This window comes from Stegodyphus dumicola, chromosome 5, assembly GCF_044657685.1.
Source record: "Stegodyphus dumicola isolate Sdum_Otavi_A_Nest chromosome 5, ASM4465768v1".
In the NCBI taxonomy this organism is placed as follows: Eukaryota; Metazoa; Arthropoda; class Arachnida; order Araneae; family Eresidae; genus Stegodyphus; species Stegodyphus dumicola.
The window spans coordinates 147,672,386-147,733,333 of record NC_140772.1 but is presented as its reverse complement, the minus strand read 5'-3'; the positions used below and the strand labels follow the sequence as shown (position 1 = coordinate 147,733,333).

At 33.0% G+C, this 60,948-nt stretch overlaps 1 protein-coding gene across 2 annotated transcripts; it reads right to left on the bottom strand.

Moving 5' to 3' along the window:
• Window positions 1-1,073: 1,073 nt before the first annotated feature.
• On the bottom strand, window positions 1,074-57,701 carry LOC118182597 (caveolin-3-like). 2 transcript variants are annotated; one of them, XM_085816360.1, is made up of 4 exons: window positions 57,467-57,701; window positions 42,617-42,679; window positions 5,561-5,659; window positions 1,074-1,749 (listed from the first exon to the last, which is right to left on the bottom strand). In XM_085816360.1, exons 3-4 carry the CDS (start codon window positions 5,636-5,638, stop codon window positions 1,393-1,395), a joined length of 435 nt encoding a protein of 144 aa, XP_085672486.1. In that variant the 5' UTR covers window positions 5,639-5,659; window positions 42,617-42,679; window positions 57,467-57,701; the 3' UTR covers window positions 1,074-1,392. The 2 variants fall into 2 exon arrangements, with proteins under 2 accessions (XP_085672486.1, XP_035207861.2); XM_035351970.2 differs by lacking the exon at window positions 42,617-42,679.
• Window positions 57,702-60,948: the final 3,247 nt, after the last annotated feature.

The following is a 60,948-nucleotide window of genomic DNA, read 5'->3' as shown; positions in this document are numbered from 1 at the left end:
GTAGTATTCTTTAATAAAATGAGATACAAACAAATGCTGACACATTCCAATCTAAATAAGATATCCAAAATGAAATTATTGTGAACACAATTGAAGCTGAATTATTTTTCGAAACATAGTCAATATTCATCATAGCGACTATTCCATTACAGCGACCGGCATAAAAATGTCACTGGCTAAAGAGAATGCATTAAATACATTTTAAGTATAGCGACTACTCGTCGTAACATCCGTGAGGAATCTTTATAACTAATATCAAATAAAATCACTTTCGAACGAAAGTTAATGCATCCTTCAGATCACATAAAATATTTGTAAGAAATAGGAAATTAATTTCAAAATTTTTCTGAAATATTATTTTTACGATTTCGTAAGTACTAGAGAGAATTTACTAACCGAATTCGAAATTTCCTACCTGGGTAGCTATTCTTCTAGGTAATTATGGAATTGTACATTAGGAAAGCTTTCCTTTCTAAATTAAAAATGTTTTAGTATAAATATTATTTTATATTCATGATTTTCAAGATGAACTAAAACACAACGTTAAGTAAATCTGAAAATCTTTTAAACGGTTTCATCTATCAATGCCAAGTTAATATGACTAAATACAATCTGTTCAATCCATTCAGATGCTCCATGGTAGATAAAATTATGAAAGAGAAAGAATACCGTATTTGACGGCATATAAGACGCACTGGCATATAAGACGCAACCTTATTTAGAAAGCCACACATAGTATGTAGACGTGGAAAAGTTATGTGTGTCTAGATCTTTATCCGGGCTAAAAATAGCATTCAGTATTGAAAGTTAACCTGTATCCTTCACGTATAAGACGCAGGTAACTTTGTTGAGACCAAATTTAGGAAAAAAAGTGCGTCTTATATGCCGTCAAATACGGTAATCGCAACATTTTTAGCTTGTGTTTTAAATACAGCACAATTAAACGGTATTCTTTTGCAATGTTACTTCACTTTGCTAAAAATTAAAAATAAAGATTTATTATTTTTGAAGTTAAGGACAAATAGACAAAACTGGTCTTTTCCGAGTGCACTTCACTTACGATGATATATAAAAAACTTCTTTTATTTCTTCAAAAAGAATATTACACGGTATATTTGAATGAAGAGTAAGTACATGTAACAGGCATGAAGTATTTGAATGGAAAAATATATCTGGTGGGTAAAATTTATATACAAAGATTAATTTTCAGCCATTTGAAAAAAAAAAAAAAAAAAAAAAAAAACTTCAAGCGCCTAAGCAAATGCTTTGGCTTTGGTTGATAAAACACTTTGCAACGCCTCAGTCTATATATTTATCAATGGCACTTGTTAAGAATTTTTTAAATTAAAAACATATATTTCATTATCAGATCTACTTAGAATGCATACGTCATCAAATATGTGTCCTTCCGTTGTCTGTTTGATGTGTCACCCTGATTCTGCTAAGCATCAGCCCAACTGTGGAACAGCATGGGCCCAAGCAAGCGTCTAAGGCAGTCCTCAAAAACTGCCTAACAGCGTGGCAGTTGATTGTGAACTGTCTGAGTGCAGGTCCGATGCACCACACATGCTGGAATGTCAGGCAAGCAAAACTGCAACCTACAATGAGAGCTATGGGTAGTCCGCATACCATGGACAGACATCGGTAACAGCAGTTCTTTGAACACGTGAAAACATATTTAGAGTTCTCCCACACACAGCTTGGAGAATAAGTACCTTCAGGCTCAGCGATGACATCATCAAATTCAACCTTAAAGAACAAAGTGTACGTTAAAGAAAATGAAAACAAAGGAAAATGTGCTTGTTAATATATATACACATAAAAGAAGAAAATGATATTTCAGATCAAAAAAGATTATTAGGAGTTGAAATTAATTTCAAAAACTTAAAAACTTTTCTGTACGAAAATTTGCATTAAACAACACTAGTATCCCTGCCAATGTCCAGTATATATCGTTTTAAAAATAGATACTGCTGAAACATAAACGTGCCTTCATTGAAAATAAGTGCAGATGAACTTAAGTCTCGCTTAATGAATGGGTAAAGTCATTAAGAAAGATTGTTACATTTTTAACAATTTCTCCAGAAAATTATTTATAATTTAGTAAATTATGAATAGTATATGATTTGTGGAACCATTGTGAAGCAGATATACAATAGTATGCGCTAGTGTTTAAATGTATTTAAACAAAATTAATGCCCTATAAAAATATAATGTAATTATATCCGTTACTCATTTCTAGTTGATTTAGGTATTTACCGTAGCAGAGGAAATTTTTAGTACCATTAACTGAGTCTGAATTTTATTTAGATAAAGCGAAAATAACTGAATTGTATGTAGAAAAAATTCAAAAGTTTTCGGCGTATTTTGTGTAGTCAATGAATTTTTAGCAGTATCCTTTATTTAATTATTTCAGATTCTAGAGCTGTTCATCAGCACTATACTTTTTATTTACATGAAATAAATATATTCAGAACAAATATATTAAAAAAACTAAAAAATAATATCTAATACTTGCAATGAACAACAAACTACATCAAAAATATTTTCATTATGGAAACTTATCGGGGGATGTAGCAAAAATTAGCATTTTAAGCGTAGTCCTTAATATGTTTTGTAAATGAAATTTGTGCAATTATTAAATTAGAAATATATGCTTTCAGGCGAAGCTTAAACTAAGGAAAATTACGTTTTACTGTGGGCTTGGAGATGAGCAAAACATTTGAAAAGTTATATACGGGTTGATAACTAGAACAGTATGAATTGCAATCTTTCGCAAACTATCAAGAAAACAATTTCGCGTTCTTTAAGCATTTGATGTTTGAGATAAAAGTGAAAATTTTCAATTTTTAATGTTTGAATAAGCTCATATTTTAAGGAATGTACTTTTTAAATCAGAAAGAAGCATTTTCAAATCAAGATGCTTTCATTTATTTATTTTAAAAGTTATTCTTAAAGCTAAGCTGTAATCTAAAATATTAACTTTTCCTTTAATCAAAAGCTTTATATTTGATTACAGAAGTAGTAGAATAATTTTACATAGATAAATATTGTATTACTCTCATAATACTTTTTAAATTTTTTTTATTTTTAACGTTCTTAAGTTTTAAAATGAATAAGAATGCTTTTTGCTACATTCCCATTTTAGAGTCTTCAGACAGTCATTTTCAAAGTAACAGTTACATAGACAGCTTGGAAGGAAGCACAGCAAAAGCTTGCAACAGTAGTGAGATGGTGGACGTCCTGAAGCAATCCATGACAGTAACATTTTCCACGTAGACATAGAGGACAGAGATAGAGGTACGAAAAAGCAAAGATAAACACTAAATTTACTAAATAAAAAAGCAGAACTAATTTTACAGACACATGCATTAAAAAATCAAATATCAAATACATTTGCAATTAGTATCTTTAATTGACAAAGAATATAAAGGTAGACAGGAAAAATGTGATTTTTTTCCCTCTTCCTTCTATTGCAGCGCAACTGTTACTTTGAAATTTAAGCAAATGGCAAATTTTGAGATAATCTAATAATAACTGTAGGCATTGCTCATTGCGTGAAATTAAAACTTAAAATTTTCCTTCTTTTTAATAAAATTTGCCGCTGCTTGTGAAAGCGTGACTATGGGAAATAAATGTATATTATAAAAATAGTTATTCTGAGGTTTTTTTCTACTTAAACAGGCGAAATTGTAGTTTGCCGTTATAAACAAATCTAAAATACATGCTTTAGAATTGAGCAACAAACTTCAGCTGTGTGTAAGTTTTGCAGGATTAAAACTAGAGCTATTTGAACATACATCGAAAGCACTGAACATGCGACAAAATCAACAAACATGCAACAAGCATTTGTATCCTTTTCAGTTTATTATTATTTTAAAATAAAACTTATGTATTCTATGTGAGTAACATGGCAGAGATCACTTACTGAATTAAAATAGTATGTGAAATTTTAAACTAAATTTAAATTTATTCCTAAAATTAACTAAAAATTAACAAATTATTTTTGGGGTTAAACTAAATTCTTTTTTTTTTTTTTTTAAATTTGAGTTTAGTTTTTAATACTTAAACGAATTTTCTAAATTTGTATTCAGTCCTATATTTTAACTGAATTCATCTGAATTATTGTTTAAGCATTAATTTTTTTAAACAAGTTTCTTCGTGAAACATTTAAAATTCCCTTTTGTTTTCAAATTAGAAGAAAATAATAAAAGAACAAAATGCCTTAACCCGCAATTTTTTTAAGATTGTCAATTATCCTTAGTGAATCAAAATAAATTGATCCTCTTAAGATTTGCCATATTTGCACCTTTCCTTGTAGATATAAAATAATTTTTATATTAGCGTGTATATATATATATATATTAAATCGCTACTATACAAATGCTTCAACTTCTGTTACTGAAATTTTATAGTTTAATGTCGCTGTATATTAATTATGAAAAAGAATACGAAAAGGAGTCTAAACACAAGGGATTGTAAACTGTTTTATTATATGGAATGTATATTAAGTATTGGGATAGCTGTAAGAATAATTCTGGTTTGTTTCCAGGTACTTTATTTTGATGAAAATAGAGCTTTGAGAAGGAAAACAAAAGAATTCAGGATGTCGGGCAGAAATTTTTTTTTTATGAGATGAACTTCTGTATCTATATCGCATTTACTGCTTTTTTGCAAACGAATTTGTAGACGAACTATTGCGAAATTTGAAATTAATGGTAACCAAAATGTGTAATCACGATCTGACCTCAATAAACTGTTAACAAAACCTTTTGAAGAACTGGAAACATCATTTAAAATTTTTATATTGAATGTTTTTAACTCATCACTTGTATTTTCCATTTCCTGAAACATTTTTCCGCACATAACGATTTAAAATTTTTACGATGGAAGCTAAAATACTGTATTCTTTCTTTCCTTCTTCTTTTTTTTTTTTTCAAAAAACATTCACAATAAAGAGTGATATTCTTACTCCCGATTGCGATAGTGAAAATCTTGTTAAGTTATAATTTACGTATGATGATCTTGTAATGCTAATATAAGCATCATTCTCGTTAATAACCTATTAAAAACACAGAATAATTTAAATGTTAATTTATATATAAAATTTTTGTTAGGTGGAGTTCATTAGAATGAGCTCATCTCAGAGATAGGATTTGCAAGCTCAAATTTTGGAAAGGTATTTTACAAACGAAAATACAGCTTTAAGGATGCGTATATTATTGTTTTATAATAAATGCCTAGTAAGAAAGTACAGTGGATATTTATAGCAGCCTAAAAAAACATTTTGGAATAAGAAGACGTTAAAACATGGATATTCATCAACTGTTACTTTGTAACAGGAATATTTAATGCTGTAAACATATAATTCTTAGTGTTTTATAAAACATTAATTCTTGTAATTTACAAAATTTATTATAAGCTGCTATTAAGTAGTGCAAATGCTATGAATATAAAGCAGAACGAGAAAAAAGCTTCTCAGCGTACATTTTTTATTGCATGCATATTTGTAGCGCTTTTGGAGTGCAGAATGGTAAAATCTATAGGGTTAAAAACTAACAGTGGTAAGGTAGGGCCCTGGGGCGGGAGTTGGTGGAGATTCCTTCCTTTTCGGCTGCTTTAGAGGGACATCCACCATCCGCAAGTCGTCTCGTAATTGCTGCAAAAACATACCAAAATCTTAAGTAAAATTCATATAAAATTTTTTAAAAATTTGGTTTTGCTTAACACATGGATTTTGTAGCACCAGGTATTTTTTATTACAGACAAGTATTATTTGTTTACATATGTAATATAGCAAAAATATATTGTTCAAACAATACTTCAAAATAAACGAAGTACCAAAAATGATTTAAACAGAAAAAGCAGAAATTCCATTGAAATTAGGGCAACCAGCCGTCAAAATAGTGGATTGAGTGTAAATTTTCTGTACGTTAACATGATGACAAAATATTAAATTTTATCATCTATTAATAATATCTTATATTAATATTAATTATGTTATCATATATTAATATTAATAATACGCTCAGACTGAATATTCTAGCAGGATAATTACCATCAATATGCGTATGTAATATTAAATTTTATTACATCCAGTATCTCGCATTAGTCCGGATGGTTAGTCTAACACCAAAGAACATTAAATACTTAGCTACTAATATCATAGTAATTGATTTACTGATGAAATAATATTAAACATTTTTTCTTGTACTTCAGTTGAATTCAGTCTAGCAGGATAATTACCATCAATATGCGTATGTAATATTAAATTTTATTACATCCAGTATCTCGCATTAGTCCGGATGGTTAGTCTAACACCAAAGAACATTAAATACTTAGCTACTAATATCATAGTAATTGATTTACTGATGAAATAATATTAAACATTTTTTCTTGTACTTCAGTTGAATTACTATGATGAATAATTAATAAATCTGATTGTTTAGGCCTTCTCAGTGATTGCGGTGATTTTTACCAGAGGGCGTACCGCGCAAAGAGTTAGTTGCGTTACAGAATGTTAAGGGAGCAGACGGAACAAGATGTCGGGCATATTACCGCTAATGATATAATACAATGTATCTGCCAGGTGGCAGAAAACTAGTATACTGTATCAAGTACATGCCAGGTGTCATGAGGCTTGTATACAACTGTAAATAAACGTACAATAAAATATCTCTGTGAAATTAATCAAAGGAACACACAAAGATATAAATTAGTTGGGGACTACACTGATACTACCTAATGAAATAACGTTCATCTTAAATTTTTATAAAAGGACATAAAAGTGATGCATTTAGTATGAAATTAATATCGAAACTGTAAATAAAACAAAAAAACTTAACTCTTAAAAAGTTTGCAGTTTAAGAAATCGTGCAAAACTTTAGTTGCGAAGTACTCAGTGAAGATGTATGTAAACTGAGCAGCTTTCAATAACATTGTAATTTGTTATAAATTATATAAATACAAGAAAAAAGTTCAGTATTACCAATAAGCAAGTTCTTAAATGAGATTAAAATAAAATTCGCTTGGGGTAAAATTTCACATATGATAGCCAAATAAATTAAGGTTTTAAACATCTCAGCATCATTATGGCATTAATTTCAAAGAAAAGCTTAAACCATTCTAATGGGGTCATAGAGATGCTTCTTCTACTATACTGATTTTCTCTCTAAAGGAGGAAAAATGTCGGGCTGCAATTTTGCTAAAAATGCATTTCTAAAGCAGAAGAAATAAAAATAAACAGATCATAAAAAAACTAACAGTTATATCGCCATTCAATAAACAGAGTAGGAAAAAGAAAAGATGTTTACTTAATCTTTTTAATTAAGTGCTTAGCTTAGTACTATTAAAGCAGCTAAATAATGCGATTTATATAAAACCAGCATTAAATAATTTCCAATTAACAAAATTCAAGTATAATATTTTCGAATCCCAAAACATTTATTCGATTAAAAATTAAATCAACCAACAGAGGAATTATCCTAAACATTTGCGTCTCAAAAGTATTTCCTTTTATTATATCAAACTTGAAAAATATCTTAAATTGGAGTATATTTCAATTTTTATAATTAAATTTGTATAAAGTGCACCCAAATGTCTGCGAATTCTCTTTCCTTGACAGTATAAAATGCTACAGAAAAAAAAAAGGGAATTTAAATTTGGGTAGTTACAGTATAAAAATATAATAACTAAATTAAAGAATAAATTCACTAAAACTATATTAAATACGGAGATACGAAAATATTCTCTACAAGATTTGAGTGACACCTAACTCTGTCGCCAAAGTGGTGACATTTACTGATTTTTCATCAACTTGCCGACTTTCTGGAATTTTCAAGAAACGAGTTTTCGAAGTTCTACTGCAATGTTTTCCAGAAGCATTTGCTTACTCTTTATAACTTATGTCTTTAAAGAAGTACACTTTTAAAAAATTCTAAAAAATTGTAGGGTCCAGGTGGGTTAACTTCTGTCTGGATACAGGAGTAGCAAGAAACTACACAGAAGAAGGGTTCAAACTCTTTATTAACGCTTTAAAATTTACACTGCGTCAACTCGACGCTAACAAACTTCGCCTCTACTTGGGCGGTAGCTGAAAACCAGGTAATTGAAAATTAAAAGTTGGAATGTTTAACAAGTGCTAAACTAATCAACGGGGCTCAGCGAGATCCCGATCTTCAACCTCCTTCTAAGCCACTTAAACCAGCAATGAGCAAACGTACTTACGGCAGAGACGACAGCTAGACCCAATTCTCTCTTCTCCCATCGAAACTCGGCTTTTAACTACTTCCTCCAATATATAAAATTTGCATGCGTTCACGCGCGCTACAATATTTAACTATTCTGGTACTGACAATTAGGGGAATGAAGGCTTTTAGAAAAGTCTGAACTTAAAATTTAAAATGTTAGTTAAAATAAATATATATCCTTGCAAAATAAATAATTACATTTTATATCCTTTGTTAAAATAATACTTTTAGATTTTAAAAATATTTCTATTTGGATTTGATCTTGAATGTTTTTAAATACAGAAAAATCTTTAAATATCTAGACTGAAAGAGAAATCTAAAACTAATTGAAGAAAGAAATTTTATTCCTGTAATATTTATTACTACTGGTTAATTATCAAAAATGCAATCAAGCGTTTGTGTGTGAAATCATGCTTTCAAAAATTTCAAGAAAGCTCTCCATTTCTGACTGAATGATATTTTCGAAACATGCATTTATTATAAATTTTCAAAAGTTAAACAATAGAAATATCAAAAAAATCATAGAAAATAACTTCAAAAATTAAACTAAACATGGTATTAATTAATGTAAATAATTTAGGCACTGTATTGTAATCTGGTTCTTGAATTCGCAGTCAAAACAACTGTAAAAATTATAGCTACAGAACAGAAGAAGCAGTTTTCATATTTTATGAATTTTAAAATAAGTTTTCTTTGCATGTGCAATCTTACGCTTACTTATTTTTGAATTAAGAAACATTTTAATCAAAATTTTTGCAATACATTTTAAAATTATTTTCAATGTTTAATATGTAATGTAATCTGAAATAATAACATTTATTTTGAATTCTTGCATTTATTTATTATCTCAAATAATTTGAATTAACCTCCTACTTCATCTTTCTCCTCAACATCGAGCAATTAAAATTTCCATGGGTTCAAAAGGATTTTGCCACTCTAGGCTTCTGTAAAAATAAAAGTAAGCAACTGATATTGAATACAGATGATTTGAAATTTCAGTTAAAAACATCTCAATGTTAAAAAAATAATAAATTTGGGATTGAGTTGAAAAGTAATCTACCAAAAAAAAAATAATAAAGTTTATATATACAATTGAACATAAAGGTTTTGATTTTACGCTTACTAGATTATTTTTTTGAATTTCTTAATGTATAATAAATCTAGGTTTGACAAATTTAGATTTATTGGAAAATATCTTAAATGATAAACATTGCAAAATATGTTTTTAAAAAAGTAAACCTTTATTGTTCAAAAAAACCTGTCATTACATTATGAAAAAGAACAGTGGTCATTAGTTATATATTATCATTCAGTTTTGAATCTCATAAAAAGTTAAGGTTTCTTTAGTAAACAAAAATAAAATGCTGTATAGTTGAGTAATCTGCAACTGATTTTTTGTTTAGAATTATTATTGGCAGCTTCAGTTTACAATATAACAGAGTAATTCACTAAAACTATATTAAATACGGAGATACGAAAATATTCTCTACAAGATTTGAGTGACACCTAACTCTGTCGCCAAAGAATATAAGATAACTGAACCAAGTATATTACATATAATCCGCCTAAAAAGCACTACAAATGTAAATGCATGGTGGAGCAGTTTTAATAATGTATTTTGATTTTTGTAGTATAACAGACGTAATGCATGAAATGTGTGCTAGATATTACAGTAATGTTTCGATAATGACACTCAATTTTTATTTGTTCAACATAAAGATATCATATGCTCGCTGATTAAAATTATTTCCAGAATAGCGCTTCTATAGTTCCATGATCTAAAATTTCAAGAATAATGATTCTATAATTTCTTACAGGGGAACTTCAAACAAAACTTTTCCCTTATCCACCCCACTTCCTATTCTAATTCAATGACCCCGTGGAGTTACAGTAACAGTAGAATTCGACCACTAACAGTAGACGAATAACGAACAATTTCCATTATTGCTCAGAACAAAGTAAACTGCAACGAGATCTTTATTTACACGGCGCATAATCTCATAATCATTCAGAAGTCGAACAACAAAAATCAGCGTTATATTTTCAAATTTTCACAGGACTAGTTTCGATGGCTTTACTGAACCACAATCCTCAGCTGCAAAAGCGCAAATGTACGAGACTGGATATAATGATTAGATAAGATAAGAAAGCCCGGACAGAAAATAAGCTAGTGGCGCCATCTGTTGGTTAAACCAGAACTAAAACATAATTTCTTTAAAGGCCGAAGGCAAAGATGGATTGGAATTAGGATCGTTAACTAAAAGAGAAAGAATTTTTTGAATGTGAAATGCCTTTAGAAAATCCAGTTCTCCAATGGAAGATGTTTTGTGTATAATTTTGGCAGCAGAAAATTGAAAGTGTGATTTTCGGACCAACAATGTTGGGCAACAGAAGACTTCTGTGTTTCCTTTTGTCTAACATATGCCTCATGTTCCTTGACGCGAAATTTTAAGGCACTCTTAGTTTGACCAATGTAAATTAAACCACACTGGCAAGGAATCCTTTAAATACCCCAGGAATTCATATCCGGAATGGGGTCCTTGACTATGGAACTCGGAATTTTATTGATGAGAGAATAAACGACCCGAAAGTGAATTTTCGGCAAAATATGTGCATCTTTATGGCTAATTGATGGAAAGAAGGGAATGACAGCAGAACTTTTATAATCTACTAAAACAAGAGTGTGCCTTTTAGTGTGTTGAGATGAGAATATTTTAACTTGAATGCTTCAACCAACTTAAAACATTCGCTTATCTGTTGCGAATTGTGCCAGATTATATGCTCTTTCCAAAATTCATAAAAGTGGTATTGCTTTCCGCTTTATTGTATCAAATTTAGGTACTGCTTCGTATCCATTAGCAAAATATTTAGTTTCTAGATTTTCAACTCTGTTAGACAATAACATTTACACCATAAAAAATTCAATAGAGTTTGTAAAAAAAGTTAAAAGCATTTCTCCTAGAAATTTATTCATGGTTTCTTTTGATCATTATTCACCAATGTTCCAGTTGAGGGTGCATTAAGATGTTTAGAAACCAGACTTCGCGAATTTCATTTCTCTTGCATCGAAATTGATGAGCTAATTTCTCTCATTCTGTTGGAAACAAATACATTTTGTTTTCCAAAATAAATATTACAAGCAAACTGAGGGATTAGCCATGGGAAGCCGCCTCAGTCCCATCCTGGCTGTTATCTACATGCATTATTATGAATGAAAATTGTTTGAAACTTTAAACTCCCCGGTATGGTTCCGCTACCTAGACGATACTTTTACCCTGTTTGAAGGTAATAAAGATGATTTAAATAAAGTTCTGTCAACAATGAATTCTATTGATCCTGCTATTCAGTTCACTTTTGAACTTGAGATTTGCAATTCTCTTCCGTTTCTCGACATTCTGGTCACACGTAACACAATCAACTTCGGTACTACGGTTTACCGTAAACCTTCATCGGTTTGCCTTTCCCCACACTTTAAATAATGTCATCCGACTAAACAAAAGTTAGCTTTATTTTATTCCTATGTTTTCCGTGCTCTTCATGTTTGCTCCTCCAAACTATCTCTTGATGAAGAACCAAATTATCTAAAAGCAATAGCTATTGACAGGGGCTTTTCACCCAACATTATTAATGGAGCAGTTAAAATATTCTCATAGCACCACACTAAAAGTCACACTCTTGTTTTAGGAGATTAAAAAAATTCTGTTGTAATTCCCTTCTTTCCATCAATTAGTTATAAAGTTGCACATATTTTGCCGAAAATTCACTTTCGGGTCGTTTATTCTCCCATCAATAAAATTCCGAGTTCCATACTCAAGGACCCCATTCCGGATATGAATTCCTGGGGTATTTATAGGATTCCTTGCCAGTGTGGTTTGATTTACATTGGTCAAACTAAGAGAGGCTTTAAATTTCGCGTCAAGGAACATGAGGCATATGTTAGAAAAAATTAAACACAGAAGTCTTCTGTTGCCCAACATTGTTGGTCCGAAAATCACACTTTCAATTTTCTGCTGCCAAAATTATACACAAAACTTCTTCCATTGGAGAAATGGATTTTCTAGAAGCATTTCACATTCAAAAAAATCTTTCTCTTCTAGCTAACGATCCTAATTCCAATCCATCTTTGCCTTCGGCATTTAAAGAAATTATGTTTTAGTTCTAGTTTCATCATCAGATGGCGCTACTAGCTTATTTTCTGTCCAGGCTTTCTTATCATTTTTAGATAATTCATTATATCCCATCTCGTTCATTTGCGCTTTTGCAGCTGAGGATGGTGGTTCAGTAAAACCATCGAAACTAGTCCTGTGAAAATTTGAAAATATAACGCTAATTTTTGTTGTTTGACTTCTGAATTAGTATATGTTCGGCGTGTTATTGTGTCTTAATTACGGCGCTTATTTTTCAACATTTATTGATAAGTGGTATTTTTGTATTATTTAACATAGAAAATAAGAAATAAAAAGCAATTGTTCACTTATGGTATGATTTCATTGATAAATTATCAGTGTAATTCCACAGTATATGAGTTTTATATTTAATTAAAGTATTATAATTTTAATTTACCAGATTTAATTTCGGCATTAATTCATTCGATTCGTGACTCTGAGTATTTAAAGAAAATATTTGAAAAATTAAAATCGACGATCGAAGAAAAAGCATTTCATTTAAAGGAATTTGGGAGCTTTTCCATTATAAAGCAACACGCACCAAACCATTTTTTCTAGTAAGAACATAATCTATTTATTTACACATAGTTGATTTAAGTGTGTTGATATTACCTCTTATAGGAGTGTTCTTCTTTCAGAGAAATATTGCTAGTAAAATGTTTTTTTAAATATATCATTTAGTTTCATTTTTTGAATTATTGATACTAATAAATTTATTACTGATACAAACTAATTTGAGGTAAATATTTCTTATATACAGAAAAATTTTATAAGTTTTTTAAACAGTCGAAATAAGCTTACGGCGGGAGTTCATTTATGGAAATATGTCATTAGGGCATACATCTTTCTAGAGAAAACTGTTTGGGGCTTACTTTCCTATAATAAAAAAAAATGTGAATATCGTAATTCCGAATGTGAAATAAAATATGCAGATGTAGTAAATTGAACCAAATTTTTGTTCTTATTAGATCAAATTTTATTTGTCAATATTTTTGAAATTTCTACTTAAATTTGATCCTATATTAAAAATAAATCTATTTATCAGATATAAGCTTAGAGGTTTCAAATTTTTATTAATGATAAAGATTTTTAAAAATCCCATATTTTATAAACAAAAATAAATTCACCTAAGTATGCAGTTATGCTCCTGAATTTTATCCGTCTTATTATTTTGCATTGCTATCTATAACTTTCCCTAAATCTGTTTTCCTTTTAACAGATAACGGTCAGAAATTACAGGTGTTAAGTTACGTGCTTCCTCACAGATGTCATATCGAAACGATTCATTTGACTGTAATTTTGGCTACTTGCTGCTATAGAACGCAGTTATTCTTTGAATTAAATATGTTCTTCAGCCATAAACCGTGATTCATCCTTCAGAGTAAAAATGTTAAGTTAGGAATTTACGTATAAATTTTCGCTTTATTCGCTAATTCCTATTTTAATAAAACCAAGCTTATTATTTCACAATTTCTAGAAAATGCATATAATGAATAGCAATGTTTGTTATCATGAAGTATAAGATTAAACAAAACCGAAGTTACACGATCAACCAGTAAATTTCTGCAAAAGCAGTTAGCTGATTGCATTTAAATAAATACCTATCTATGTCTACCTGTCTCTCTCTTTCTCTTTCTATATATATAAATAAATACAAAGTAATTCAAGACCTAATCTAGTGGTAATACTAAAGAAAATAAGTTGAAATAAATAGTATGCTTATTTCATCCCGTATTCAATTTGGAATAAATCATATGCAAAAACCAAAAGCCAGAACCGCAGTGGAAAACTGCGTGAAAGACAAAGATGCCAAAATCAAAAAGAGAAAAGAAAATGAAAAAGAAGGGAAAAAAAAAAAAAAAGAAAAAAAAAAAAAAAAAAGAAAATAGAAGAAAAAAAAGTTTTTTTCCCCTTCTGGCATGTTTAGCCCATTTCTTGCAGTTTGCTACTGTGCTTCTGGTTTTTGGTTTTATATATATATATGTGTGTGTGTAATATTTTTGATGCATAGTCGTGATAGCAGAGCGGAAAGACGGGACGAGGATGTTGATACCAAACCAAGTTCAGTTAATGACCATCTTTATTTCCAGGCACATTAGAATAATTCTTAGTAGACAATATATTTTTCATCATAAACAATTGCAATAATTTCTTATGTACACAGATTAACGGGGGCGATATCATTTTAGACGAACAAGAAAAGCAGCGTGGATATTGGCGTGGCGGAAGCTAGGAGAAAGAGGTTGACGTAGTTTATTTTAAGCGGTATTTGCACTAATTACATGCAGAAAGTACTCTAAGCTATCATATCATTGATTAACTGAGATGGTTACATAACATAGAAGGATTTGGAATTTGCGAGAACAGATTAATTTAGGGGGCAAGCACCAAATCTTGAAGCGTTAATTTTGAGGTCGCCAATTATTTTTAAAGAAGCTGCCATATTTTTTCTTATATCTTACATATTTAAAAAAAAAAAAAAAAAAAAAAAAAAAAAAAAAAAAAAAAGGTCAGGACAGCAAGGTGGCAGAAAAGCATTAGTGAATTAGCGAAGAAAGAGAAAGTTTATTATATGAGGAAGCATCAGGGACATAACCGGACAGGTTTTCCTATGTCCCTTCAAGATTCATGATCTCTGTCATATACAGATTACGAAATAACTAATATATAACGTACAAGCAATGTAATTTCTAAAGAAACTAAACAATAAATTAATACAAATATAATTTTTAAAGTCTTTAAATTATTAAAATGTCCAATGTCCTTTGAATGTTCAATGAAATGTTTTTTTGTAAAGTCTCTTGATGAAAAAAAGTTCCATCAGTTTAACTGTTCAAAATTTTCCACAAAGTAAATGCTCAAATATTTTTCATAAAGTAAATGTTCACTAAAAATGTCTGTCAAATTCCTTGTTGACGAAAATATTTCCATTATAACACAGATTGAGCTGCCAATTTTCATGTAGAATTTGTGATTAAGTGAATAAGTTCTTTCTATTAGGATACACATACTTAATACAACAGAAAATTCAACATAAAAACATTATAATATAATGCAATGCTAAATAATACAATAATACTTTGACGATTAATTTGGCATGTCCTCTCTTACAAAACCAGAGTATTATCTTGCTGATGGTTCGGGGATGCTTAAGTACAATAGATCAAAAACCTCTGTTCTTTAGAAAAGGTAACTGGTTTTTGGTATTGTACAATTGTCAAAGTTTTCCTGTTTTCTTTCAAAAATCTTTCATATTACTTAATAAAAATACAACGTTATACAAAATTGACTGAAATTGAAGACAAATAACTTGTATAATCAAGTTAAAGTATTTTTAAATTTCGCAAAAATATAATTAAATATTACCCTACAATAAAAAGAAAGAAAAAGAAAAATATTGTTTTAAAATTTATGTGTGTGTGTGTGGGTGTGGTAGCACTTCTGTGCTAAACTAGGGTCAGAGGATCGTGACTCGTAAAGAAAATGGAAAAACCTAAGTCAGTTTCATGGCTATAGTCGAACAATTTTAGGGGGTGTTAGGATTGTTCCTAGGAGAACAGCGGGCGTGTGCTATCACTTCTTGTATCCTCCCTAAAGAGAGGATGCAAGGAATAATACACATAGTGTGAAACCTAATGTAGGAAAAAAGAAAAAAAAATCGTCTTTGAATGAACAACTGGTATTAAATCTAGGTTTTCAAAATGTGGTGGTAGAGTTTTTCCTCTCCTCAACTTCTGGGCTATGGGGGACGTAAGCAACCAATTTTGAATGGAAAACCTCTGGTAGAAGGAAAGGAACCAGAAAGGAAAAGGTCAAAATCGAGAAAAATAATTTCTCATAATTAGACCTTTTAAAGTCTTGATCAGGTTTTAAATGCCATGAACGGAAAAAATTTTAATGCAGAATTTTGGAAAATTAAGACATTAATTATTTTGGACAGAGACAGGAATTCTACTATTTCTAACAGTCAATTTAAAATCACTAGCTGGATTAAAAGGTCTGAGTCCGGTTAAATGAAAAAATTCTTTTTTCGTTTTAGTTAAAGGATTAGGCTTATCAATTTCAAAAATAAATTCAAAATATTCTTTTAAAAGTTCGAATCCTGTCCTAATAAGTGTGTAATATTTTTGACGCGTAGTCGTGGTAGCAGAGCGGCAAGACGAAGATGTTGATACCAAATCAAGTTCAGCTAATTACTATCTTAATTTCTAGGCACATTAGAATAATTTTTCGTAGACAATATATTCTTTTATCGTAAACAATTACAATAATTTCATATGTACACAGCTTAACGATATCATTTTACACGGGCAAGCAAAGCAGCATAGATGTTGGCGTGGCAGAAGCTAGGAGAAGAAGATGATGCAGTTTATTTGCGAGAGGTATTTATACTAAGTACATGCAGAATGTACTCTAAACTATGATTGGTTAATTTGAGGTTGTTACACAAAATAGAAGGATCTCGAATTTGGGAGAACAGATGGATTTAGGGGAAGAGCACCGAATCTAGAATCGGTAATTTTAAGGTCGCCAATTATTTTTAAAGCAGCTACCTTATTTTCTTATGTCTTATATATATATGTAGTATTTTAATTACGTAGAAGACACTGGTATTTTTAGCAGTTTGCAGTCGTCATGGCTGCGTGAAAAATGCAGGAAGAAGGCGTTGACAAAACTAATTTTGGCGAATAACCATCTTTATTTTTAGGCACATCAAAAATTATTTTTTTAAAGACAAATTACTTTTCAGTCATCATTGAATACAATAGATTTTTATGTAACAGGACAAAACATACGACGTCGTTTCAAACAGGGAAGCATAGCGGCGCAGAGTTTTTTGTATAGCAGAAGTCAGGAAAAAGGAACGTAGTTCCTCGCGAAGCAGTATTTATACGTAGGTGCATAAAGTATAGCTAAGCCGTGATTGGTTTGGTTAATTTTAGTTTTAGTTATCTTTTTCAACCAGTGTTATGTAATTTCGAAAGATCTCGAATTTGGGAGAAAGGAGGAACTTACGGGGAGAACACAAAATTTAGAATAGTCAGTTTTAAGGTAGCCAATTGTTTCTTAACATAGCCATTGTATTTTATTATATCTTGCCACACATACAGACACACACACACACACATATATATATATGAACTGTCAACTATACTGTTTCATACATACATTTATATATATAAGTAAACATTTTAATTAATCGTAATAAATTGCTTTAAACTTGCGCAAAAGCTGCAAAGTAATAAAATTATAATTTGTTTACTAATCTATTATTTAGTATATTATCTCCTTTGTTAAAAATAGTTAGAATTCCATTGAAATGAAGCAACATATCAGCATATTTATAAAATGAATCTTGAAAAAAATTTTCAAATGGAAGCATAAAAAATTAATCAGGAATTCTTGATTCTTCAATTCTGAATTCAATTTATTCTTGATATATAAAAAGAGATAAAAATATATAAATATAAATGATAGTTCAAATTAACAAAAACCCCTCAACGCTATCTTTAATTTATGCATTACCCCTCTGTATTCTAAAAATAGTAACCTTTTTCTGCATTGTGTCATTTTGAGATTGAACCGTTTCATATGATTCTTACGTAAAGCTGATGACGTAAATTGAACTCAAGCTCAGACAGTCAATAATAGTTTTACAGCATTATTAATTAGCCAATCAAATACATTGAAAGCCGACACTAACTCATTCTGAGTTAAGATTTCATCCTGAAAGCAAGTTGAACCCAAGGAGGTTAGAATAGAAGGAGGGAGGGTTCGCGGTTTCCTCCACTATCGGCGAATGAAACTTCGCCGAACAAGCGGCGTCCATGTTTGTGACTTCAAAACATTGAATTACGGCAGTGACATGTACGTGTTTCTAACCTGTTCCGTGCATTTATTTTCCAGTAAAAATATGTTAAATTTATAATGAAATCCCTCGCTATTGTTGAATTTTTGTTTTAAAGTAATAAAGATGATATCCATAATTTACTATGTACAGCAAATTATTCAGATATAGTTCGAAATCTAAATGCATGCGCATAACATTAAAGCCTTTAAAAAATGATGTTTCTGCATATTTCACGGATTTGCTTAGGCTAGAAAATAAATCTTAATAAAATAAAACAGATTTATGTGAATTCATTGATTTCAGTTTATGCGCATTTCATATTTATCAATTTCAAAGAAACTGCCTTTAATTAAGTTGAATTACAGAAAAACACAAAAATATAAGTTTTTGGATACATCTTTCCACATGTTCAATTGTGGAAATATTTTACTTAATTTTATCACTATACTGCCCAGAAATTTGTAAGTTTATGCAAAAAAATTTTTACAACAGAACAGTTTATCTTAACTTAAAAAAATGAATAATAATTAATATATAAAGAAAAGCATTGCTTTATTTAACACCTTTACAATTAATAAAAATAGTAACAATTGATTTCTTACTTTTCATGAAAGTTATAAAACGAATTAACTAAAACGTTCAAATTATAAAATTTAAATCCTACCATATAGCATTGTATCTGAAGGAACGAAGATACCAGCTATAAACAGAAACATTAAAATGTATTTAATATATTTTGATTATAGTTATATTAAATAACCTATTTTAAGTCCTTTTTTCACATCTGGAAAGAAAACTACATGACATTGTGATATTTTTTGACATAGTTGTCATATTACATAAAAAAAGAAAATTAATACTTACGTGTGAAAAATAATGCCCAGAATTTTTTTCGAGAATCTAAATGTGCATCCATATGCAATACAAGCTGACATGCTTCAAAAAGAAAAGAAAAAAATGTTGCAATGACAGACTTCCTTGCACAAGTCACGGTGATAACAGGAAGATGGCCGCCAAGCTTCACCGTTTGAGTTGAACCTTCCCTCCTTCTATTCTAACCTCCTTGGTTGAACCAACAGCTACAGAGCGGTACAGCTACAAGTCGCTGAACATTAGTCCGAGGTCGAATCCCGCTAACAGGCTGGCTAAATGAGCGTTTTTTGTGGTTTTCCCATGTGTGAGGTATATACGAGCTAGTTTCCCTTAGAAAGTCCTCCACGAACGCCTTCGTTCTCTTAGGCAGATAGCTCTCGAAGCTTTCTCGTAATAACATAAACCAAACCAAACCAAACCAAACCAAACTGAATGTAAGTCACTTCAGTTTTGCGCTTCCACCTAGCTTTCTGCTTTGCCTTTTACCGCAAAACTATCCAAAATGTAAATATCCTTGAAAACGCATGAGTAGTGTGTCAATTTGCTTGCGGCCGTAACATGTTTACCGAAATAAAAATTAATAATTAGTCTGCCTCGGCTGCCAAATTGCTGTTCATTCTTAATTTTTTTTTTTTTTACACTATAAAAATAGAAAAAAAATTGCACTGCGCCAAAGATTTATGCTGTTATTTCATAAAATGCTTTATATTATTTGTAACAGTGATCAGTGATCTAACGTCAAAAAAATTAGAGGCGAAAAAACTCTGCAAAAGGTTTCGCATCGGGTATTCGATTGTGAAAGTAAGTCCCATTAATTTACGATTATAAAAATATTACTCCTTTAATAAAGATAAATTTTATGTAATTTTTTGAAAACTTTGTTTTATTTTTAATTAAAAATAATCGTCTCAGACGAAATGGTGGAACGTAGGCTGACAAATTCCCACACATGACGCTGCAACCGAGGAACATAAAGTTGAAACTAAGTTCAAATCCCTGATAAGGTATATGTATTTGTGATTAAGGTGTTTCTAGACACGTAGAATCTGTTTAGCCGAAGTAAGAGCAACTCGATATTGGAAAGGAAAACATAAGCAGATAACCCTCATGTGCGTTTCCTAAATTAAATAATAAAATTTAATTTAAACTAATGATCCAAACATGTGAATTTTCAAAGAAAGTGTCTGTGTAATATAGTATTTTAACATGAAAAGATCAGACGATCAACTGAATATCTCAGAAATAATTTGCATGTTTGATAACATTTTTTCTTTCAATGCTTTCGATAATGCAGTCATTGCCAGATGGTACCAGCCATTCTTTAGACCGTGGATCGCTTATTCGTACGATACACGAAAATTGTCTTTTTTCAATTCTCCAGCGATTCCTAGATTGCCTTGATAATACTTCAGCCCACGTAGACTTCGTATTCCATAGAATACTTGATTTTCAATAAAATCTATATAGCGGCTAGTGCTAAAAATATAAGACAAAACTTATATTTTTGGTCGATTTCAAGGCTTCAATAGAGAGGATCATCTTGGTCGAAAATTCTAGAAACACTGAATCTTTGTTTTGAAGAAATATATCTATAATGGCGGCAATTATATAGAAACGCTATTTTAAACCCGGTTAACAAACCTTGATCCATAACATAATTGGGGAGCCTTTTTGCGTTGTAAGCAGCAATTCATGTAAATTCAGGTAGCAAAAACAGACCAAAGACAGATTGACTTGTAGCCTATCAACTACAAATTTGTTTTCATTTTCCCTTATACCCTAGCATTCACTCTCTCAACGAAATCATATGATTTGGCAATGATTTTGAAGTGATATAATCTGGTATATTTTCATCTTTATCCAGTTAAGAAGAGTTTTGCTTCGTTTTCTGAGCGCATTCTATTACACGAGATATAGTTATACATGAAAATTTAATTTCCAACACTATTTGGTATCCGGACAAGAAGACGTTTTAGAAACATTATCAGCAGTCATACATATTTAATGTCACATTATCACATTTTAAGCGGAAATTTTATGATTTTATTTATATGATTTTTTACGATTCTGTTTTCGGAGTGAAGTTATATATTTTAAAATGAGTAAGCATTACGTTGCAATTTTCATTAGTCAGAGTTATTAAAAGGCTGTATAATCATATAAATAAAATTTCTCCAAATTCTTGATTCCCTGTTCAACTTACATTCTTCTCAGAGAACGCCAGCTGTTCAGCTGAAAGTTCTTATCTGTAGAATTATATCTAAAACGTCAGCATTTTCCAAAAGCATATTTGTTTCAAGCATATTTGTTTCATATATTCAAGCATATTTGTGTTATTATTTTATTAAAAGCATATTTGTTTCAAGCTTTAAATATATAGATATTGTTGTCATAGAACTATTTAAACTGTGTTACGTGAGAAGAATAATCAGATTTGGAAAAAAAGAACGCTAGAGGTATCTTAATCTTAATTTGATAAAATAAATTTTAATTTAAAACTATATTCAAAAGGAACACATAAAATGCCGTGTGATCTGTACCCATGGTCTTCTGTACCATCTGTTTGAGGTTTGGATAAGTGAAGAAATAATATACTCTCTCCGTTTGCGTTTTCGCGTACATAGGTAAATTTGAAACTGAAATTTTTAAAACTGTTTCTAATTAAGACAAACATTTTTTATATTGATTTTAACATGCAATGAAATTTAAAATATAATACAATAACTCTCGCATATTAAATTACGGAATTTCATACTAAATTTCAAACTAAAAAGTAAAAAATAAATGTCTTTCATTAATTAAATTAATATTGTTTTACAACTTTATTCGCAAGAATTTATAAACATTAATGCTTGATGATTGCTTCATTCTGAATCCTCATTAGCCCAAGTAGTTTTCCATTTGATGAGTCTTGGCGAATGTCATGGCAGTGACTACGAATAAATGAAAAGATATCCATTTCCCTGAGTTTTCGCACTTCCACTCTACCATGCGCGTTTATACCTTTATATGCATGTGGCAAAAATGAGCAATATCAAATAATTTCCCGAGATGAATAATATAGAAAACTGCTCGAACCTGGACCTCTCGAATACGCGCCGAGTGTGCTACCGTTACACCACGAAGACATGCTGGAAGGAGGGAGAAAATACTTTTTAATCTTATTTGCAACTCCAGCTGGAATTACAATTTCACTCAAAAATTGGAAAGCACTCCCTTTGATTCTAAGCCTTGATGTAGAATGCAGTTTTTGAATAACTCCACAATCCTCAAAGAAGATGCGATGAATATGTGCACCCCACGTGAGCTTCAGATTGAGTATGAGATCCAAATAATCCATGCCGGTAGTACTGTTGAGCTTCTTATTAAGTAGGCAAAATTATTTTTAAACAAGTATAATACTTCCGAATGACAAATATTGTGAATAGATTCACAGAAATCTTGTAACTATAATACTTAGTTGAAAAACATCGTTGCCATACAGACAAGATACTTTGGAATTTGGATTTATGAATCTTGAGGCAAGAGTCGTGTCATCTGCATAGATGGCTAACAAGCTGTCGTATTTGTTCGACTGCAAAGATCATAGACATACAAGAAGTATAATATAGAAACCGATATACAGTTCTGTAGCACACCAGCTGCTCCCATTTAGTTTTAATTTAGAATAAGTCTTTCTTTACTTCCAACAAATATAACAAAACTTTCATGGCTGAGAAATCGTATAATTACAAGCATTAATTCTTAGTATGATTCAATTTTTTGAGCTTGTAGATGTGCTCTTCAGACCAAACTGTATAATACAACTTCACGTTGGGACATTTACAGAAAGAGAAATTTTCCACGTTTGGAAGACCATCTTACTATTTATGGCTTAAAAAATGAGAGTGTCGGAAAAATCTTAATATAGTTTAAATCTCAAAAACATTTCATATTTAAGAGATATCTTTTCTACGTAAGAGTGTGAAGATTTATTTAATTAATATAACAGTTAATTTTACTTTGAAGCAACCTTTACTCTTGCTTTTGTTTTTAATCCATGCTTCCTTGCCAGAATGAGATTTCAGTTTCGCGTGTTATACAAAGTAGTGTAGAAAGAGTAGAAAGATACTATTTAAGCTGGTGCTTGAGTTAGTTTCAGACATAGCGTGTTCTGCCTTTCGGCTCTGTGTTTCCTCTGTTACTTGAGCTTGCTATTTTATCGCCGTGTGTACTAAGCTGCATTCAGACGGTGACGTAAATGTCACATAGTCACAAGAAATAAAATGTGGGAATTCCGTTCACACCTGCGACGCAGAGTCTAAGCCACATCCACTTTGAGAAGATAAATTTGCACATGCGTGCATGTGTCTACAGCATTCCTACTCTATTTTCATATTCAGGTTTCGCGCGTTCGCTCTGATTGGTCGACGCTTATCCTTAGGTCTGCATAAAGTTGAAAACTTCAAATTTTATGCCAAGAGCCCTAAACCAGATTTTGTGACGTAGCACAGACTGGTTGCCTGGCAACGCAGCTCAGCTTAAACCATTTATGCCCTTTATACCGTATTCTGAACGCAGCTTTAGTCTACGTCGGAGGTAGGGCCAAAAGCCAACTAACTACACGTTAAAATATCTCTTTCCAGCTTCGCCTGGCTATTTGATTTAGGATTAGTTTTAATTTTACATTTCTGTTGAGCTGCTTCCAAAAGCGTTAGCGTATATTTGTGAGCACCAGAAATTCTAACTGTAAATACTCTTGAGTTGAATATCTTTTTACCTTTTCTACCTGCTGTTATTGATACAGTTGAACTTAGCGAACAGTCACTTCGCAGTTTAAGTACAAATCTAGGCAGCAAAAAAAGAATTTTAATTTAGCTAGAATCTTTACAAGGATTAATCGAAAAATTTCAAAGAGAAATTTTTATTTGTATCCAAACAATACTTTAAAAGTTGACTATCTGAAAAACATTATGTTACCTAAAGGATTTTTAAACTAGGTCCTTAGTTACATATTAAATAATTCAGACAAAATTACCACTATTGTAAGATTTAACATCTAGCTCATCACTCGCTTTCGAGGAAAGATGAAATACACAAGATGTTAAACAAAGGAAAGGAATTCTTTTATTTTTAAGTCTAATGATATAAAGCCATCGAGTCAAATCAACAAAAAGCTGTAGTTGAACTTCGTGTCAGATATTGCTTTCGAAAACCTTATTTGTTGTAAAGTAAAAAGCAGAAGAAATATTTTAATATCCGAGAAAATTCTTAAATCAGAAATAACTGTAACCTAAAATGCAAATTCATTTTGTGGGCTTACAGTATCATTAAAAAAGATCCTATATTTATTTTAAATGTAAATATTTTTTTAAAGATTGCACTTGTAGGGTTTATATTTATTTTAACTAACATTTATTTTAAGTTTAAACTATCTTTCCTGTCAAGCCTTACTTTCTCCTGGAATTGCCAATGCCAGAGTATGTAAATTTTAGTAGAACGCGCAAAGTATTCAAAATAGTCAGCGGAAGTATTCTGAGTTAAATAGAAGGGAAACGAGTTCGAAAGTGTGCTTTCTTGCTTCACGAGCGTGGAGGTGGCTAGTTAGAAGTTGAAGAACCACGCGTTTCGGCCTGTGTGCTTGCCTCGGTAGATAGTTAAATCTTTCAACGTAATATTCAGAAGTTTGCTGAATTGTCAGCGGTATCTTAGAACGCGGTTAGGTTAGTTACGTTTTAGAGAGCCTCGTAGGTAGTCACTTGTTATTATTCATTTTTTAGTTTCTTATTTTTCTTTTACCGCCGGGTCAGAGTAGTTTGTGAGCGTCAAGAGCACGCATCTGTAATTTCTAAAGTTGAATAAAATGGGATTTAAACCCTTCTCAAGACTTTGTATACTTTCCAGTTCATAGCAGTCACCACTATTGTTGCGTGCAGGTTGGAAGCGCGCAACATTACATTGGCGCCCGAACACTTGTCGAACTAAAACGGCCAAAAACTGGATGGAAGCTGCTGGACAACAACAAGAAATGGCAAGCCAATTGGAAGGATTTGGATACCTGGTCCAGACGATGAGAGCGTCAATCAAGCCAAACGTCAATTTCGGCGGAAAAAAAATTCGGTGGCGATATTTCTAGATGGCCTCGAAAATCACTTCCAGCTCTACCCTGTGCCTGAAAGACAAAAAGTTGCCATCGCCACATCTGCACTAAGAGGACAGGCCTCGCTATGGTGGAAGAATACAGGCAAATTTTTATTAGGGGAATTCGGAGGCCAGATATATACATTTGACAATTTCAAAAAATCGTTATTAAAGGCCTTCCCCATAGTGAAAGACCGAGCAAGGCTAGAAGCCGAACTATATAGTTTTTATCAACAGGATATAGAAGAGTTGACGGACTTTATTCTGCGAAAAATTAAGCTGACGGATATGCTGTATGGGAAGAAAACCGACGCGGAGATTATTGAAATAATCTTACCAAGATTGCTACCTGCTGCTCAAGATCACTTCGAAATTAGAAACCCAAGCACATTGCAGGAGCTCTTCGAATTGGCGGTCAAGTTCCAAAATCGCAGAATAACGGAAAAAGTTTGAGGGGCATCGTATTCTCAAAGTATCCGAAGGCAATCTTCAAATGAGCAGACCAGAAATGCAAACCGCTATTATGGGGGAAAGAGCTATCAAACTAACTCATCGAAGCTCGAAGGTCAAGGCCCAAAAAGGAAATTTGAAAACAACCGTCCGCGTACCCAGAAGGCAGAAGTTGAAAGGAAAGCTTTAAACTAGTAGAGGGGCCTGTGAAAGCGAGGGTCCAGACTCCGGAAGTTTTGAAAAACCCTCAAGAAGATACTTAAATACGGTCATCGTAAAAAACTCACAATTACCAATTATACAAGTCTTGATTGGCGATGTACCAGTAGTAGCCCTCATCGATACAGGAGCAGAAGGTAATTTTATGAGTGATATATTTTTAAGAAGAATTTTAATAGGTTACGATTATTTAAAAATAAAAACACAGAAATCATAGCAGCGCAAGGACAAACTTGTCATTGTATTGAAAAATTATCTTTAAAAATACAGGTTCAAAACGAAAGCCTTAAAGTATTAATTTTTGTAGTAAAAAACTTGCAAAGTCCACTTATTTTAGGTATGGAGTTTTTAAAAGCCGCGAAGGCCAAACTCAATTTTCAGGAAAGTTCTATTGTGCTGGAGATGGACCGGAGGGTGGTGGAACCTGTCGAACAACCACAAGTCGACCTTAGCCATTTGAATATCCATGAAAGCCAAGCCATCCAGCAAGTGGTGAGTACTTTTTCAAACTTGTTTTCAGAACGGCCTGGTAGTTGTCAAATAGTTACGCATTAGATTCAGTTAATTGCCGACAAACCCTGTAGGACTAAACCTTACCGCTATGACAAACAGAAAGAGCAAATCATAGAAGAACATATTCAGGAAATGTTAAAGAACCAAATAATAACACCCATAAATAGTGAGTACGCGAGTCCAATCGTACTATGTAGGAAAAAGAACGAGTTTCCTTCCTCCTTCGGATAAAAGGGCTTGGAGGTTTGTTATCGATTACAGAAAACTTAATAGTGTTACTAAATTCCCAGTTTACCCTTTGCTGGTTATAGAGGAAATTATTAGAAAGATTAAATCTACAAGATACATGACTACGTTGGACTTAACGTCTGGCTACTATCAAATAGCTATGAGACCCGAAGACATACATAAAACCGCGTTTATAACAAAATCGGGCACTTATGAATATTTACGCATGGCCTTTGGGTTGTGAGGGGCCCCGTCAACATTCCAGAGAGCTATGGACATTGTTCTAAAGCCTGTCCTAGGAAAATCGACTTTAATCTATCTAGATGATATAATTATAACGAGTAGTACGTTGGAACAACATATTAAAGACCTAGAAGATGTTTTTAAATTATTAAAAGAGGCCGGTCTTACAATTAACGCCTCAAAATGCAAGTTCGCAACTAAAGAACTTAAATATCTCGGTTATAAAATTTCGCAAAAGGGTATAGAAACTCAAGATTCAAAAATAAAAGCCATCAAGAATTTCCCACCTCCCAACACCGCCAAGAAACTTTCTTCTTTCCTTGGGTTATGTTCTTATTATCGGTCATTCATAAAAGATTTTGCTAATATTGTTGAACCCTTGTTAGTAATTAAAAGAAAGAAAAGTAAATTCACGGGGACAACAGAAGCAAGTACCGCATTTGAAAGGTTAAAAGAAGCGCTCATCAATGCCCCTGTTTTGAAATTCCCGGAGGGGGACGAAAACCTGGAAATTGCAACAGATGCGTCTGACTATGCTGTAGGTGCTGTTCTCATGCAAAATGGCCATCCTTTGGCATTTTTTAGTAAAACGTTGGACCCTACACAAAGGAATTATACAGCTACAGAGAGAGAAACATTAGCCGTATTAACGGCTGTACACAAATTTCTAGTTTATTTTGGCAAAGCGCCAGTAACAGTTTTTTCGGATCATGCGGCTGTTGGTAGACTTTACTCGGGGAAAAACCTAACGCCCAGGTTAATAAGATGGGCTTTAAAACTTCAAGAATATAATCTCATAATTAAATATAAACCGGGTAAGGAAAACAATGTAGCTGACGCACTTTCTCGTATAAAACTGGACGATGAAGGCAATGAACTCAAATGCGCTGTGTTGACTTCAAAAATTTTAGATTCTAGAGAAACAATTATTGCTGAATTGAAATCTGATCCTGAATTTGGAAGTATCTATGCATATTTGAAAGACCCCGAAAGCTTTGAGCACACAGATATCGATGCGATAAGAAATAGAGCAGAAAACTATGAAATAATAGATAATTTATTATTTTATACGAAAACAACAAACGAAAATCTCGAGTACAAACCAGTCATCCCAGCCTCGCCTCGATTAAGCATTTTGAAGGAATTACACGACGCGAAAACAGCGGGTCATTTAGGGGTCAGAAAGACTTTAAAAAGGGTACGCGAGGCGGTATATTTCCCGCAATTATACAAAATAGTAACTGCGTATGTCAGGTCCTGAAATCAATGTCAGTTAATAAATGATATTAATTACAGCCCGGCCGGGTACTTAAATAGCATTCGCGCTACAGTTCCGAATGAAATTTTAGGCATAGATCTTCTTGGTCCTTTCCCCCAGAGTGAGTTAAATAAAAATCGTTTTCTTTTAGTAATTGTAGATCATTTTTCAAAATAGACAGAAATTGTTCCACTTAAACGCGCGTCAGCCAAAACAGTCGCAGATGCATTCTTACACAGATACATTTTAAAATACGGTGCACCGATAAAAGTCATTAGCGATAACGGTAAACTATTCGTTAACCAAATATTTGATAATATTTGCACTGGACTTGGCATACGCCATATCAAAATGGTTCCGTATAGACCACAGGCAAACATAGCAGAAAGAGTTAATAAAAACATTGTAAAAATAATTCGAAGTTATGTTAGCACACATCACAAGCGCTGGGATGGCTACATAAATGAGTTAGCTTATGCTTTAAGAACAGCAAATCACGATACTACGGGGAAAACTCCAGCAGAATTATTTTTAGGACGGAAGTTAATTACGCCATTAGATAAATTATTCTTTGTGCAACAAATAGAGCAAGAATTTAAACAACAAGATGTGCAAACACTCATTGACCAGGCGGTTAAAAGCTCGGATACGGCAAGAAATAGACAAAAGTTATACTATGATAGAAAACGCCGTGAAGCAGATTTTAAAGTTGGGGATAAAGTGTTGAAGCGGAAATTTTCTTTATCAAGTGCCCCAGACAATTTTACTGCAAAGTTAGCTCCAAAATTTGAAGGCCCCTATGTAATTCAGGAAATAAAGGGAGTCGTATTGTACCTTAAGAACGAGAGAGGGTAAATCTGTAAAGCAAGTCCCGACCAGGTGAAAAAATATTATAATCAAAATGATTTTGAAATCCTTAAAAGTTTCTTGCAGGACTCAAGTGTAAAAGAAGTAGAAGGTCCAGAAGTAACGTCACCCGCTCCACCACCCAAGAAGCAGAGAACTGAAGAGAAACCTAGCCCTGCTACAAGTCATGCGACGGTACAGAAAAGAAGAAATGAAAACGTTCAGACTCCAGCATTTGAGAAATACAAGAAAGCAACGCCGCTGCGTAAAGAAGCTTTGGTAAAGAGGAAAACACCAGTTACAATGTTTCGCAGTAGAAATTCTGCATCAAGGAAAACGCTTCCAGGGCCAGAGTGTCAGGTGCAAACAAGGCCGCTGTTCCCGAGAACGAAAAGACACCAGAAGGAACGAAAAGACCACCACCAACAGAAGAAATTCGAGCATGATTCCAGACCGGAGGACGCCAAGACCAGCCGTCCAGGGACAAAACGGAAAAGACAGCAAGACGACGACTACCACTCCAAGAGGCCAGCATGCAGAGGGCGAAAAAGAAATATCAACATGGATGACACTCGAAGGACTGAAAGGAGACGACTGACGTCGATGAATTCCATCTCGTGGGAGCAGTTCTGCCAGAAGAGGATGTCGGAGTTCCAATCATCGAAAACTCAAAGATAAGCTAAAATCTTCTATAAAATTTTTTTCTTTTGTTCCGAAATGTTATGCCTAAATACGAATTTCTATGTTTTGACGGAAGTCAATTTGTCTCGGTTGAGACTTAGTTTTGTTTTACTTTATTTAGCTAAGGCAAAAGTATTATTTTCTTTAAGTATAAAAGCTAAGAACAAGCATTTTCTGTTGGTCGAAAGACTAATTCTGTTATGTTAAAGCTAAAATTTGGCCGAAGATAAAAATAACTTCGTATTCTTGTATTAATAAGAAATTTAGTTTCAGTGCTGCCAGCTTGGCGATGAATGCGTAAAGTAAAAATTTATTTTTCTCTTATTCATTTTATGGTAAATTGTAAAAAATCATATGTATTAGAATTTCGTAAATATACGTAAATACTTGAAAGTTATGTAAAAGTAGAATTTAGTCTAGAAGCATAAAATTTTGGATGCTAAAAGTAAATGCTCAAAAGAATGAATTCAAATTTAAGTATTAAACTGTAGATAAAATCATGCTTTAGAGCGAAAGCCTGCATGTCTAAAGATGAATGAGGGGGAATTTAGAATGAATGTGTTTTGTAGGGTTCTCCACCTACACTTGAATTTTAAGAATGTTAAAATAGCTCATCGAGTTCTAGAATGTCGAGTAAGGTGTGTCTATTTGGTCGTTGAATTCTAACAAATCATTGTGGTTAGGGGAAGTGTTGCAATACTTAAACACGAATATTCCCGTTTGACACCACACATGGTGGAGAGCCAGGGTAAAGTTAAATTCAGGTTTGAATACTTGAATGAATGTGAATTAAGCAGTAACTAAGGAAAATAAATCGATCAAAAACAAAAACTTATTCAGTGTCAAGAAAGTGTAAATTATAATGTATTTAGAAAGATACTGATACACTGATAGTTATTCCTTCCAGATGCTGGAAGGAAGAGAACAGATTGTTTGCTGAACTCCAGGAAATGTTGCTGTAAGAAGAGAGGGTTAAATAAGTATGTACAGAAATTTATTCTACCTTTTGTGAGAAAACAGTTTTTTTTTTTATGTAAACGAGGCTCTTAAATTTTAGTTCAGAATTATTGAAACTTTTCAAATTATTGAAACTTTCTAGGACCTGCTTCGAAGTTTACCAAATTCTGGCAGCGGCAAATGTAGGGTTTATATTTATTTTAACTAACATTTATTTTAAATTTAAACTATTTTTTCTGTCAAGCCTTACTTTCCCCTGGAATTGCCAATGCCAGAGTATGTAAATTTTAGTAGAACGCGCAAAATATTCAAAATAGTCAGCGGAAATATTCTGAGTTAAATAGAAGGGAAACGAGTTCGAAAGTGTGCTTTCTTGCTTCACGAGCGTGGAGGTGGCTAGTTAGAAATTGAAGAACCACGCGTTTCGGCCTGTGTGCTTGCCTCGGTAGATAGTTAAATCTTTCAACGTAATATTCAGAAGTTTGCTGAATTGTCAGCGGTATCGTAGAACGCGATTAGGTTAGTTACGTTTTAGAGAGCCTCGTAGGTAGTCACTTGTTATTATTCATTTTTCAGTTTCTTATTTTTATTTTACCGCCGGGTCGGCGTAGTTTGTGAGCGTCAAGAGCACGCATCTGTAATTTCTAAAGTTGAATAAAAAGGGATTTAAACTTCTCTCAAGACTTTGTATACTTTCCAGTTCATAGCAGTCACCACTATTGTTATGTGCAGGTTGGAAGCGCGCAACATTACACACTAATATAAATTCTATTGGTATCAAAGTGATAAACTGGTATAATCAAATGCAAATTACGAGTAGGAAGCAAAAGTGACATACTCTCATTACGTGACTTCTTCGAATTTAGTATCTTTTATAAATATGACTAAAATAACTAAATACATCAGCTAGTAAAGTAATGGCAGAAAACTAATGGCATCAGCTAGAAAATCTGTAAATTTTTTTCAGACGTATTTTCCCTATCAGATATATTACCATTTTCCAGTCCAAAACATGGCGTGAATTATTCAGCAATATAATTTGTCCTTCAGGAGTTCTCAGGGAAAATTCTTAAAGGAATTCAAAGCCATAATTAGCGTCAACCAGGACCATAAATACCTAGCAAATCATTCAGGTTAATAGCTGAGAAGTATTCAGTCACAAAAAGGCTGATTTTGGCAGCCCAGAACTACAGCTGTTGTATATGATCTTGGGCGCTATTGTTGGACGCTTCGATCCACATTTAATGAGAAGTTTCAAAAGTATTTTTAATGATATGTTTTGAGAGTAGTTGTTTGTCTGGTCATATCAAGGGAACCATTACAAGACAAAATCTTCCAAGTAAGAGAAATGAAAATCTGCAAACCTCATGTTCGATCATAATGAAATTTCCCGAGTAGTTTTATGACATTCACACCAATACTACGCATAATTATTATTTTTAATATAAAGCTCCCATGCTTGATATCCTGTTGAAGAAACTTGCGTAGTTCGCAAGATCTAGGAATTTGAAACTTTTGGTCTTCTTGATCATTGTATGCAGTACCTCCAAGATGAGCTTTCGAAATCATTGTTAAAAGAGGTCAGGTTTTCATTGTTTAGGTATTTGTTATCGCTGTAAATAAATACCAAGGACAACTATTTAATAATGTGGTAGGTTTTCTCGGAGAACAAATAATTTCTCGCGAACAGCTGTTCGTTTCATTTCCCATAATTACATAATTAGGTTCAAGGAAAATTCGAATATTTTGTAGAAGTTCATTAACAAAAGAATGAAAATCGATTTAGAAAATGCGCTCTTTACAAGGAATTATTTAGTTAGGGTTTACAAAATATTAACTATCGTTACGATTTTGAAATGTATTTTTTAAATATACCTTTCTTATTTTAAGCATCATTACACACTTCTCATTCTCAGTCTGTGCAGTCCAAAAAATTTGAAAACGTTACACACAGTTGAGAAGCAATTGACACCGAAACTGCTGATTTCAACAGGTAATTTGTTAATCTTCAGCTGTATGGTTCATCTGTATAAAACGGTTTTAGCATTTTGAAATACAGCGCTCTTTTCTAAAGGTCTATGGCAGGTGTCGGCAACCTTTTTTTGGCTGCTGGTCAAAATCAATCAAAAATGTACGCATTAGGAAGACATTTCGTGTCAGTAGTAAGATCATTAGTGGTCTTTCTTGGCCAATAATGAGATAAATTTTATTGAGAAAATAACTGAGGTACGCTTTAAACTTCAAACATGAAAATTATAATTATAATTATTATAAAAACAAATATAACTGAATGAACTTTATTTTCCTCTTCGATATTAGTAATTCCCCTGTTCCTAACTTGTAACGTCAATTTAATCAAGTCCGGCTTATATTTATTTAGTCGTGTGCCGACGAATTCAAGCATCTTAATTTTCGGTAGTTGAACTGCTCTTGTTCTTACTTCAAATACATTTCATGAGTGAAAATATCGGCTCGCATTTATAAGTTGAACCAAGTGCGCAAAAAATGGAAAAGTCAGTTTTTTGGAATTACGGGTTATGGATCGGCGTCAGCAACTATGGATTTTTTCTTTAAATTATATTAAAAATTTTTGTTTTTTAAAAATAAAAATGGATGTTAGTTACTGCAACTTCATAATCAACCAAAAATACTTCTTAGTTATTTGCTGTTTATTTTTGATATATTATTCAAGTGTTTGTTTCATATTTAAGTTTTTTAATTTTTTGTATATTATACTTTATTTTTGAAACTGAAATGAGTCACTTGAAATTATTAAATGGGTCACTCAGTGACACATGGGTCATGGGTTGCCGAGGCCTGCTCTGAGGTATACCTAGTTGGATAATGTGATTACACTTCTATGTAGTTTCACTGCATCTGCGATCGTCATCAAATAAAATCGTAAAATTGCAAAGAGTAGAAGATTCCACTGCGGAGGAGATTCTCTTGTTATAAAGAGGAGGGTTTTTTTGTTTAACCTTCTTAGACCTACTACCAGTTCTTCGTACAGAGCATTCGTTACTATTCATGGCTTCAACGGAAGAACTCTGCTGTTAAAGTAAACTTATAGTTTCACAAAAGGAAGGAGCGCTATAAGCATACGTTATGAGCAATTTACAGAACAAATGACAAAAACTGAATGAATGAAACACTTTTAAATGAATTAATAATCATAAATAGGAGACCTGAAAATAAATTACTGCTGCAAACTGTGTGATAAAATTGGTTTATGATGATTACATTTTCACTTACGACGAATGAATATTTATTAGCCTAAAGGGGCGTAAGACCCAAAGGCCTATTCGTCTCAAAATGGCATTTTGCTGCGTTTCACGTTCTGCGTTGGTTCACTTTTCGAAGTGTTGCCACCAAATACTATCACCATAAAACTAAATAATGCATGAATACATGAATTTTTTTCGCATTGTGAAAAAACAACGGTACCTAGAGCCATCAAATTCTGAACAACGTAGTCCTTTAACCGAACACGAGCACATCGAAGCCCGAAAATGTTTTATTATCTATTTCAAATTTTGTAAACTTTTAAAGAATTTTTTATTAACAAACTCAACAGTTTCAAAGCAAACAGTGGAAACACTTAACGGAAAAAAAAAAAAAAAAAAAAAAAAAAAAAAATTATCTCGAGTGAGCGAGACTGTGTATCGAAAATTCTAAAGTTATGCTGTTTTTAAATATTTTGTCATAGCGCTGCTGAATTTAATTTTATATTGGTTTAAGTGCGAAGAATATGATGTTTAATAACTAAAGAAAACACACAAAATGGTTTAAAAAAAGCATCCTTTTGGGCGTAATTTAAAATTTGAAAAACTTTCAGATTTTCTTTTTTAAATTTTTTATAGATTGATTTTAATAATTTAGAATAAGTCTATAAAATTCAAAACTATTTTTTCTTTTCATTGTGTATTAAATTCGGAAAGATCAATAAAATATACTCTACACTTAATACTAAAAAAGTTTGTTGCAGAAGGAAACAGTTTTACTTTTTAGTCTTTTTATATCGAACTAAAAGTCATAGAAAATGTTGATTCGAAATTTAAAATAAAATTCGAGGGCTGAGTTACTATTTTATTTGTTTATTATGCTGTGTTTCCTGTCTACTTTACAACAACATTCTAATTTTGTGCGTATATGTACTAGACTCTGTAGACTGTTGTCTGCCCAATTCAAGTCTATGTTTAGGTTAAAGATACGCTATGTTGGGATTATTTTATATATGCAGTGAAGTAAACATGGCGCGTTTTGCAAGTGATGTATTTCCATTACTTTTCACGCTAATCTTCAGTCAAAACTGTTTGAATAGAATTTTCTTAAATGTTTCACAGGAAAAGAAAAATTGGATCACATTTATATATGTTAAACTGGTTCAGGTTATCTCTTTCCACAACTAAAAATGATAAAATTCTAAATACAAAAATTTTGACCCAAAGTTTATGCTGAACAGACAATATACATTTGTCAATATCCATGCCTTCTCCCGGGAGTTAAACCCGGGTCGTTTGGTATGCAGTCAGCGTCACTTTACCGTCTGAGCGCCACAAAATCTATAAATATGAATGCCAACAGCATTTGCTTAAAATGGTGGAAGATATAGAATATCACTCTTCGAAGCACATTGATTAGGAGATAACTTTCGCTTCTGGATGATTCGCAAATTGAATGGACGAAGAAGGTTTTTAAAGAATTATTGCAACTTATTTGGTTTAGAAAGTAAGAAATTTAGATATTTTCTTAGAAAGACTGGTATACTATATCCTTCTTCAACACCTGGGATTTTCAAGTACTAATAATTTTGCTGAGAAGTAAATTTTCGTTATTGTTATGAAACAGAATGTTTAATCCTAAACAGTAGGAAAAATTACTATGCAAAATACATGAGAATTCCAAATACTCGAGCCAACTGGAACCACAGTCAGTCATAAAAATTCTTGAACGGCTTACGTTAGTGATGTGCATGAACGTGCGTATATATGTATTGTATCGACGAAAGAGTTTACTGCTCTTTATTTTCGCAACAATTGGACGTAGACATATATTTACATTAAAAAATCTTTTAAATTGTTTTATAAATGTTTTCGTATTTTAAATTTATAATAATTAATTAATTTTACGTAAAAAACAAAATCTAATTTTTTGCAGCTTCTTTCGGTTCCTATACATACGTGATAGAGATATTTGAAGGAATCAAATTCAGGGGCCAAAGACGAATTGAAAAGCGAAATGTTTACATACACACTTAAGTAAAAATAAAACACCATTTAGAAAAACGTTTTTATGTTAAGAAATTACATAACAAGCATTTTTATGCAAATTATTGTGAAAGATATCGATCACTATATTTTTTTTAAATGGAGATTCACAAAAACTATAGAATTCATGTTATAAAAAACACTGGAAAGTTTCAATACTGGCATGCAGCCAGCTCGTAATATTATTTGTATAAACTAAAATTGAAAAATATTTGTATTTTAATGAAATTTTTAGAATTAAAAGCTTATCATTGTGAAGTAATAAAATATCAGGAGAATTTTAATAATGCATTTTTAAACTTTGAATAATTAAAACTTTAATAGAATATCATTGAATACCATTTCATAACCGATTATCATTGAATAGCATTTAAGGAGAAAAATCAACATCGAATTACTGTAATATATTTATCAACAAAGCCCCTCAATGCAAATTCAAAATGATGTTAAATATCACAAATTATGAAATTAAATTTAGCAGTCAATTTCTATCAAAGGACTCTTTAAACGAATACAAATATTTTCTAAATAAATAATTTTTAAATAAACGCATATTATATAAATAAACGCATATTATATAAATAAACGCATATATATAAATAAATGCGTTGTATGGTTTATATTTATTTTAACTAACATTTATTTTAAGTTTAAACTATCTTTCCTGTCAAGCCTTACTTTCCCCTGGAACTGCCAATGCCAGAGTATGTAAATTTTAGTAGAACGCGCAAGGATTCAAATTATCAGCGGAAGTATTCTGATTTAAATAGAAAGGAAACGAGTTCGAGGTGTGATATTCTTACTTCACGAGCGCGGAGGTAGTTGTCCAGAAACTGAAGAACCCCGCGTTTCGGCCTGTGTGCTGGCCTGGAAGTAGTGTTAATCGTTCAAGTGATCTTCAAGTTTGCTGAATTAGCAGCGGTATTGTAAAACGCGGTGAGTTAGTTACTTTTAGAGAGCCTCGTAGTTAGAGTCTTGTCTTTAGTTTCTTTTCAGGTTATTATTTTTATTTGACCGCCGAGTTGGCGCAGTTTGTGAGCGTCAAGAGCACGCACCTGTAATTTATTACGTTGAATAAAAAGGGACTTAAACCCTTAACAAGACTCTGTCTTTTATCCAGTTTTCACAGTCACCTCTTGGTTGCGTGCAAGTTGGAGGCGCGCAACGCTACATTGGCGCCCGAACACTATCGAACTAAAATGGCCGAAAATTGGATGGAAACCGCTGGACAACACCAAGAAATGACAAGCCAATTGGAAGGATTTGGATACCTGGTCCAGACTTTGAGAGCGTCAATCAAGCCAAACGTCCATTACGACGGAAAATATTCGGTGGCGGTATTTCTAGAAGGTCTAGAAAACCACTTTCAGCTCTACCCTGTTCCTGAAAGACAAAATGTTGCCATCGCCACATCCGCACTAAGAGGACAGACCGCGCTATGGTGGAAAATATAGGCAAATTTTTATTAGGGGAATTTGGAAGCCAGACACATACATTGGAAAATTTCAAAAAATCGTTAGTAAAGGCCTTCCCCATAGTGAAAGATCGCGCACGGCTGGAAGCCGAACTATATAGTTTGTATCAACGGGATATAGCAGAATTGACGGACTTTATTCTACGAAAAATTAAGCTGACGGATATGCTGTATGGGAAGAAACCCGATGCGGAGATAATTGAAATAATCTTACCAAGATTGTTACCCGCTGTTCAAGACTACTTTGAAATAAAAACCCAAGCACATTGCAGGAACTTTTCGAATTGGCGGTGAAGTTTCAAAATCGCAGAATAGCGGAAAGAGGGAGAGGGGAAACATATTCTCAAAGTACCCGGAGGAAGGAGGAAACCAGAAATGGAAATCGCTCGTATGGGGGAAAGAGCTATCAAGCTAACTCATCGAAACTCGAAGGTCAAGACCCAAAAAGAAAATTCGAAAATAAACATCCGCGTACCCAGAAGGCACAGATTGAAAGGAAAGCTTTAAACGAGTAGAGGGGCTTGTGAAAGGGAGGGTCCAAACCCCGGAAGTTTAAAAAAAACCCTCAAATAGAAATTTAAATACGGTCATCGTAAAAAACTCATAGCTACCAATTATACAAGTCCTGGTTGGCGATGTACCAGTAGAAGCCCTCATCGATACAGGATCAGAAGGAAATTTTATGAGTGAAAATTTCTTCAAAAAGAATTTTTATAGGGTAAGATTATTTAAAACCAAAAATACGGAAATTATAACGGCGCAAGGAAAAACATGTCACTGCATCGGGAAATTATCATTAAACTTACAGGTAAAAGAGGAAAGCCTCAAAGAATTAATTTTTGTAGTGAAAAATCTGCAAAATTCTCTTATTTTAGGTATGGAGTTTTTAAGGGCCGCGAGGACCAAATTGAATTTTCAAGACAGTTCCGTGGTGCTGGAGATGGACCAGAGGGTAGTGGAACCTGTGGAGAAACCGCGAGTGGACCTTAGCCATCTGAATGACCATGAAAGGCAAGCAATACAGCAAGTGGTGAGTAATTTTTCTAACTTGTTTTCAGAAAAGCCGGGAAATTGTCAAATAGTTACGCATAAGATACAATTAACTGCCGAAAAACCTTGTAGGACTAAACCTTATCGATACGACAAACAAAAAGACGTAATCATTGAAGAACCTATTCAGGAGATGTTAAAGAATAAAATAATAACGCCCATAAATAGTGAGTACGCGAGTCCAGTCGTACTATGTAGGAAAAAGAACGAGTTTCCTCCTTCGGATAAAAGGGCTTGGAGGTTTGCTATTGATTTCAGAAAACTAAATAGTATTACCAAATTTCCAGTTTACCCTTTGCCGGTTATAGACGAGATCATTAGACAGATCAAATCGACAAGATACATGTCTACATTGGACTTAACGTCTGGCTACTATCAAATAGCTATGAGACCCGAAGACATACATAAAACCGCGTTTATAACAAAATCGGGCACTTATGCATTTTTACGCATGCCCTTTGGGTTGTGTGGGGCCCCATCAACATTCCAGAGAGCTATGGACATTGTTCTAAAGCCTGTCCTAGGAAAATCAACTTTAATTTATCTAGATGATATAATTATAACGAGTAGTACGTTGGAACAATACATTAATGATCTAGAACAAGTTTTTAAATTATTAAAAGAGGCCGGTCTTACAATTAACGCCTCAAAATGCAAGTTCGCAACTAAAGAACTTAAATATCTCGGTTATAAAATTTCGCAAAAGGGTATAGAAACGCAAGATTCAAAAATAAAAGCTATCAAGAATTTCCCACCGCCCAACACCGCAAAGAAACTTTCTTCTTTCCTTGGGTTATGTTCTTACTATCGATCTTTCATAAAAGATTTCGCTAATATTGTTGAACCACTCTTAGTAATCAAAAGAAAAAGGGGTAAACTTACGTGGACAGCTGAAGCAAACACAGCATTTGAAAAATTAAAAGAAGCGCTCATTAATGCCCCTGTTTTAGAATTCCCGGAGGGGGACGAAAACCTGGAAATTGCAGCAGATGCGTCAGACTATGCGGTGGGGCGGTTCTTATGCAAAATAACCATCCTCTGGCATTTTTTAGTAAAACGTTGAATCAGACACAAAGGAATTATACAGCTACAGAAAGAGAAACATTAGCCGTATTAATGGCTGTACACAAATTTCGAGTTTATTTCGGCAAAGCGCCAGTAACAGTCTTTTCGGATCATGCGGCTGTTGGTAAACTTTACTCGGGGAAAAACCTAACGCCCAGGTTAATAAGATGGGCTTTAAAACTCCAAGAATATAATATCACAAAAAAATATAAACCGGGTAAGGAAAACAATGTAGCTGACGCACTTTCTCGTATAAAACTAGACGATGAAGGAAATGAACTTAAATGCGCTGTGTTGACTTAAAAAATTTTAGATTCTAGAAATACGATTATTACTGAACTGAAAGCTGATCCTGAATTTGGAAATGTCTATGCATATTTGAAAGACCCCGAAAGCTTTATACGAGCTTTCGGGGTCTTTCAAAGTCAGTTTTATACGAGCACACAGATATCGATGCGATAAGAAATAGAGCAGAAAACTATGAAATAATAGATAATTTATTATTTTATACGAAAACAACAAACGAAAATCTTGAGTACAAACCAGACATCCCAGCCTCGCTTCGATTAAGCATTTTGAAGGAATTACACGACGCGAAAACAGCGGGCCATTTAGGGGTCAGAAACACTTTAAAAAGGGTACGCGAGGCGGTATATTTCCCGCAATTATACAAAATAGTAACGGCGTATGTCAGGTCCTGCAATCAATGTCAGTTAATAAATGATATTAATTACAGCCCGCCCGGGTACTTAAATAGCATTCGCGCTACATTTCCGAATGAAATTTTAGGCATAGATCTTCTTGGTCCCTTCCCCCAGAGCGAGTTAAATAAAAGTCGTTTTCTTTTAGTAATAGTAGATCATTTTTCAAAATGGACAGAAATTGTTCCACTTAAACGCGCGTCAGCCAAAAGAGTCGCAGATGCATTCTTACACAGATACATTTTAAAATACGGTGCACCGATAAAAGTCATTAGCGATAACGGAAAACAATTCATTAGTCAAATATTTGAAAACATATGCAATGGACTTGGCATACGCCATATCAAAATGGTTCCGTATAGACCACAGGCTAACATAGCAGAAAGAGTTAATAAAAACATAGTAAAAATAATTCGCAGTTACGTGAGCAGACATCACAAGCGCTGGGATGGCTACATAAATGAATTAGCTTATGCTTTAAGAACGCCACATCATGATACTACGGGAAAAACCGCAGCAGAATTATTTTTAGGCAGAAAGTTAATTACGCCTTTAGATAAATTATTCTTTGTGCAACAAAGAGAGCAGGAGTTTAAACAAAAAGATGTGCAAAAGCTGATTGATCAGGCGCTTAAAAGCTCGTATACGGCAAGAAATAGGCAGAAAGTATATTATGATAGAAAACGCCGTGAAGCAGATTTTAAAGTTGGGGATAAAGTATTGAAGCGGAAATTTTCTTTATCAAGTGCCCCAGACAATTTTAAGGCAAAGCTAGCTCCAAAATTTGAAGGTCCCTATGTAATTCAGGAAATCAAAGGAGTAGTATTATATCTTAAGAACGAGAGAGGGGGAAATCTGTAAAGCAAGTCCCGACCAGGTGAAAAAATACTAAAATCCAAATGATTTTGAAATCCTTAAAAGTTTCTTGCAGGACTCAAGTCTAAACGAAGTAGAAGGTCCAGAAATAGCAACAACTATTCCACCACCCAAGAAGCAGAGAACTGAAGAGAGACCTAGCCCTTCTACAACCCGGACGTCGGTATCAAAAAGAAAAAATAACTTTCAAACTCCAGCGTTTAAGAAAAACAAGAATACAGATGCACCGCGTAAAGAAACCGTGGTAAAGAGCAAAGCACCACCTACAACGGATCGCAGGAGAAATTATACATCAAGGAGAACGCGCACACGGCCACAGACTCAGGTGCCAGCAAGGCCGCCGTTCCGGAAACTGAAACGGCAACAGGAGGCACAAAAATATCAGGAACAGAAGAAATTCAAGAAGGACTCCAGACCGGAGGACGTCAAGACCAGCTGTCCCAGGGAAAAACGGAAATGCCAACAACCAGACGATTACTCCGCCAAGAGGCCAGCATGTAGAGGACGCAAAAGAAAAACTAATGTGGACGACACTCGGAGGTCAGTAAGGAGAAGATTGACGTCCATGAAACCTCTAACTTGGGACCAATATTGCCAAAAAAGAATGACGGAGTTTCAAGCATCGAAAACTCAAAGATAAGTTAAAACCTTCTATAATTTTTTTTTCTCTTTTGTTCCGAAATGTTATGTATAAGTACGAAGTTCTATGTTTTGACGAAAGTCAATATGTCTCGGTTGAGACTTAGTTTTGTTTTACTTTATTTAGCTAAGGCAAAAGTATTATTTTCTTTAAGTATAAAAGCTAAGAACAAGCATTTTCTGTTGGTCGAAAGACTAATTCTGTTATGTTAAAGCCAAAATTTGGCCGAAGATAAAAATAACTTCGTATTCTTGTATTAATAAGAATTTTAGTTTCAGTGCCGCCAGCTTGGCGAAGAATGAGTAAAGTAAAAATTTATTTTCTCTTATTCATTGTATGGTAAATTGTAAAAATTATATGTATTAAAATTTGTAAATGTACGTAAATACTTGAATGTTATGTAAAAGTAGAATTTAGTCTAGAAGCATAAATCTTTAGATGTTAAAAGTAAACGCTCAAAAGCAATGAAGTCAAAATTTAGGTATTAAATTGTAGGTAAAGTCATGCTTTAGAGCGAAAGCCTGCATGTTTAAAGATGAATGAGGGGGAAGTTAGAATGAATGTGTTTTGTAGGGTTCTCCACCTACACTTGAATTTTTAAGAATATTAAAGTAGCTCATCGAGTTGTAGAATGTCGAGTAAGGTGTGTCTATTTGGTCGTTGAATTCTAACAAATCATGGTGGTTAGGGGAAGTGTTGTAAGACTAAAACACGAATATTCCCGTATGACACCACACATGGTGGAGAGCCAGGGTTAAGTTAAATTAATGCTTGAAAAATTGAATGAATGTGAATTAAACAATAACTAAGGAAAAAGAATCGTTTAAAAACAAAAATTTATTGTGTCAAGAAAGTGTAAATTATAATCTATTTAGAAAGATACTGATACTTATTCTTTCCAGATGCTGGAAGGAAAAGACCAAGATTGATTGATGAAGTCCAGGAAAAGTTGCTGTAAGAAGAGAAAGTTATAAGTATACACAGAATTTTAGTATACAATTTGTTACATAAGATTTTTTTTTTGTGTGTAAACGGGGTTCTCGACAGTTAGTTCAGAATTATAGAAACTTACAACAGGTCGTTTGTAGGACCTGCTTCCAAATTTTCCAAATTCTGGCAGCGGCAAATGTAGAGTTTATATTTATTTTAACTAACATTTATTTTAAGTTTAAACTATCTTTCCTGTCAAGCCTTACTTTCCCCTGGAATTGCCAATGCCAGAGTATGTAAATTTTAGTAGAACGCGCAAGGATTCAAATTATCAGCGGAAGTATTCTGATTTAAATAGAAAGGAAACGAGTTCGAGGTGTGATATTCTTACTTCACGAGCGCGGAGGTAGTTGGCCAGAAACTGAAGAACCCCGCGTTTCGGCCTGTGTGCTTGCCTGGAAGTAGTGTTAATCGTTCAAGTGATCTTCAAGTTTGCTGAATTAGCAGCGGTATTGTAAAACGCGGTGAGTTAGTTACTTTTAGAGAGCCTCGTAGTTAGAGTCTTGTCTTTAGTTTCTTTTCAGCTTATTATTTTTATTTGACCGCCGAGTTGGCGCAGTTTGTGAGCGTCAAGAGCACGCACCTGTAATTTATTACGTTGAATAAAAAGGGACTTAAACCCTTAACAAGACTCTGTCTTTTATCCAGTTTTCACAGTCACCTCTTGGTTGCGTGCAAGTTGGAGGCGCGCAATGCTACAGCGTAATCATAAATAAACGCAAGTTATTTTTCGTAATTTTTACTAACCGATAATTCGGTTACCCGAAAATTACGTTTGCCCGACAGGTATACATTGTTGCATACGTACGGGTTCGCAGAGGCTATGATAGATTAATAAAATTTATTTTTACCATAAGAAACACTTTTCAATTCTGTAATTTTCCACAAAAGCACTCGTACAGCTCTTCTCAGTATCACAAAGCACAATCAGTAATTACACTTACTAAAAAAAAAAAAAAAAAAAAAAAAATACTAAGAATGTTAAAGCACAACCCAAGGTAAAGCACATCTTAAAGGCGAAGTTCTCACGCATGTCTCAATACTCTGAACTGTATTCAGTTCAGAGTATGGGCATCTGAAAATCAAAAATGGGCATCTGAAAGCCCAAATTTGAAATTCGGAATTTGTTTTATTATCGATTTCATATTTTGTAAAACTATAACGAATTTTTGATTAACAAACTCAAGGATCTTAAAGTGAGCAACGGCAACGTTGCACAGAGAAAACTTTTTATCTCCTAGTCTCTGACTCGGAAATTCTAAAGCTATGCTCATTTTAAAACTATTTTGCGATATTGCTGTTGAACTGAATTTTATGGTTTAAGTGCAAAGAACATGATATTTAATAAATAAAAGTAACACACAAAACGTTAAAAAAACGCCCCTTTGGATGTAATTTGAAAAATGAAACCTTTCAGAATTTTTTTTTTTTTTTTTTTTTTTTTAATTTTGTATATTGCTTTAGGCGTTGCGTAACTTTTGTCTCTCGTCACTTTCCATCTGATTGGCGTCCTTGTAGTCCTTCCTTGAGCATTATCGGAAATTTCACCCTCTAACTCGTCAAGGTCATGTGCCTTCAGAGATTTAATTTTCTGGTATAGCTTATTAAGATCCCTTCTTGAGCCACTTAAGAAACTTCATAATCCGTATCTGTATCCGTAGTTTGATATAGAGCTTTAGCAGCTTCGTTCGCCAATTGTACTTTCTCGTCCAGCTCTGATACGTTATTATTCCGGCATTAGGCATTTTTCTAGCCGAAGTTAGGTTGCGCAATTAGAAGTTTCAGCCAACGCTTTGTTAGGCCAGTTATTGTACACTGACTACCAATAAGTATTTGGACACCTATGCAAATGACGACATCTCCGGTCCCAAGGTACGTCACGGACTCCGCCGGTATATATCGTGTAGGAAACAGCATCGGCTTTAGTCGCATGCAAGATGGCTCGCAGTTCGGAGCTCTCTGATTTCGAGTGAGTGAGTGAGTGACGGAGGACGTGGGCACCATCCCTCTACCGTTACGGTTAATTGGTATGAGCACCACGCCCGCCCTTATCTAGAATGACATAATTAGGTACTTAGGTTATCGCTACCCATTCAGACTTGCATGGTACATATTGCCATACTCTGACTTGCACGCCTATTACACATGCCGTACCATATTCGGACTTGCTTATTCATACTTGCATGGTGCATTTACATTCATATTGCATGGTACATATTTCACACATTTCATATTACACATTACATTTACTGGGAAATTGAATATGACTTATGTTTAAGGTTCTTTGCATCCGTAAGGTTCAATATTTACGTTAATTATACATGATTAGATACTTAGGTTAACTCTATGCATTCATTATTATTTACAGACTTTCATGGTACATATTACACACAGAGAGATTGATTAATACTTATGTTAAAGGTACTTTACATCTTAGGTATTTAGGTTAACACATAGTTTAACACTACGCATTCATTATTGTTTACAGGTTTGCATGGTGCATATTATATACATTACATAGTACAGCTTATATTTACTGAGAAGACTTGCATTGTACATAGTTCACACATTACATAATACAAATTACATTTCTAAGAATTTAATTATTAATTAATAATATTAATTAATACTTACATGGTAGATATCATACATATCATACACATTTCATAGTGCAGTTTACATTTACTGACAGATTGATTAATACTTTTGTTTAGGGTACTTAATATTTATGTTTAAGGTACTTTACACCTGTTTGATTCAATTCTTACTATAAGTATGTATAGTTGGGTTCTTAGGTTAGCACATAGGTTGGCTTTACGCATTAATTATTATTTACAGTTTGCATAGTACATATTACACACATTGGTACATATTACACACATTAAATAGTGCATACTAATTAATTAGAATGGTACATATTATACACATTAAATAGTACTGTGAATATTGACATGGTACATATTACACACAATTACTGAGACATGGGGTATATTTGCATGGTACATATTACACACATTTACAATTTACAGTTTAAAAAAAAAAAAAATACAATTGCTGAGAAAATTAGCATGTTACATATTACAATAATATTAACATGGTACATGTTGCACACATTAAATAGTACAGATTACAATTACTGAGAAACTTAATAGTACTTAATTTCGTTATGTTCAGACTTGCAGAATTGCATTTAACTATTACCATATTCTGACTTGCATGACTATTATATGTTCTATACCCTATTCAAACTTGCTTGATGCATGTACATTCATATTGCATGGTACATATTCTCACACGTTACATACTATATATTGCATTTACTCAGAAATTGTTTTTACTTATGTTTAAGGTACGTTGCATCCGCAAGGTTCAATATTTTAATATTAATTAAACATAATTATGCATTCATTATTGTTTACAGACTTGCATGGTACATAGTACACACATTACATAATATTGATTACATTTACTAAGAAATTAATTAATAGTTTATGATATTAATTAATACTTGCATGGTGCATATTACTTGCTTATTATAGTACAGTTTATATTTATTGAGTGATTGATGAATACTTGTCTTTAAAGTACTTAATACGTTCAGACTTGCAAATCCAGGCTTGTATGATACATAAACATTCATATTGCATGGTATATATTTTACATATTACATACTATATATTGCGTTTACCTTGAAATTGAATATAACTTATGTTTAAGGTACGTTGCATCCGTTGAGTTCATATTTACGTAATCATACTTAATTAGGTACTTAGGTTAACATTATACATTCATTATTATTTACAGACTTGCATGATAGATAGTACATACATTACATAGGACTGATTATATTTACTAAGAAGTTCATTAATAGTTAATAATATTAATTGATACTTGCATGGTACATATTACACACATTTCATAGTACATTAAACATTTAGTGAGAGATTGCATAGTGCTTAAGTTTAAGTGCTGAGAGTGTTAGCATGGTACATATTACACACAATTACTGAGAGATGGTACATATTACACATAATTACTGAGACATGGTACATATTACACACATTTACAGATTACAATTACTTAGAATATTAGCATGGTACATATTACACGCATTTACAGTTTACAATTACTTAGTATATTAGCATGGTACATAATATAATAATATTAGCATGGTACATATTACACACATTAAATAGTACAGTTTACAATTACTGAAGGATACATTAAGCAGTTTCTTACAATTCTGTGCCAAGTTTTACATAGTGCATATTACAAACCTGCATTTCACATACTACACACATTATTATATAATGCAGGTTATATTAATTTGCATGTAATATACATGCAGAAAAGGTCACTATGTTGAAATATTGTAACATTACTAATTGCACAAGGAAAGGTAATCTGCAGATTGGGTTGCAGTCTGTATATAAATAGTCTGATGTGAAAATAGGCATAGTACATGCATAAATTTGTGATTCCTATGTAGTAGTCACTATGCTGCTTGACACCATAAGTTACATTAAGCAGTTTGACACAATTCTGTGCCAAGTGTCATTAGCTTTGACATGACGGCAGTGATTTGGCGTATTGTTGGCTTATGCTTAACGAGGAACCTGCAGAAGGCCTGCCTATCCGTTATAGGAATGGCAATATGGTGGTCCTCTGTAAGGGGACATGCAGTGATGTAATGGTCTGCTGTGCCCTCTTCGCCACAGATGCATTCGTCAGTGCTGGTGATAGCGTGTCGATGATAGTACTGTGGGAAGGGGCCATGACCGGATATGTAACGTACCAAGAGGGGACTGGCGATAAGTCTTTGTAAATCTACTTTTGGCTTGAAGTAAAAGGTTCTTCTGCCGGTTAAGCTGTTCGTCCACTCCTGCTGCCATTTATTGCAAACAATTTGCCGTAAGGTCTTTTTTAGATATGAGGTAGGCCATGGGATCTGTACTGTAGTAATGTTGTTCCCAGTGGCGGCGTCTTTTGCCAGGCCGTCTGCGAAAGGTATAATTATTGGGTATCGCAAATGTGGCCGATCCTTAAGGGACATATCTAGCGATCTTAAGTACCCAATATCGACAGTGGCCTATGTGATTAAGAAGTGGAAGGTGAGTGTTGATTGTCGGAATGTGCCCCGAGTCGGCAGACCAACGAAACTGGGAGATAGAAACCGACGTTCAGAGAAATTCGGAAGAACCGCACCCAACCGATAGCCCTCATCCGCGAGGAGTTTCAACAGGCATCCGGGAGTATTGTTTCAATGAATATCATCCGTAAGGAAGCACATCTGCTTGGTTTTCATGGTCGTGATGCTGCCCATAAGCCTTTGATTACAAAGTCCATCCGCGCTGCTCGGTTAATGTGGTGCAAAGCACATCGAAACTGGACCGTAGATCAGTGGAAACGGGTTCTTTGGAGTGACGAATCAAGGTTCACCCTTTACCGTTCGGATGGCAGGGTCTGGGTCTGGCGTCTACCTGGAGAACGTCTCCTGCCAGAATGCATTGTGCCAACAGTCAAGTTCGACGGAGGTGAAATTATGATCTGGGGGTGTTTCTCCTGTTATGGGCTGGGACCCTTAGTCCCCATTCATGGCAAGCTCAACTCCGATGCCTACTGCACTATTTTGGATGACAACGTGCTTCCTACGTTTTGGCAGTTTTACGGGTTGGACCCCTGTTACTTTCAGGACGACAATGCCAGTTGTCATGTTTCGACGTTAACCAAGGCTTGGTATGGTGCCAATTGAGTTCATCGAATGGACTGGCCTGCCCAGATTCCAGACCTGAACCCTATCGAGAACCTCTGGGACGAGTTGCATCGCCGAATTCAGGGGTGCACTACCCGTGCAAAATCGGTGAAGGAACTTCTATGTCTTCTCCAAGCCGAGTGGAAGAAAATACCACCAGCTGTCATACAAAGACTTGTGGAAAGTCTGCCCCGGAGGGTCCACGCCGTAATTACCTCTCGTGGAGGCTCTACCAACTATTGATTTTGAATAAAGTTAGTTTTTCTTTTCTATCACAGGTGTCCAAATATTTATTGGTAGTCAGTGTAGTTTCCAGCTACGAATTCATTTTAATTTGTAAATTCAAGTTCTGTTATTTAATACTCGCGATTGACGAGGTTTGATTGTACTTACAAGATACGTCATTGCTAAGTTTAATATTTAAATAAAAAGGTTATTTACAAACTTAATAGGATTTCGTAGTATGTTCGCAGTTGAAGTGATGATCCGCTTGGCGGCATGTGTTCTCGTGCCATGTGGATTACCATGTGTCCAGAAGTGAGACTTGTAAATGTTAAATGCATCCGAATGTGCAAACTTAGCCTCATCGTTTAATAAGATCTACGAAGGGATGTCAGGATTTGCCGCCTACTGTGAATGGCAAAGTTACCACGCGGAGGATAATTGTCCCGTTTCGACGTCTTCGTTCTTTGCGAATGATTTGGATGCATTTTGTCCCCATTTACCAAGTTTCCACACGGTTAGTTATCTCATTACCAAGATCTCTTGTGCTTGCGGCAGGCTTATTCTCAAAACTACGTATGATAACTTTTTCCACTGCAGTAGTTTTGCGAAATGGTTCTCTTTCCACATCACGCCTACAAGCACAAAACGATACACTCTTGCTCCCAAATGCTTAACGATTTGGCAGCTTTCGGGCGTTGTTGCGTATACTTAGTATAAGCAGCTGCTGCTTTTCCATCCACAATCCCATATACAAAATGTCTATCGCTAAGCCTTACTTTCAAGTAGCTATGTACACTGCTCGCATTTTCAGTGATAATTTACGTACTAATTTCATTAACCGATCTTAGAAGTATTTTATCAAATCGTAGTGTTTCATTTCTCACACACATTCGTTACAAAAATCCGCCTATTTCGGTTTCTTCTACCAGCCTTTATATTTTTGCTAGAAATTTGAGAATCGTCCTCTTCATGTATATCACTCTACGGAAGGAATATTTATTTATGCATTTTCCTTCGTTCTCAAATGCAGCAATAGAAATTACGTTCATACTCATGATAAAGTTTAAATGAAAGCTCCTGAAACATAATAGCGTTCATTTTTAATGAAACTGTGAATCTAGTTTCTAAAAACATTGGAAGTATTAAGTAAAATAAATACTCTAACACTCCAAAAAATCTTCGAAAGCTTTCTAACACATATGCTTGAATTTAACAGAGATAATTATATTAATCCAACCTCTATATTCAGTGCGGAAAATAGGCAGAATATCACTAACACATGTGGGTAAATTACTTAAATTCGGTCCAATTAAAGAAAGCTACATGAATTAATTCACTGCCACTAATGGCTATCCTTTAATAAAAAAGCTAGGCTAATTAATAGAGCTGGATTAAGACCTTTAGGTGGTTTCTGTATTATGTGTAAACGCTTAAATTTCTGCATATATACATTGCCTGTCGTGCTTTATTCGGTCAACAAGGGCCTAGAACCTTGACATATGAAGGTCTTGAATTAAGCTAATAACCATGAAGCAATTAACATAGAAGGTTTTAAGGCCTCTGGCCGTTTCCATGGAAAACTGTGTTGTTGTTTCTAACATTCTGGAATATAAACTCATATCTCATTTTCATTAAGTTCTCGGAATGTATATAAATGCAAATGAGACCAAGTTCAACAGTTGACCTTGATATCTGCTATTCTGATTCTGAGGGAGATGGCACTCAAATTAATCACCTTTCTTACATCCCTATTCTATGGAAACGTGGCGTAAATATGTCCTTCTATTTTTATTTCATGAAACATAAGTAAGTACTATAACCAAATATTTCACAGCTCCCTTATTCACTTCCCAGATTATTAAAAATGAAGAATATTTTGGTACTAAGTAGAGAAATTCTGGAATCGTATACTTGATTGCATATAATTTTAACGGCATAATGGAATTTTTTATTACTTTTTGTTTAAAGAGTGAATGCTGTTTTTAAACACATAGATGGATTTTTGTTCAAAACCATTGTCGACAATAGCCGAGATTATTGGTCATAACCTTCTCATCACTCAGAAAATTGTTCAGCATGCACGACAGGAAGCAAACTCATTCCTGAATTGGTAAGAAAATGTAGCACGTCCACCAACGTCCAAGCAGTAAATCCACTGAACGCTGGTAACTCGCAGAAGAAATGAAAAAAATTAAATTTTATGTGATTTACTAGGAGCAATAATTTATTTATACTTACTTCTCTATATGTTTTGACTCTCTGACCTCGAACATTGAACGTTTTCGTTCTATTTTTCTTATTTTATTACATATATGTACATGTATAAATTTTCACACACACAGAGATATTTTTACGCTCCACATATTTATGGAAGCTTATCTTGGCAATTAAAGAAGACAGAACAGAAACAACAGAAAATCTAAAAAGGTTTCACGCAACAAAAGTGAAAAACTTTGTCTTGGCGCCTTTCAGCAGATATATTTTGACTTGTAAAGAAATATATTCGTTCAAAGTGGTATATACACAGACCATGATTCCATCACTTATGCGTAGATGAATTTCTCTAATGTTGTCAGTATTATTGGTTTTTTTGGGGGGGTCCAGTTTGTAATAAGTCTAGAAGCTTGCAATATTTTATTAAGGAAGCCTAGACTAGTCAATATGCGGAAACTGACGTCAGTTATTGATGCTTTAATTGTGATTAATTCTACCATTTCAAAACAAGATTTTCTTACTTGAGGGAATGAGGAACAAATTATTTGTGTTTTCGTATACAAGTACTTTATATAACTTTTCACTCACGGAGGAGTCTTAGATATAATTTGATGTAATGAAACAGCAGCTAATCCTCTGACAAGATGAGGAGTATTTGCATGATGCTCGGGAAGCAAATGTGGTACGTTTAGGCCTTAGATACATCACTTGCGTCTCTGAATCATTTCCAGGCTCTGGAAAGGAATGTTTTTGTGCACCTTAAAGTATTAATTTTCTAGCTCCTTGAATGTCCGCCATTTTTTGTAGTCATTCAGACGCTTTCTTAAATTATGTCTTAAATTATGATATATATTTTACCAACCGCACATGAATTTTAGATCCTGTTACTCATATCGCTTCCATAGAAAAATTTTTCATATATCCTTGAGCATATTATAAAGTACAGTTGCAATAATTTACACATTAGTGTGCAGCGATTCAAATCCTTTCTGATTATTCTATGGTACTGATATTGTACTGCCAGTCGACAAAGTTTCATTAGATTTTATGCCATATCACTAAAGTTTTATATATTCTTATAATAGCTCCTTTAATTTTTATCGCCAATGTATTATAAAAATCATGTAGCAAGATATAAAATTTCTAAATGCCCTGATAAACACGTAAAGTTTTGATAAAATGTGGTAATTTACAATAAAATGTGGTAATTTACATCTACCGATTTTCGTGACAATTAAAGCTCAACTTTAAGCACAAATAATCATTCTTTCGTATAAAAGTTTACTGCTGAATTATCTTTATATTACAGCTTCTGAATAATAATACTGTAGGGTTCCTCACTCTTATTCTACTGAATGAACGTTGAGAAACCTAGTGAACTTTTAGCGAATTATCGGCGAGTTCACATAACTAAAGAGACCCAAGAAGAGTTAAAATACCCTTTATTTCACTCAGAATAAGATGAACAGTTGGCTCCTTTTTAGGGCTTACGACAAAGTCTCCACTTGGACTTAATAAGAAATAAGAACTAAATTATGACTAAAAGAGACATATCCGAGATTAACGCAAGTATCTAACTTATTTGGCTCTTAATTTAAACTAGCCGGCTAATATCAAAAGGCACGTAATATACGGCTGAGGGTAACAGCTTCAAGAGAGATTTAGCCCGAAGGCAAACACGCGCTACTCAGGATTCCTAGCTCTCTCTCACGAAGTAAGTTCTGGTAGGGAGTTGTAAGTAGAAACAAGAATTGATAGGAAAGCACTTTGAAATTAAAATCACCGTTATAAAATTAAAATATACCTTACAATACGTTTGATGAATTAAATATTTAGAAATTACACATTAATATTACCCCCCCCCAAAAAAAAAGATATTTTCCTAGAAGTTTTCATTAAGTTCAAATGATTTAATTAAAAATAAAGATCAGGAATAAAATACATCATAAGAAAAAAAATGATAACTTGTAGAGTCTAGGTGGGTTAACTTCTATCTGTATACTGGAGTAGCAGGAAACTACACAGGAGAAGGGTTCAAACTCTTTATTAACTCTATAAAATTTACAATGCGTCAACTCGACCCTAACTAACTTCGCCTTTATTTGGGCGGTAACTGAAAATCAGATAATTGAAACTAAAAGTTGAAATATTAACACGTGATAAAACTAGCCTACAGGGCTCAGCGAGATCCCATAATTTCAATACCCTTCTAAACTAGTGGCAGCAAAGCAATGCAATTAAGCCACTTGAACCAAACGTACCTACGGCAGAGACGGCAGCTAGAGTCTAACTCTCTCTTTCTCCTACCGAAATTCGGCTTTTAACTATTTCCTTCAAAATAGAAAATTTGCATTCGTTCACGCGCGCTACAACATTTAACTATTCTGGCACTGGCAATTAGAGGAATGAAGGCTTATAGGAAAGTTTTAAATAAAACTTTAAATTAGTTAAAATAAATATAAATCCCTACAAACTTCCATGCGTTTCGAAGATATAACCATCATACGGGAAGAAAGTATAATACTTTAAAAATTCTTGTATATTTACCTTACTGAATATTGAGGTTACTATTATTCTTAAGGTGAGTAGGGATTTGTAATTATATCCGCATGCTGAATAATAACGAGCGAAATTGATTCAGTGATTGATGAGTCAATATCGTAATCAGTGACGGCTAACGTATTGATAAAGTGATTACTGAAAAAGACTAGCTAAATGATTGATGGACATAGAATTCATTAATAATATGCAGCATCCAACAGTGAGTGACACTGAAAGTTTTTCTTTTCGTAAGCAAAGGCACAGGCGATTTCGTTAAACAATTAGATATAAGCATAATAATATTTTTGTGTATGATACTTACTTATATTAAGCAAAAAGCATTTTAAGTGTACTAGTTTTCAGATAACTTCTCATTATTTTTATAATAAATAATTTTCTTGTTCAAGCAAACGGAAAGGCAGAGTTAACGTTGCTTCATAAATGTCCATATCGGAAAAAAGGAATAACTCTTTACCAATGTTTTATATAATGATATCGGATTCTAGAATTCTAATAATAAATAGAAAACTTTACCTGCGAAAAATTTATGCTTGATATTTAGACGCATTTTTTAAGCCCGAAGTGAAGGATCTGTCTCTTTATCTGAACCTTATCCTTATTAGAATTTTTGAGGGAGCATTAACAACTATTCAAGCTTTTTACAAATGTCTTCTAAAGAGCAATATATTAACAAGAGCTATCAGCATTTTTGTTTTATCCAGTTGCGGCATTAGCCATTATAGGCATTGGTCACTACTAAGCAGTGGTCATTTTATTATGGACGCACCAAATAATTGAGCCACCCTTGCTTTCTATTTTTATTGAACGGAAAGACAATTTACATGTATGCCTTCTCCAGGATTCGGACTGGAGCCTTTCGGTACGGCAGCCAGTCTCACTAACCACTTTCCCGTCTGGGCGAGACCGTTACTAAATTATACTCCATTGAGAAGCATTTTTGTATTTTATTACGTTTACCGACTTAGGGTTGTTCGAATCAAACCGAATAAGCTTTATCACCGTCTTGATCCACTAGGTGCAATTTTCGGGTCCGATTATTTTGGCATGGCTAGTTTCTGATACTCTCTCCTATTCTCATATTAAAGGGGAATGTATGCAGCTCCTTCTAGCTAATGATTTTCGCAAGGAACGAATCAGTTACGGTTTGGACAGAAGCAAGGTATTGCACGATAGCCTTATTTGACACTCTAGGCTAATAGCCTATGATTCTCAAAATTTTTTAAATTTCGTTTCCTTAAATCTTGATGTTAAAAATTCAATTACTTTTAATTTATAACAATTTTTTGACAAATTATGAAAAGAATTAATTTAGCTTCTTATTTCAAAATTGAACAATTGTTTGTATGTTTTATACTTATTTTATACAGTATTTTTTGTTTAGGATCACGTCGGAGCAAATCATATCTCGATAATTTATTTAAAGACTAAAAAAAAGTGTTTAATATTTTACACTTTATTTTATTCTTTATTGGAATTGTAAAAAATTTTAATGACCTTTTATTTGCTTAAACAAAAGTTTATATTGATGCTAAAAATAAAACACAGGCCATTTGACTCCAGTATAACATGACTTAGCCAAGATATTTAATTACAAATTTTGAACTCATATTCAGAGATTGTATACAAATTGATAAGTGAAATATTTAAATTTATATATAAAAAACTAAAAAAGAAATGTCAGTTCGAAAGATATTTCTAATTTTACAGATTAAGAAATGAGCACCATTATGAAACGTTTTGATCTATGAAAATTTTTCCTAAAGGGAGATTTCATTCGTAGTATCATTAAATTCATGTTCTAGAAAACAGGAGTTCTGGGAAACAGTATTAATGCATATCGAATTTGTAACATTATTTGTATAATAATTGAAAGGGAAGATATTTTTAGTTTAATGATTCTTTTCTATGACTATTAGATTATGATCCCAAAGTAATAACCTTGCAAATGAAATTATTAAAGCATTTTTAACATTCCAAAATTTACAAACTACTCATCTTAAAATGTATTGGGTATACCAGATATAACAAAATTATGGATTAAAGAATATTAAACAATAGTAAATTACAAAGAAATATCACTGAACGACATTGAAGAGAAAAGTCAACCTGGAAATATTCAAATTTATCTTTTAACTGAACTTTCAAGAAAAGCCGAAAAAGATGGTAAAATTCTCAGACTTTGAGAGTAAATATTTCCGTTAACTTTTATTATTCAGAAATCTAACATTTTAATTTTAATTTTTATGATAAATATAAACTTAAAGACAGTTGTAGGGACAGTGGAACAGCATAAAAATTTAGCTTTTATGACATTTACAAAATTATCTTTTTATTTATAAATGCCCAAACATGAAATTTGCTTCATTTAAAAATTTTTTATATCTGAAAATATGAACAACAGCTGCAACTTAACGGTAACAAAAGGAAATTTATGAACATGACTAAACTGCACATGAGTAAAAAGGGAATTCAGATCTGTTGCTGCAAAAAACTTTTTAGTTGCATATTAATAAGACTGGTAACTTGCTATAAAATATTTTAAGTATTAATAAAAATTTTCTACGTAAATTTTTAGGCTTCAGAATATCTCATTTCAGTAGCAAATAGTAGGAAAAGAATTATTCTAGTAACTGAAAAGTAAAACTATCACGTGTTTATTATTTTAAAACTCAGAGAGAAAATGAGCTATATTCATCAGTAATTTGTAAAACTATTATCTTAAATTTTACCCGAAGTATTTAATAAAGCTTACACTACTTAATATCGCTTGAAACGACCTGTCAAAAATCCCTGGTTATAGATCAAGAAAGGAATTAAATAAATTGCAACAGATTGCAACAGATTTGGTCATTGGTACCTTGTAGTAAAAGTATGCGAAACGAAAATTTTTATATGGAGCTCTTATAAAAGCAATGCCAATAACAATAAATAAATAAATAAATAAATATTCGCATAACCGAAATAGTACAAAATCATCAAATTTACTGAAGATCCTATTATCAAAATTCCATCCTTCGTATTATGAAAATTACTCAAGATATTCTTGAATTAAAACTACGTTAGTTCCCGAATCCATATTTCTGAAAGGTAAACTTTGTGAAAGATAAACGTTAATTTAGATACATGTGTTTAAAATTCCAGTTCGTAAAAGTGATGAAATTCATAATACATTAAATTATGGTTTACAACCTTTAAAATGCACATTTTCTGATGCGGTAAAAGTAGGTTTATATTTATATTATATAATTTCAGCACTTACTTGATTATTAACTCTTCAAGCTGGAACCATGTGTCTACAATTAACTATTCAAGACATATTTTGTGACGATATATTCTTAAGTACTCTATTTAAGTAAATATACATCTTATATCTTAAAAATATTCTCTTTTTATAAATCAATATAAGCCAGAGTTTTATGATCAATATAAGCCAAAGCCTATGTATAGAACAAAGAATTGGTCTTGTTGAAAATATTGGCTTTTGTTTTCAGGTAATTTTGATACATAATCTGAGTAAGAAAACATACATTCATTCATTAATAATTTATGATGCGAAGTTAAAGCTTTAACACTTTGCTCTAAAATTTACTTGAAACTTTAAAAATCTATGTGAATATCACATAGATGTGAATATCTATGTGAATATCACATATATCACCATTTAAAAAAAATCATGACAAACAAGGATCATATTTTGTTTTTTTATTTCGAGAAGTTTGAAGAAATAAAAAAAAACTACCTCATTTTATAAAAAAAAAATGTCACAAAACTAAAAGGAATTATTCCTTGCCGTGTTTATTGAACAATATTTCATTCTGATTTTTACCAAAGAAATTAATACATCAATTAAGAGGATTTGTAGTTTTTATTTTAACTGATATATGTGTCATTTGTCTTACAATCGTGAGATCTGAAAGTAGAACAATGTCAATTGAAAAAACAATTGTCAAAAAAATAAATATACGAATTAAAATAAGCATTAAAAGCAACACCAACCTGTAAATACTCATTAAGGCTGTTGGGATCTCTGTTTACTATATCCATTACAGGCGTGGTTGAGGCCTTTGGAGCCTCACCACCGAAAATCGTTGATGCAGCCGTTCTATCAGGCGGAATTTTGTCTATTGACTGGTTATTTATTAACTGACACCCTATCACTCGAACAGACTCTTTGCTCTTATTCCAGTTAGCTAACGCCGTATCTTTTTTGTCACTTCTTTCTCTTTGGTCTCGTGTGGCGAAGTGAAAGCTTACACCAGCTAAGGATTTTTTCGATTGCCGAGTTGCCTTGGTTACTAGGATTGTATACAAACCCATCCACGTTTGAATACAATGTTTTTGTTTAGGAGTTCTCGTCAAGCATAACGTTACATCACATCGATGACATATTGCTTGAGTAGTGGGAGGACTGCTTAATTATTTGTCGCGCATTTTTTATGCATTCTATAACCTTATTTTTCGTGTTACGTACGAGTTAGTTATTTTTGCAATGCAGGTTTAGATGGCTTAGTTATACGTTCATCGCAAGCTTTAAAAAATTATAACTTCTGAAGCATTGTTTGATAGTAATTTATATATAATAATATAAATCTTGCCAAAACTTTTTCAAAATTTAGGCATAAAACATTAGCGATCTTTAATTTTAAAAGATTTTTTTCTTGTACTGTTAGTTCTTTGAAGAGAATCTTTTAAAGTCCACTCGATGAACATGAGCAATTTAATTTACGTTGGACTGGCTTCATGAGAACTGACGCAAGTTTTCTATGAGCAATGGAAATTCTTTTGAAAGTATTTTCTTGGGAGGCACCTTTCAATATGGATAGCGTATTACGCATTCACGTAATAAATATGAGCTGATAGCTTTACCTTTAAGAGAGAATTAGAAGTTCACATGGTTCTATCAAGCCAAACGTAAAGTTTTCCTTCCTAATCCATATTTATCACTTATGATCCTTTAAATTTTTTTTTTCTAAAACATACTATAATTTTACTTTTATAGTAACATACTTTTATTTTACTAATGAATAATGGGATTTCTCCTATAGAACGTGTATAAATTCATTATGAAGAAGTGTCATAAATGAAGTACACGCACGCACACACATGTATATGCACAGAGTTATGTTATTCTTGTCAAATTTCCTACATTTGTTACTCGCATGAGTTTAATTAATTCAACTCTTTCATATAGTAATTGTATAGAGCATAGAATTAACGAGAAAAGAAATTTTCTGTTTTTTTTAATCACCTTTAGACTTAGATATAATTTTAATTTCTTATCTTAAATAAGGTGATCATAGATAAAAGGCAATCATACATCATGCATAAAAGTAATACTGACGTAAAGTCTATATAATGATCTAATATCGTCGCCAAAAATTGTAGCTTACTTCAGTATGACTTAATATAAAAAAGAACACATTTTCACAGGCTGTTCTAAGATTTTTATAGCTTCTTGGTAAAATTTGTAATAATTACTGCCATATGACTCTGCTTTACATCTTCATATATTGTTTTATTATTCGAATACGATCTTGAGGTTTTGTTTACATGCTATTCAAGCTTATGTTTGTAATGTTTCAACTAATAATTTACAGCTAAATGTGTGGAACCTTGAGAATTGGTAAGCGAATAATCGCTTTAGTTCAGAAGACAGAGAACAGATACTAGGAATGGGTTAATTACCCTTTGTTGCTCAAAATAAATTTAACAGACGGTCTTCTCTTAGGACATACAGAAAGCCTCCACTTGGGCTTGAACTTAAGAATGCTATAAGAAATAAAACTTAACTAAACTTAACTAAAGAGGTATAGCCGAAGCTATCACAATTCTACAGGAGTTGGCCCTTTAACGCTAACTAAACGGCAAAGCTATCAAGGGCCTGAAATACGGCCAAGCGTGGAAATAGCTTAGAGAGAGTGTAGTCTAAAAGGCGAACGCGCGCTGGTCATAATCTCTGGCTCTCTAACGAAGTCAGTAGAACTTCAACTTTAAATACTTGCTCTTCTTTCATTTGCATTCAACGGCGATTCTGAAAACACGTTCTGGCAGGAAATTGTAAGCTGAAATTAAGAAGGATAGGAAAGTGGCTTTAACAAAAAATTAAAAATTCTTTTTATTAAAAATTAACTGTTAAAAACTTAGCATAAACCTTAGATGTTCCTTTTTTAATTTTAACATAGGAAGCTTTCTTAGATGATAAAGTTTATTCGAAATATTTGTGTCTTCGTAGCTTTCTTGAATTCATTCTATAGTTTTAGCAGATCTTTTATTTATGTTCATGATTTGATTTTCTTAGCTAAATAAACTTATCGCAACATCTGCTTTTACGTCTTATTTCATCCTCTAAACGGAATTGCCAACTAACGTGTCATTGAAGATTTAGTTAGATAATTTCTAATTTGTATTTTAATAGTTGATATTTGTTATGGTTCAGTTTGGCATATGTCTCAGTTTGCGATAATTTTCTTTTTTATGTGAGCAGTGCGCAACCACATTTCTTTTCGCTCTCTAATGTATGTTGAAGTTTCTGCCCGAGTCTTATAGCTGGACAAGAAGTGGTGGGCGATGTCGCCAAATCGTCTCACAGGTATAATCCCAAACAGTTCCGTCCCAGCTTCGATATAGCACATCCGAAGGACTGATCTGAAGGTCTTTTCGCTCTTTCCCTACCATTTGACTGCTGAGGACTCACCAGTATTTTCAGTGTCCCCATGCCGCACAAATACTATGCTCTTATAAACATCTATGCTTTCTCTGGGATTTGAAACTGGGTTTCACAATGCTTCAACCAGCGTTTCTCACCAATGTGCAGATCAGGTAGGTATTTTTTATGGCAATCCATGAGGAAGAAATATCCTTCTATGTGTAAACTAAATACATTTTAACAAAAAGCAAGCACTAAGCAAGCTTCATAATAATAATAATATATCGGCAGAGTAGCTCACTATGTAATGTAGACTCTTTGACGCGTTTGAGAGTGCAGTTGATAAGTCGAATCGCATCGCAGGGTAGGAAGATACACAGTTTATTTTCAGTCACTTTCAACAAGTTGGTTTACATTTCTATGATAAAACTAAATAAATGTACTTGCTTATCGAGCAAAAAATAGCAAAAAGTGACAAACTATCTTAAACCTTTCTTTTAATGTTAGGCTGAGCGTATGTGTTTCTTTCAGAACGACATTATAACGAAAGGATATAGTCTTATATTTCAGCACGATATTTTTTTTTATCCTAATTAAAAAAGACCTGCGATTTGTGAACCAGAGTAATTTCTTATATCATAAAATGATTTTTTTTTTTAAATTTGATTTTGAAACCTTTTTAATAAAATCATTTGAATACTTTCTTCTACCTATTTCCATTTGCATTAATGAAAAATAAAAGATACACATATCAAAATTCTACTACAAAATTGCTATAATTTTATCAGTTTGCCACTCGAGGATGGCAGTTTAAAACAATGAGAGATGCATA

Bases quoted from the DNA above. Each gene is read 5' to 3' on its own strand.
- LOC118182597 (XM_035351970.2), bottom strand. From the start codon at position 57,514: ATGGATATAGTAAACAGAGATCCCAACAGCCTTAATGAGTATTTACAG. The intron at 5,660-57,466 runs GTTGGTGTTGCT...ATGTTTTTGCAG, and splicing joins GCCTTAATGAGTATTTACAG to CAATTACGAGACGACTTGCG. The intron at 1,750-5,560 runs GTTAGTTTTTAA...TTGTTCTTTAAG, and splicing joins CAGGGCCCTACCTTACCACT to GTTGAATTTGATGATGTCAT.